Here is a 60948-nt window from a genome sequence, read left to right as displayed (position 1 = left end):
GATGACATAATCATATGTTATTTTTCATCATTCATATTAGTATCATATTGATATAAAATGATAAATAATATTTTGACTGATAAAAATTAATTCATCATTAGTTCTAAGGAAACAACCACCACCTTGCTCCTCTCTCTTGTACCAAAACTCACTAATAGCATATTCATAACCGTTCTTGATAACATTCTTTTCTTTTTCTTCGTCTGCAATCAATTCCTTTCTCTCTCTGCAATTTCATTTGAGTATTTGGTCCATAATCCTTTATTTAAAAAATAAAATTAAAATCCCTTTCCCTCAATTTAAAGAAAAGGAAAAAAAAAACAACCCCTTTCTCTTACTTGTCCATCCCCGAGCAAACATGAATTGACATGACAGCTACGCAATCCGATCAGAGGGGTACGATTATAAATTACCACAATTTAAGGGCCACATCTCCAAACTTTCAGAAAATCCAATCCCGTGAAACAAACCTACTCCATCTATATCTCGTCATGGACACGTGCATCCCATCTTGGCCGTTAATATTAAATCCGTAATATCTAGCTGTCCAGACACCCTGCTTCTCGCCATATAAAAGCAGCCCTTGCCCTCCCTGTTGGGTCAGAAAATCTCCAGATCTTGGAAATACGAAGCGAAAAATAGGAAGAAGAATTGATTTCGAAGCAAATTTAATCTAATTTTTCGGTTTTAGATTGAGAACAAAAGGAAGCAAAAGAAATTAACGGATCAATAATTCTTTTGAATCTGACGACAAATTTCCAATTCTAAAACTGAAAAATTAGGGTTTGTTTTTTCTTTTTAGAGTTCCTGGATTCTTTTCTTGGGTGAAAGAAAAGAAACAAAAAACGATGAATGATCAGTCTCAGATGATGAATCAGCCACCTCAAATGATGATGAATTCCGTCCAGGTACAAGTTCCGGTTCAGCCGCAGATGATGAACCAGTCTCATCAGTTGATGGCGGCAGCGGCGGCGGCTCATTCTCAGGCGATGAACCAGTTGGCTGCGGCTCAGGCTCAGTCGCAGCCGATGAGCTCCGGTCCGCAGATGATGAATCAGCCACCTCGTCCGATGATGTTGAATCGAAGCTACAAGCCTTGGCAATCTCAGGACCCAAACCCTAACCCTAACCTTAGCAAGAAATTCCCTTCTTTCAATCGTAATAACAATTGGAAGGGCAAGAAAGTCACCGCCGGTAAAGATTCTAGAAAGTTCGATAATAAGCCTTTGCCCATGGCCTCTGTTTCTGCAATTTCCTCTGTTTCCGCTGCTTCCGGTAGTAGTACTCAAGGGTACAAACCTCCAACTCTTAATGAGCTCCAATCACAGAATCGGTTAAAAGCCAGGAAATTCTACGGCAACAAGAAGAAATTCAATAACAACAACAATCGGTTTGCCCCCTACGCGCCGAGGAACACGACCTCGTTTATAATCCGAGCGAAAAAATCAGGTGGGATAGCGTCCTTGGTGTCTCCGTGTCCGGTGACGCCTGCGGTGCTTCCAACGCCGATATTTTCACCGTCGCGGGAGGTTTTGGGTGATATGGCCAAGGAAGAATGGGGTGTGGATGGTTATGGGTCGATGAAAGGGTTGATTCGGCTTCGATCACCGGAAGTTGGTCATGATTATGAGGAAGATGAGGATGGGGGAAATGGTGGGGGATCGAGTGAGAGCGATGTGGAAGAGCACGTGGAGGTGGAGAGGAGATTGGACCATGATTTGAGTAGGTTTGAGATGATATATCCAAGTTATGGAGGTGATTATAACAATGTTTTGGAGAATAGAGTTGATGATCAAGATACCCATATAGCTCAACTGGAAGAAGAGAATTTGACATTGAAGGAAAGGTTGTTTTTGATGGAGAGGGAATTGGCAGATTTGAGGAGGAGGTTACAGTTTTTGGAGAGGCAGAGTCAGGTAGTGGAAGATGTTAATGAGGAGGTTGTGGAGAATGGGTCTGATAATGAGAGTGAGGGCGGTGGTTCTGATGTTAGGTTGGTTACTGGTGCTGCTGATCATAATAATGCGCACATGGTTGAGTTGACGGCTGGAAAAAGTAGAAATGTTGATGTTATGGAGGAGGATAATAGTAGTGAAATGCCTCAGAATGAAGGTCTAAGGGATGCTAGTACGGATGAGATTGGAGCGGAAGATGATGTTGCAAGAGAAGGTGAGCTGAAAAAGGAAGGAAGAAGGGATGATGAATTGAAGGGTCAAGCTCTGAGGGAGGAAATATTTCGAGACAAGGAAAACGAGGTCAAAGGTGATGAACCAGGAGGCAGTGAGTTTGTAGGGGAGAAGATTGTTGAAGAAGAGAAAAATGAGTCCAGGTGTGAAGAAGCAAGGAATGAGTCTGCTGACAACAATGAAACAAGGAACGAGGAAGTGCACTCATGAAGAGCATTGGCGACGGTGACTAGTTAAACTGTCCCTCGTTAATGTAAGTCTTTTCTCTAAACGTTGGTGCTTGGGACTGTTTTGATTATGGTTATTGAAACATGCAACTTCTGGATATATGCGGTCTAAGTAGATTTGTAGTTTAGTTCTTAATGTTCTTTTGCATTTTGTTAGTTTGGCAGGGAAAAGAGAGGATGAATTGGTTTTGTTCTCCTTTCCTTTCTCTGCCCTAAATATGATTTAGAAAGTAGGCATCCTTTCCAGCCTTCTTTTTCTTTTTGTCCTTTCTTTTTTGTTCGGAAAGGGGGTAGTGGGTGTATTTTGTTTAGCTGGTAGAGGTTTATCCATGAAGGTTCTTTCCATTACAGGCATATATCTGTATCAATTTCACCTTCCTTAAGTTTGAAAAAGAACCTTCTAGTATGTAAGGTAAATTTGTGACTGATGTACTTGCATTTCTTTTGCTTAATGTCATAAAACCTCTTTAACTTATTTATCTATCATTCTACTCATTTTAATTTTAATTTGAGGAATTTCTTTTACACTGTGTATAAGCCTATTTAGTAACACAAGTAGTTTCTTTTCCTATGTCTAAATTACAAACTTATTTTTAAATTAATTTGCCTTCTTATGGGATTCATATGTGGTATTCTGGTTATGTTTTTGAATTAACAAAGTTGACATCTGATTAACTTGTCTTCTGTTATCTATTATGAGAATGTCTTTTTTTTTTTTTTACTATATTATAATGATCTTTCCCCTTGTTAGCATGCAGAACTTCTCTCTTCACCATATGGGTAAGAACATTTAAACTTGTTATTTCTGCTTGATTCTGAATTGTTACTGCAGAAATTAGGTAATCAGATTTATGATTGTGAGTCTGTCCACTACTCTGTTAATTGATTAATTTATTTTACCGTAGAGATAACTATCGTACAACTCTTTTTTTGATTATCTTTGCACACATCATCTCATAGATAGTTGATAGTGTAGCAGTGAAATTGTTGTAATCCAGTCTGCCAGCCAAGAATTGCTCAATGGAAGACAGTCTTTTCTGTCTAATTTTCCATCTAAAGTTAGTGCTAAGTGTTAGAGACTTGAAAGGATGCTTTGTATTATTGGTGCCTTTAATTGGGTTTTGGGAATGGATGAAGAAGCTTGTGCAGATTGCGGGTGTAAGTATTCAAATGGTAAGACCTGAATCTTGGTCTTTGTAGTGGCTTCATCTATTTCATCAGCCACAAATCCTCTTACTGTTCAGTTGCAGACTTTGGAGGTTTAGTAGTTTCTTTTGTTATTACATATTATTGAAGTTGTACCCAGTTATAAAACCGACAGAGCCTCCTTGTAATAGTATTCTTGTTTGGACATGGAGAATTCTTTTTTTTTTTTTTTTTTGGTAAAAAAATAATGAATTTCTAGGAGACCCTGAGGTAAAATCCCAGCATTGTGGATGGGGGTGTCAATGTTTTGAGGAAGGAGAGTGTTTACGTCGTCTTATAGAGGTATATCTTTGTGCAAATGAGTAAAGGGATTGTCAGTATGTATTCATAGGTTTGAGCATGGGAGAAATGTATATCAAGTAAGGGTTAGGGTTAAATGAAAGTGATTAAGTTGAAGACACATTGTGGAAGAATACATACTCCTTTGTGTTTTACATCTGAAGGGTAAATTACAAAAATTCACCCTGAGCTTTAAAGAGTGGCAGTTAGCTGGCTCTCTTGATAAGTTTCTCCATTAAATTGGAAGCCAACACAGTTCATCTTCTTCCTCGAGTTTTTTCGCGTTATTTTGTGCAAAAATGAAGAAAGGGACGTGCAAATGTTATTTTCAGTGTCAAGATTAAAGAAAATTTGCCTGACATGTAATCAACAAGAGTGAGTGTTGTAAATTTTACTTGTGTTCTTTTTGAAAGGGAACAGGGATGTCATGATTAAAGAAAATGTAAGATGTTCAATTAGCTGTTGAGCTGGTTTAGGCAAGCAGTTTAATTCGACTTCACAAGCTTGTGTTCAGCTTCGGTTTATTGACCTTTTAATTGATTGAAGAGCCAATTTGATTGAAAAACGATCCGCACAACATGTCATATATTTAATAAATCATAATAATATAATATTCTCAAGTTGAATCAGGTTGGGCTGGTGCTTAAAATATGTGCCTAAGCTCCCATCTAGGTCCCCATGCACCATGGTCAACATCCTTTGGCCGAGGCTCCAACTCGCACTTCATTTTATTAATTTTTTTTATTTTTCATAATAAATTCCCCATACAATGTTATCGGTAAATTAATGCTTTCATTTTTCACGAGAAATTTGGATGCACTGTTATTCTTCTAATAGATAATGCCTAATACCAAGTCATCAAGCTTAAGAGAAAAACTTGCAATCCGCTTTGAAAGGAAGAATCTTGGAGAGCTCAAGCACTTCCTTGGACTTGAGGTTTCCGAAATCAAGGAAGGCTTATTTCTTTCTCAAAGTTACATCAAGAAACTTGTTGAGAAGTTCGATATGGCAGATTGCAAAGCAATGGAGCAAAATCTCAACTTGAGATCAAATGAAGGATGCTTCTTTGTTATATTTGACCATTTCTAGGCCTGACATTTCTTTCTCAGTTGGGAGTGGCTAGTCAATTTATGGAAACGCCTAGAAAACCTCATCCTGAGTCAGGGAGATCCTTCTTCTAGGCGATTCACTTCTGGGTTGGCGGCTATATCATGGTGCAGCACAGTTGCACCATCAAGCAAGCAAAGAAGCTGAATATAATGCTGACTCCCTAGCAGCATACGACTGCACTTGGCTTAAGAGGTTGGTTGCAGAGATTTTTCACTCATATTCCACAAATCAGTCCAGATTTGTTGTGACAATTTAAGCACTTTTAAGTTTGGCCTCTAATCCTGTGTTTCATGCTGGAACAAAGCATGTAGAGGTCCATGATCACTTAATCAGAGAAAAAAAAAGGTGCTGATGTTGATTAAGTGCATACCCTGCACTTTTGGCGGTCTGCCAAAGATCATGAGTGATTCTACTGAATTCAAATTGCATCTCCCCTGTATCCAACCAACGAGGACAAAAGTCTGCTAACACATTCCCAGGGATTAGGTGGTTTTAATGATGTTAATGGATTCTGGAAATATGGCCAATGTGATCAGCTCTCCTACTCACTAGCATTGACATTTTAAGCCCAGTGATGGATCGGGAGGGAGCCTTCCACCATACAGTTTCAATCAGATACTGCCGTTGTTGCTGCTGTGGTGCAATTCTGCACTTACGGTGCTGGAGAAGAAGTAAACTGCTTTCTTATCCTCGTTCAGTCTTGACTCTTGAATATCTTACTAATTTTACAGGGTTGCTTCTAATTTTTTTTAATAAAAGGCAAGTTACAGCTAATTTTCAATCGTATAATCCTAGGATTAATTTCAAAGCTATATATCATGTCTATGATCACCACGTCCAAAGAATGGTAAAACAGAATTACTAGCCGATTTTCAGATATATAAATTGCTCCTTCAGATTTTCTCAAATAATATGCTTATGTGGCCTACATATTTCCCTGAAATAGGGTGTGGTCACCTTAACATTATATGCTCAATAACTTTAAAAAGAAAAACAAAATTGAAATGAAACACTCCATTATATACATTGTTGTATAAAGTATTCAAGTTAAATCTCCTCATCCTGTGGTTTTCATCTATTTTGACCCATCTTTTCGTAGGTGAACAAATAAAATATTATTGTAGCCCCTGGAAATCCTGATCTTGTCATCACTGTATCTGCAAATGCATATTTAGTAAATGTAAGCTCGAAACTAGACTTTGAACCAATCAGCATCCTATAAATTATAGTAGTAGATGTTCATTGACACATCTTACAGGAGCTCCAGATTGATCTTGGTTTCCATTTCTAAAGGGTATCCAAATGGACCACCAATAAGGGCTGCGTCATCCATGGTAACATTGTAAGTCTTTGTGCCAGATTTGCTGCACAAGCAATGTGAGATCAAGTTTCAGGCTAATTAATGAAAAAATAGTTCATCCAATGAAGGGGGAAAATTGTAAACTAAAAACTTCCCCCTGCAGAAACAAAACACTGATAACACATTTTGCATCTTTCTGAATCTGCAGAAGCTTTGCATTGTTGTTATCTTTTGTTTCTTTGGTTTTTTTTTTTGTTTTTTTGAGTGAGATAGGGTTGAATAAGTACCGTTTTGGCATGTGTGGATGCTAAAATATGGTTAACATTGATAACGCTTACCATCCTCTTCAAACAGACCTGATGTCTGTATATGTATGGATTCCCAAACTCTTTTGTAAAATTTTGGAAATGTTGCTCCAGAGTCCAGACAGGTTACAGTCACAAGCTCATGGCTGCACTTTTTCTTAACTTAATTATTTCTGCATTTGGGTTTACAGAGCTTCTGAAGCTGGTTCTTGTATTAAATTAATAGGCTTAATAAGCTAAAATGACTTTTGCGTGTAGCATAACAAGTTGTAAGCATTGTCAGATCCATATCATATCAGAAGTTCATATTCATGAACTTTACCAGGCAGCTTTCACTAGTATCATGCTATAAAGTTTTAATTAGACCCTATGAACATTGCTATTTCAACACCAAAGCATTTTTTATTGTTTATAACTGGCTAATCTAGTGATGTTGAATAAACTAAAACTAACATGAAATTTTGCATTGAAGTTTAGCTTTTAGCCATTCAACATCAACGCAAAGTGATAGACTTACACAAACTTGCCAATCATGGAGAACCTGACCCCAGGTAAGATGTTCACTAAAAACTTCATCTGTCCATTCTTGACAATCTAAAGCAGTTGCAATAAAAGAATGAGGAACTGAATTAGACTAATGAGATAATTCTAAGGACGAGAGAACTACCAGCAATCAAGGCATTATTGCAAAGCCAAAGTTATTGACAACATTTAGCTGTCACTTACCTGACTGCCCATAAGACCATTGCCAGCATTTTCTAGCCAACTGTCTGTCTCCAACTGCAACAAGATAGTAGGGAATGAAGTGACCTAAGTAAGAACTGAGAAGCAATGATCTAAAGAAAGAACATGACTATTTAGTTCAAGTTTAGATGAAGCAGGTGTGCTATGCTAGGACTGAACATATGGAGGCAAGGCTCCATGATGTCTAGCTGGTCATCCTCGGTTTATCCTTAACTGGTGCCACCTCTATTTTTCCTTTTCAAGAAGGATATTGTATTCTAGCTTTGATTCAGTTAATGCTCCAAAAGGAAAAGAAAGAAAAAGAAAAGGACTATTTATTTTAGTCTCTTCTAAGAATATATGAACTTAGATGCCACTAGCATTTTAAATGCACCTGTGAGCTCCATATCATCTGCCATTCTCCTTCTAAGAGTACTGGTTCATCTTTAGATACACTCTTGCTTAAGGAGATAAACTCATCAATAGCCTGCAAAGGTTTGGAATGCAACAATTAGTGGAGGGAGGCTACACCAGCTACGCAATAACACATGCTCTGTCCAACATAATGTGCAAATTTTTAAGTTTGTTAATTTTACCTCTCTAACTTCCGTTCCTGTGGAAATGGCTGCTAGCAACTTTTGCCTAGGATCAGTCTTCTTTTGAAGCACAAATGTAGTGCCCTGTACTACAGAGACATTGCTGGACTTCCTTAGCAAGAAATTTATTTATAACATACTCACTTAAATAGAATAAATGAAGGCAATAAATGTCTTCACCTTATTTCCTCTTGAGATGCGTAGATTTCCAGAACGAGACAGATATGTAGTGTCTAACCAGCCCTTTGCTTCATCTCCAAGAAGTCTAAATGGGACTGGATATGGTACCTTAAATGGTAAAAATTTAAATGAAAAGGCTGCTCTGTCAAACTGGAAGATGATTCGTTTTCCATCTTTGATTGATGCTGCTGCCTGTGAAAGGAACAAAAAAAAAAAAAAAAGAAGGAAAGATAGATATCTATGGAGAAACTGACTTACACAGAATGAACTAACTTAACATCTGCAATATGGCAGACAAGAACACAAGAAATATAGATGGTAAGTTATGGCCTCTTTCAATTAGAAATTACCCTCAAAAAGTTTAAAAGGAGAAGTAATTAAAATTGTTTTTCTTTTGACAAATAATGATTCAGAATCCATAATCTCCTTGAAGAGGCATGTAGTTACCATTAGATGATTCCTGTATATGTTATATTATACATTTTTTGAACCAGTTTGATTTATTTCATTATCATTTTACCTGTTTTGAAGTATGCAGGATTTCTTTAGAAGAGTCACGGAAACAAAAAAGGAGTCTCATTCACATTACAGTATAACAAATTTGACTTAGAGTAGCACATGGCTGTAGTTATAAGCATTTAAGTTTGTATGCACTGAGCCCTATTTAATTGTCCGCATTACACACCTAATCTAAGCATGACAATTCTAATAGCATATTCCCGGTTGTTTAAGGATGCTATCCCAGAAGGAATACGCGAATTACTAGTATTCAACTGATAACTCAAAAACTACATCTAAATTATCTGCCCTTTGTCAGGCCAAAAGTTGGTTTCATGAGAAAAATCTCACTCAGCAGGAAATAAATAAACACAAACAGATAGCAATATGTGCAATATCACAACTTGAACAAGCCAGGGTACTAACAGCTACGTTCACTCATGGGAACATGTTTCCGACACATAAATAATTCATCAAAAAGAGTTATTGTGATCATTAGAGATAATGAAGTCATACCTCTACTTTTAGCTCACCTATTGAGTCAGAAAATTTTACGATATTGGAAACACGTGGATCATTTGTCCGAAGATAGACCTCTTGAAATACGCTAAAAAATTCGACCCCGACAAATGTTCTCTACAACCATATTAAAAGCACAAAGCAAAATGTCATTGTAAAGCAAAGATGAAAAATTAATGGAAGACAGACTCACCTAAATTTCCTTATATCATCCTCACTTACAGAATATCGATTACCTTGCAGTCATTGTTCAAAAATTCTTCATTCTTCAAATTGTCATCGCATTTCAGATCAATACTGATTTCAAGACAATGTGTTCTTATGTGATTACCTTCTTCAAATTAAGGACAAAGTAACATGGCCATGTCTACAATTCTGGGCAGCATAACGAGATTAATGTTTAATGGCCATTTGTGACATTTGGAAGAAGAAAAGAATGCTATTTAAAGAGGGTAAAAATGCTCTATTCAAGCATTTTCCCACTAAAGATGTTGTAATTTCATAAGAATCTATGGTTACAGTAATCTCACACAGAAACAACTTATTCCATATGCAGAAGGGCAGACAAGACTAGTAAAAGCCAAAACAGAGAGGTGAATCGTAACCTGAATTGGAGATGCTGTGCCAGGTCTAGTCGTAAACATCAATTGCCACCGACCTTCAATTAGATCAGAGCTTGTCTACAGGTATATTCACAAGATAATGTTACCATTTTTGAGTAATAACCTATGATATGGGAGAAGTGCAAAAATAGAAAGAATTCCCACTTTTCTTTATTTCTTTTGACCCTGCACAAATGAGTAACAAAGCCAAATCTAAAACATTGTGTCAGCAAATCCTACATTGACAGGCGTCCATTTCAATTCCCACTTAAAACCCAGAAACCTAAATCCTAAGGGGGTTTGATGAATATTCAGAAGAAGAAGTTAGAGAAAAACTAACGGGGTCTGGCATGCCTTCTTGGCCTTCTAGAACTTGAACTGCACGCTCCACATCCTTTGAAGAATCAAAACCAAAGTCAAATATTGCTACTCTTGAAATTCAAACTAACACAGAAACGAGCTCAAAAGTGTTGGATATAGTTTGTCGTCGTACATTGAGCTGGTTAGAAGAAGCCGATCGTCCTCGGCCTTGGATTCCAATGAGGGCGTCGATGAGCCGCTTTTCTTGCTTTGTGAAGGAAGCTTGTTGCTCATTCACCAGAGAACACCGACAAATGTGGAGGGTTAAGCGGTTGGGATTGGGATTTGCGGAGGGTTTGAAAAGGCTCGGAGGAGGGTTCAAAGCCAGGTTTCGCCATACGTTCAGATATGTTGCCGCTCCCACTTGCGCAGCCACAGCCATAACAAATGTTTCAAGTGACTGAGTGAGAGCAGTGAGTTCGTCTTCCTAGAGGTTGAGGTTTACTTGTGTAGACCGGCTTGGAAGATGCTGTTTACACGTGGCTTGCCATGCGTCTGCCACGTGGAAGTAAGCTATCTGTTACCGTTGCTTTTATTGGCGCCAGCTTCTTTCTGAGGTCGGAATTGGGTAACCGAATCCCGAGTGCTAAAAAAATCTCCAAAATGAATATATAATCATATACATGAAAAATAAAAAATTAAATATTTAATATTTTAATGAAAATTTTCCACTATATTTTATTTGATTTCACTTGAATTGTCGAATAATGTTTAAGACCCTGTTTTATTGATTATTTAATTTTTACTCTTTGTTTATTCCTTTTTTCTCTTACAAAAAGTTAATAAAAAATAAAAAGTGAAGAATTAAAAAGAAATAAATAATTTAAAATAAAAAGTATCGACAAAGAAAAACCTAAGTTATTAATCTATTAGGCCTATAATAAATATTAAATAGGCCTTAAAGACTCAACCGCTAATATGTTATTTACTGATGATCTTTTCTTTTTGGTTTTCATTCAATTAATTCCATGCGCATACCATGTTGTTTACTGTTGGTCAAACCAACTTAATCTTTGGCATATTATAAGAAAATGTTGAATTTAATCCTTATACTATTATTTATACAAATAGAGATTTTGTATTTTTTAAAATTATTAAAATTATTAGTCGTTAAATATATTGATGCGGTATTAATCATGTCGACTAATGCTCATATGGTGTTGATCTTGTTGATGAGTGCTAATATTGCATTGACTAGAAAATTTTTAAATTAAGAAATTGAAAAATTATAAAAAAAAAGTTAAAAAAATATTTTTTAATTTTTATAATTTCTAAAAAGTTAAAAAAATATTTTTTAATTTTTAAAATTTCTAAAAATTTAAAAAAACCAAAAGGTTTTTATTTTTGAAAAAACTCTATAAAATAAAAAGAATATAGAAAATCTTAAAATCTAAAACACCAAAATATATATATATTTTTTAAAATCTGAAAGTTTAGAAATAGAAATAATTTTTATTTTATATAAAATTCTAAGAAATAAAAAAAATAAAAATAATATTTATTTCATTAAAACTTCAAACAATTAGAAATAATTTCTAGATTTTAAAAAATTCAAAAATTATTAATAGAATTAGAAATACTTTTTATTTTTTTAAAGAAATTCTATAAAATTTAAAAAAACTAAAAATGCTTTTTTTATAATTAATTACATTAAACAGTTCATATATATATTTGATGAAAATTTTACTTAATTGTGGATATATAAACAAGAGTAATAGTGAGGGCAACAAAATATATAACAAGAGAATAGCCACTACAACAAAATTGAGTTTTAATTACATTTCTTTAAATGATATATTTTTTTGTGCAGTAAAATCTTAAAAAGTGCAGCTATTTTAGTTTCACTTTTTTCGCATTTAGTAGCAATGTAAAAAAGTACAATTTTTACTAGTGTATATAATTTATATGGTTACATTTTATTTATAATCCATTTAAAAATTTATGTAGTGAAGTCAGATTTATAAAAATGTTCTAAAAAGCATAAAAAAGTGTTATTAAAAGTATTTTTAGTAGCACATTTAAAAATGTGCCGTCTTCAGTCACATTTTTTGTAGTGAGTGATGTTAATGGTTAAGGTGTCTTTTATTTTTTATTTACCTTATCATGAACCTTATTATTTAATAAGGCATTCAAATCTTATAAGTACCCCATTAAATTTTGAAATTTTTATCCGTATTCAAATATTCTAGATACTACTTTAAATATCTAATTAAAGTAAATTTAAAATAAATTTTTATGTATATTATTAATGAAAATTAAATTAAAAAAATTAAAGTCAGTTCATAACAAATAAATGAAAGTTTAAAATTATATTTAAAATAATTAATGAATTTTGATAAGTATGAACATTAGTTATAAATGTTAGTGTACAAGTCTCAAAAAGTAATATACCAAGAGCGGATGAATTGGTATTTTAAAATTCTTTTAAAAGCTAAGTATAAAAATCAAGACTTTTCGTAACTAAAAACTTCTACTTGTGTCAAAAATAAAATATGTGATTTTGCTAAGCAGTTTTTAATAAAGAATAAATCAAGGCAAAATATTTTCTTAAGTCAAATGCAAGCAAAGCATAAATAATAAATCAAGGTAAAATATTTTTTTAAACTAAATGCAAGCAAAGCATAAACAACAAATTAAAGTAAAATATTTTGAAAGTCAAAGGCAGGTAATAAAACACAATGCAGAAAAATTAGAAGTAAGACATAAGATTTTTATAGTGGTTCAGCTTTTTCTAATGCCTATATCTATTCTCTTGGAATACTAATGAATTTCAAATCCACTAATAGCAAGTTTAATTGGCGGAATAGATAAGAATGGAATAAAATAGCTATGTTGTGAAAATATAATACAGTAATAATAAAATATAATAGTTATTATGTAGTTTTGTACAACGAATGAAATAAGACAGAAATAATTATGATGATTTATTGCTGTATTTTGTTGGTAAAAATAATTTTAGAATAAGAAAGAAATAGAGGATAAAAAGACAAAAATATCCTTTAATACAGTATATGATTATTTATTTTTATTTTATTCTTTACATATTAATAATTAATAATTTATTTAAAATATTAATAATTGATAATTTAAATATTAATATTTTATGTATAATTTAATCATTAATATTTTAAAATATTAATATTTTTTTTTAATTTAAAATATTATTATAATTAATTATTTTATTTTATTTTATTTTTTAAAAATTAATTGATACTTTATTTAAAATATTAATAATCTATAATTTAATTATTTTTTAAAAAAGTACGTAATTTCATTGCAATGCGCTAAAGTTAAAATAAACTCTGGACTTAAAGATACAAGGAAGTGAAAAAAATATAATTAACCCTATAAAGATAGGCCTAAAATTGGGGATTTCCAAGCCTAAAATAAGGCCTTTAAATGAAATAGACTTCATTAAAATCCCTTATCTTTTATCAAAGTCTCAAAACCACCCACCACAAAATATTTTATTTATAATTTAAATATTATTATGATTATTTATTTTTAATTTAATTTAATTTATATTTTAAATATGAATAATTTACAATTTTTTTAAAATATTACTAATTGATAATTTAATTATTAATATTTTATTTATAATTTAAATATTATTATGATTATATATGTTTAATTTATTTTTTAAATATTAATAATTGATAATTTAAATATTAACATTTTATTTATATTTTTTTTCTTTTCAAATAGGGGCCGAGCGAACGTAGGCCCCCACTGCCACAAATAATGATGTAGGCTCTCCCACTTAGGGAGACCTTAGAGTAGCACCCCTCCCATGTGCGATGGAGGTCACTACCCTCGGTCATGGCTTTTCTTGGTCACCCATCGACCTTGTCTAGGTAAGTATAACATTTTATTTATAATTTTTTTCTTTTTTTTATTATTAATATTTTAAAAATATTAATATTTTATTTATAATTTAATATTAATATTTTATTAGAAGTTGGAATCAAGGGAGAGAAAGAGGAGAGAGAAAAAAATAATATTTTTATACAAATAAGGTTGTAATTTTTCAAACTTGTAAGAGGTATTTTGGTCTTTATTATTTTTTAAGTTTATTCTTTAACCATGAAATAGTTAATACCATGGGAAAGGGTGGTAGTAGTTATTCCTTAGTTATAGAGGATTTTGGAGAATAGCTATTCTAGAGGAATGGCTATTTCTTGAGCTATTTCACAACCAAATAAATGAACAAAAGTTCTTTCGGAATAACAAGGGAATGGCTAAGCCATTCCCTCAACCAAACATGTAAAAAGGGAAATAAGCTTTTTATGAGATCAAGCGAAACCCTCACAATAGCTTTTTACGGTATCAAACGAAACCCTTACAATGCTTTTTCACATGATCAAGTGAAACCCTTTAGCAATGCTTTTTCATGGGCTCAATCACAAACAAATAGCTTTTCAAGGTTAAGCTAGAATATTTACACTGAAGTACAAAGTTTAGCAAGAAAATGCCTTTAAAAAGACTAGGTGCTAGCAATTTAAGCTTGAGTGTAGTGTGAGAAGAAATTTAAGCTTGAATGAAGCAAGTATAGCACTTTTCAAAGCTTGGTGGAAGACTAAAATGAAGCTAGAAAGTGAGGATAAGCTTTTGGAGGTCTCTTTAGGATTTGAAACTTTATCTCAGGTATTCTTGCTTCTAAACGACTCAAAGATGTCTGTTTATAGCTAGTGTGAAGTTTGGAGTCGTTAGATACAAGTTTGAATCAAATTTGACGATTGCTTAAGCTTAAGGGTCGACTACAACGCTCATAAGGTCAACTATGTTATTCAAATTTCTTAAATTAGTGTTTCATAGTTGAGTATAACTTTCCTCTACTCGATCCAATTCTCGAAAGCGTGATTTGTGCAAATCTAGGCTGATATAGTTGACTATGCCTTTGCTAGGGTCGATTATGTCTCTTGATTTCTTCCTTTTTCATGCATCAGAGTAGCCAAGGTCAACTACTACTATTTTAGGGTCGACTATGACTGTGTTGTTCTCCAAATTATCGAGCTTTCTAATTTAGGGTCGACTATAGCCACTTTAGGGTCAACTATGGTTTTGTATACTTCATGTATTTCACTCTTCTTGCCTTTGAATCGACTTGAGCTTTTGTAGAGTCAACTCTTGACTTATGTCTTAAGGTTTCCTTAGCCTTTTGGAGCTTCTCTTCAACTATTCCCTTCTTATCTTGTTACTATAATTAAATAATAATTCAAGGCATATTTGCTCTTTATTTTCATAGCTGAATATGGTTTTTATAATATTTTCTAATGATGCATGGTTTTTCAAACAATTATATGACCTTAGGGGATTAAAATATATTTGAGACAATTTCAAATGCTTAACATTAAATTCAAGATAACATATAATTTTTATCAAATCAAAACATGATGTAACTTAAGACTCATAATAAAAAATTTATACAAAAAATATATTTATAAAACTAATATTTAAAATAAAAAATTATTATTTATAATTGAGTTCAGATAATAGATATCGTAAGATTATTACCTTAACTATACTTGAATTCATGACGGGTAATAGTTTTACTATCCAAACTTAAATATAAGATATCATAATCTTATTTAATAGGATCAAGTAAGGTAAAGATTTCGATCGTAAGGTATCTATTGTCATCCATAGAAGAGAAGTTGTTTGAGTGAGAATAAATTGAGTCATTGTAAACTTCGGCCCTGTTTAGCATTACCAATTAACGAAAGGCATGTGCCATATGACATGGACTCCTAGTTGCATTCACCAAATTATAAGCTTGTCTAGGGCCGTAATCGTTTTTATCACGTTTCGAAGTCCAGCATGCCTTTTCTTTGAATAGTTTACTACTCCATCATGGATAAATAATTAGCCACAAGGATGAAGGTGGAAGCCAAACCAATATCAGGATTTCAAAGACAAAATAGACAAAGCTGAGTTTCTATTATAACCCATGATTTACTACCAGTTGGGCTTCTTGTCCCAGTCCTGGCTAGCTCGCTCATCACCCTTGGCAGCTTAAAGGATTTCTTCTTAATTCAAACTTCAATATTACCAAGCCCAAAAAGAGCTGTAAATTTTTATGTAAGAAAGAGAAACTAGGTGTTTTGTGGTTCAAGTTAATTATGTACCAAAAGAATTAAATGCTTCAAGATGCTGCTTCTTGTAGAATTGGTCCCTTGAGTTTCAAAGAATTTAACAAGATTGCATAATGCCTTACACATCATTCAGAAAGTCAACCACTGTCAGCGTCAAGGTACAACTCTAATTGGATGCTCAAGAATATGCCAAGCAAACTCACTTACTGCTCCATTAAACAACTAAGAATATAATAAATATGTTGAGTCGAAGCATCAATATCAACGGGCAGAAATGAATCCGTGGCCAATTGTCTAAACTTATCTGACTGCTAATGCCTGTGAAAGATAAAGTTTGAAGCTATTTAATGCATGCATGATTTAATCATGCGCCCAAGTGGTGGCAAAAAGGCTTTGGCTTTCCTCTCAGCACTATGCTGCTTTTCATTAATGCATGAACTTGTTGCATGCAAATAACTTATAATAATATATGCAATCCGATAACTATTAACGCACCATTCTTGTTTGCTATATTAAATCTGGTAAGCTGTAAGTTTATGCAAATATCTAACTCAGTGCAGTTTTGTGAACACTAGCTGTACTGTAGACAGAGACAACTCAATAATATCAAAAACATCAAATTAATTATTTAAATGCTACTTCTTTATTGAAATTAAGAAAATGAGGTCTTTTTTTTATTGAAGCTAAGGAAGAAAGAATCAATGAGGAAGAAAATTCATGAGTGGATATTATAAATTAAAAAAAATTATTAGTTTTATAAATAGAAAAACAATAGCGATTGGAGATCATTAAATATATATTATTCTTAGTTGATTGGGAATAAGAGAAATAGTTGAGAATAAATAACAGTGGGAATTGGAAGGTGGTAAAAAATTGAGATTTATTGACACATAATTAGGAAAGTGAAAGAATATGTTATTTTATTAATTATTTTGACTTTTATGTATTTTTAATAGGAAATGAGATAAATAGTTGAGAATTATACTAAAGCCTCTATAAATTAATACTTGATAAATTAATAACCTTGATTAAATAATATTTTTATAATTCGTTCAATTTAGCAAATAATACATTTAAAAAAAACACATATGTCCCACTTGATATATAAATAAATAATCTCCTTATACATCAAAATTATATATATATATATACACACACACACACCTCAATTACGAGATTTTTGTAAAATATTAACTCCAATGTTACTTATTTTTCTTGAAATTGATGTTTCTTTAGATCTCATCTATAACTTTCTTGGTATTGAACAAACCACTCATAGAGAACCTTCTCTAGCTTCAGGAATTTCGTAGTTTTCTAATTTGGCAGCACCTTTTTCAATATTGGTTGATAAATACTTTGATGACCTCTTAATTGTATTTGATATTGTTGCTTGACTCATTGGCAAGTTAAACTTTTCTGACGCCCACTATTGTAAGATGCAATTTGGATTTTTATGTTGAACTAACACAATGCTTTACGCATTTCATTCATCATTGTTCAGTTCTTTACACTTTTGAAGTGAGAAGTCATTATGTTTAGTTTTACTGTTTGTGATATTATATGTTTTTTATATAGATATTTTTGCTCGACTTAATGTTCATAAAGTGTATTAATTAAGTATACAGCAAATGTAATTTTAGGTCGTTGTAAAAAATGGATAGATTTATGACTTCTATCTAATAAGACTAATTACATCAATTAGACTTGTTTTGGTTAAATAAATATATAAAATAATGATATATTGTAATTCGGTAATAAAGTAATACTTGTATAATCACAATACACAATACATATATAAAGTTCAATGTTTTGAAAAAAAATTCCTTGATAAATTAATTTTTTTATTAATTAATATATGAATTAATAAATTATTAATTTATTGATTAAAAAATATCTTGATAATTAATAAATTTTCATGATCGTAAGGGTATTAATTTATAGAAATTTTATATGTAAGTGGGAGAAAATAAATATTTATTAGAAATGAGAGAATATATAAATATTTTATTAATTATCTTAATTTTTGTATACTTTTAATATAATTAATTATATTATTATTATAAAATTATAAAATGAATGAAAATTTGAACCTAAAGTCCTTACTTAGGTGGCCTTACCTAAAGCCGACCCAGACTGCAGAAACCGTCATACGTCACCACCACTTTGCTATAAAGTTGATCATTTATTACTTAATAATGGCATTTAAAATTGCAAATTCATTCATGATACCGATTATAAATAGAGCTTGAAAGATTTCTCATGCACATCAGCCTTGGCCCTTAAGCTTGTTAATTACTAGCTAGCATTACGATTTCCCCAACTGTCACACACTTTTGTTGTACGGAAATTGATATAGCAGGCATGAAGAGGTCAAACAGCTTTAAGGGTTATTCTCTGCTTATAATTTGCTTTATGCATTGTGTAGCTGTGAGGTCCCAACTTACCACTGATTTCTATTCTAAAACATGTCCAAGTCTTCTTTCAACAGTCCGGAGGCAAGTTCAGAGTGCTGTCAAGACTGAAATGCGAATGGCAGCTTCTCTCCTTCGGCTTCATTTCCATGATTGCTTTGTGAATGTGAGTTTGAAATAACAATTTTGATTACTATTTCATTATAGCTTAATGATTAATTAATCTAGTCTTAAGTACTGGGATATACCATGGGAAAGCCTTAGACGTCTTACTTAAATTTGGGTGTAATCTGTGCTTTTGATCGAAAGCGGCAGCTTTGTTATTTGGTTACTCTTTAATACTTTATTTTGCTTTAGTTATCAAATTTGAAAAGGCAACAATTAATAATCCATCATAATCATCATAGGTTTTTTCTATGTTTTCCCTCCTTCACAGGGTTGTGATGCATCAGTTTTGTTGGATGGAGACAATACTACTGAGAAGTTTGCTCTCCCTAATCTCAACTCTGCAAGAGGATTTGAAGTTGTGGATGCAATAAAAAGCGCTGTAGAGAACGCATGCAGCGGTGTTGTATCATGTGCTGATATACTAGCCATTGCTGCTCGAGATTCTGTTGTCTTAGTAAGTTATAAATTTTTTTTGGGTAATTGGAATCACTGACGAAAGAGTTTTGGGTCAATTTATTTTCAAAATTAACACACACACAACCACACATACCAAACCAAATTGCTTCTATTTAAGGATGCAAATTAATTAATTGGAAATCTTTGGCAGAGTGGAGGACCAACCTGGAGAGTTTTATTAGGAAGAAGAGATGGGCTGATTTCAAATGCAACACTAGCAAATGCTGCACTTCCTTCTCCATTTGAGGCACTAGATGCAATTATTCAAAAGTTCGTCAATGTTGGCCTAAACATCACTGATGTAGTGTCTTTGTCAGGTAACCTATTCTACACAGCTCCAGGCTTTGGACATGAAAATAGTTTCTCTTACCAATGTAGCATTATTAATTGTAACTATTAGTTCTTGCATGCAATAGTATACTAATCTGATGAAATGACTCACATTTGTTTGGGAGTTAATATTAACATGCATATTTCTATAGGCGGCCACACAATTGGATTAGCCAAGTGTGCTACCTTCAGCAACAGATTACTCAACTTCTCAGGAACTGGTGCTCCAGATACTACAATGGAGGCAAGCATGTTGTCTGATCTGCAAAGCTTTTGTCCAGTTAATGGTGATGGGAACAAGACCACCGTTCTTGATAGGAACTCAACTGATCTATTTGACAACCATTATTTCCAGAACTTGCTAAATGGGAAGGGTTTATTAGGTTCTGATCAAATTCTACATTCTAGTGAGTTGGCCACTTCCACAACTAAAAGCCTTGTTGAAAGCTACAGCAGCAATTCACAGCTTTTCTTCCAGGACTTTGCCAATTCCATGATCAAGATGGGGAATATAAGTCCACTTACAGGATCTAATGGACAGATTAGGACGAATTGCAGGGCTGTAAATTCATAAGTAGCATTTAACTGAATCGGGATTTGACAAAATATAAATGCTGTTCAAGTGATGGAGATGTAGGGAAGCCAATGTGATACGTAGATTGCTGTATAATCTATATAAGCTTATTTAATGTTTTTCTAATGTGTGCTTTTCTCCCATTGGCCCAAAGTTGTATTAATTTGTTTTACGAGTTCACCTCTTTAGCAACTGTAGATATTTAGACTAACTGTAGATATTTAGATAGAGTAAATATATAGTCAATCAGACTATTTACTTAAGAAACTTGACTCCGCATACCTAATCTCTGATTTTCAAATTAAAAAAAAAAGAAGAAAAACACTCACCCCTTGAGTGGGGGAGCCCATCGAGACGGGCCATATAAAGCCGAAGGGGGATTTAATTGCAAATCCTTAATATGATAAAAACAAAAAAACTTTACTAGTGAAGCCAGCACAGACTTCTTATGGCTCAAAATTAATGGGGTATTTAAGAATAGTTGGCGATGGCAGTCGGACCTCTGATACCTTACCTATCAAACCAATAAGCTTTCACCTTTACCCACCACTTTCTGGCAGTGCACCCCTATTGTCTTTTGAAAGTATCTACTATAAATTTAAATAAAGCAGTGAGGAATCCACTTTCCACCAAGCACATAAAATATTTGGGAATTGTTCCTAAAATAAAAATGTTTCGTCAAGTGTTAAATTTCAAATTAAAAATATTAACAAAAAATTATGAAAAATAACTCTCTTCATAAGATAATTTTAAAAATAGTCACTCATATAAAATTATCTGTTTTTACTCAAAAATAAGCATGAGTATACCAAAATACTCTTAAAAACATCTTCACAAATTGATCTCTTGACTCCTTCCCCGTCAAAAAGAAAATAAAAATAAATGCTTAGCTATTTCAGCTTGCTCCATTCTCTGAACTGTATTAGCTTTGTCAACTCTGTTGAGCACCATCATTATCAGCTCTCTCATCATCGTGTTGTGGTTTATTTCTCGGTATCTGACCATATCGTCGTCGATAAACAGACCTTAGAGCAGAGATGATATTAAGGTATGTTATTGGGTTTATTGCCATAGCAAATTAATTTTTGAAACTTTTTGTGTAAATTAGAACATGTATTAGAAACATTGCCTAAAGTTGTTACACGCCATGCATCTCTAATGGACATGGCGTGTAAAAAATATATTGAAATAACATGTGCTAGCACATGGTGTGTGACATATTGTGAACATGACGTGTAATAATTTTTGAACTTGTGTGTAACATTTTTGAACATGGCGTGTAACATTTTTTAAACATGACGTGTAACTTTTGTTGAACATGACGTATAGCAACATGATTGACAAATTTTAGAATACGACATGTAATGTGTAATATGATTGGCAAATTTTTTGTTTTCAAAATTTCAATGGGGTTCCAATTGTATGACTTATAATAAGACACGGTGATCAGTGGGTGGATGACATTTATAAAGGTGATGAGTTACAAATGCGGAGGGTTAGGAGTGATTTGTCGTTTGTAGGCTTGATGAAGCTGGTTGAAAATGTTGTTGGGGTAAACTCAGAAATTCACGAGATTGAGTTACATGCATTGATCAATACACTCGTAGACTCGTTGCATGCATCTCACTAGACTCAGATTTTGGGCAACAATAACGAATAACATTCTTTCCATAAAACTACATCGTTTTGGAGCCTTTTTCTCTTTCTTATTTTTTTTTTCTCTCCATAAAACTACGTCGTTTTGAGAAGAAGGTGTCAAAGGATTTTTATGGTTATGATTTTTAAGACTATAAGAAAGTTTCTAAACGATGTAGTTTTATGAAAAGAAAAACAAAAATAGGAAAGAAACAAAAGAAGAAAAGAAATTCAGGTAAAGTATTATTAAATGTGATGGTAAAGACACTAGTTCATTTGACATTCACAAAATAATTGTAAGCCTGGTCCCCCAAGCCCAATTGGGTTGCAGCTCATTTGTCTGACACTTGCTCCCTCCAACTGAAAAGAGGTTCTATTCAACCTAGCCTGATTCTAGCCCAACAGAAGGTAACCCTTTCATCCCAAAAAGGCTCGGCATAGTTATGCTTAAGCTTTGCCCCCCAAACACGACCCATAAGAAGCCACATAAACCACCTTTCACCTAGTTGCTCCCTTATCTTCAAATTGAGCTCAACCATTTCCAAACTCCACTCCTTCATGTTCAAACCAATTGACCTTTGATTTGTAGCTTCTAAAAAACCAAACCATCAGCGAAATTGATGCTGAAGTTGAGTTAGTACCTGATTTGTCTCTTATTTCCAACAATGAAATAAGGCTAATTGATTTTTTTAAGAAAAGGGTAAGATCTAAGGCTTTAACAGGATTTAAGAAATTAAGGAGGAAAGGAATTAAAAACTTGAGCAAGAGGGTTCTCTTTCCAAACTCTAAAAGTCCTATTGCAAATGCCTCCTTCATAAATAGTGATATTCTTCACTAGAATTAGGTAATCAATAGGGACGCTCATGACATTTGGAACATGGGTACTGAGTTAGGTTTCACCCGTAATCCCTAATTGCCCAACGTAGCAGATTTTAAGTAGAAATACTATTAATGTAAGTGTCAAACTTACCTATAATATTAACAGAGCAGTTAAGCATCTTTGTAACTAGGAGTGGGTTTATAGTGTTGCAGAAGGTTGATTCGTAGGCCTCCTCATTGTTTAGGATAAGGGTTTTTTTCTTTTTCATAAGAATATTGTTATCATTCGTAACAGGAGATTTGAATGTTGTCAGACACCTTGAGCAAAGAATGGGTTGCACTATGCATCGATAGAGTGTGCAAGTTTTCCGCTTGCTGTTTATCGTTGCCTTTTTTTCCAAGTGTACGCTATGTATTTAGCATTATGTTTATTGTTGAACTTCTCTTGGCTCTACCTTTGTGAATGTGGGATGCATTCGTTGATGTTCCTTTTCTTGCTTATTGGCAATCAACGTCTTTGCCTTGCACTTGAACTTATATGGACAGCTCCTATGCTTTTTACGGTATCCTTTCAGTGATTTATAATATTCCCACTTTTTGGGTGAGCAAAAAAAAAAAAAAAAAAACCAAGTTATTCTAGCTGTAGCTCAAGACTCAAAACGCCTTTTTACCATAAATATCAAGTAGGTGATTGACTTTTATGGAAAATGCATGGTCGTAAAGCATCTTTGATCATAGAAAAAAGGAAGTTAAGAAAACACCTTTACTATAATGGATTTATGATCTATAATTAAATTTGACTTTTCTAATGTAGAGAATTAAAAAAAGTGGCAATTATAAGTATAATGACTCATGTGATTAATTACTTTGTGAGAGTGCAAAAGCAATTGGGTTGAACTAATAAATTAAAAGAGAACAGCTAAAAAGATTTTTGAAACTCATACTAGATGCAAGATAATAATTTTTAAAAGGGTGAGATTAATTGCCCCGACTTTTTAATGAAGTAATGCTTAGACAGAGGAAAAGAAGGCTTAATGTCCTATTAATAAAAGTCATGCAAATCAATGTACATGCATAACGAAAATTAAATTTTTTTCCCTTTAGTAAGATCCATAATGGTTGATTAATATAGATAAATCCTAACTAGTTGGTAGAAGATTTAGTACCTTCAAGCCTAGATGTTGAAATTAGAAGGCTTGCTCAGCAAGGATGTTAATATTTTCTGCCCATATATTGAGCTTAGATTTTGTGAACTTTAAGTAGTCTAAGTATCCAACCTCTAATGGTGATCTGCACCCGAGTATTTAGCTCATTGGTTGGTGCATGATTCTCTGTTTATAAAGCAAGGTTCGAATCTCCACTCTCTTAATTATAAAAAAAAAAAATCTCTAATGGTGATCCACACAAACTTCAAGTAGAAGAACACCAATGATCATTTGGGGTTTGCTTTTATTGCAAGCCTAATGCTAGCTAAGAAGAGGCACTAAATGTTTCTTACATCCTAAGGAAAACCAAAAATTAAAGAGGAGGAGAAAGAACAAAAGAAGCCGCTGATTCGCAAGGATAAGAATTCCCAAAATTGATTCCCAAGAAAAGACCTCGTCACTGACTCTTACGGTTAAGGAGGACTTGTGGCTCTCAAAAATTTTCCTCATGATTCTCAAATATTCCCTCTCAAGGTTTTTCTACCAATTTTATAGGTCAAAATGCAACATAAGCATCTTATTTGTAGGCAAATATGCTAATGCTAATCCTAATAGGATTTGCCTTGACAAAATTGAACTTATTCTATCAAGTCCTTAAGGTCTATACTTCTTTTCACTTAGGTCCAACTTAATCTCCAATTTTAGATTCTTACATTGAAATCTTTAATGTGTGTGACTTAGTAAGTTCTTAATATGTAGGCAATAAATATGAAACTATAATTCTAATCCAATAAGGATTAGATGAATCAAACAATTTACGATCATCATCAATTCTCTAATTGATTAGGTCATATTTTTAAGTTATGATTGATATCTAATAATGTGTCACGACTACCCAAACATCAAGAAGAGTCAATCAAGTTTGACTTAATCTTTCAGTGCTTAATTTATTAGGGTAATTCAATCTTTCATCATCCAATATCCTAATAAGTCATAAAGTATGGTATAATGTCTACTTTTTGTTTGTGTTTGTCATTTTAGATCTTCTAATCTTCTTAACTCATTAATGATATTCGCATTCATTCAACTTTGGTCAAAAATTTGGTTGATCTCAATCATGCCAAAAATCAATGGATATCTCCCTCAAATCACTTAGGATGACGAATCCTTTATCCCCTATTCATTTATCTTCATGTGGTTTATGTTATACCCAATGTATAACCTATTGTTGAGCTTTCCATTGTTGTCCAACTTTTTATGGCCCCATAATTCTTTGTTGCTCAAAACGTTCTAACTTTCTCAGCTTTGCCATTTAGGTTGTGTCTTTCATGGAATTCACTTCTTTGCAGACTCTTATCTAATTTTATTTGGGTATTTTAATGTTGATTGGGCAGGTATCTTATAGATCTTTGCTCAACTACCAGTTATTGTTTCTTTTTAAGCGATTCTCTCATTTCTTGATGAAGCAAGAAACAAACTGTAACAACCCATTCTAGCACAAAATTTGCATATTGAGCTCTTGCATATACTACTTCAGAGCCCAAATATTTGCCATAGTTCTTCACTGCGACAATCATAGTGCTCTTTCGATTGTTCATAATAATGAGTTTCATGCGAGCACTAAGAATATCAAGATTGACTATCATTTTGTGTGTCATCATGTAACTCAGGGGATTATTCATCTTACTTTTGTGACATCTTTAAATTAGTTTGCTTATATCTTTACCAAGACTCATTTTCCAAGTCGATTTTAAGAATTAGTTTCTAAACTCAAGTTTGCATGTATCAGACCACCGTAAGTTTGAGGAGGTTTTAAAATAATTGTGTAAATTATCTAATTAGAATTATAGTATAATACTATTACCTAGTTAGACTACAATATATAGGTAGACTATAATCTCTAATTAAAGTTCGATTATAACTAAGATTAACCTTCTATACAAACACACATATAAATACACACACATATCTCATTTAATTTTATAATATAACAATTTTTCATAGTATAAAATTTATTGTAACAATTTAGGTACGGTTAATGGGAGAGAAATGAACTACAATTGTCTCTCTTGCATCGTTATTGATTAAATGTTGGCTTTAAGATAAATCGCGATTGACTTCTAGTGAATAATGTGCCTTGTACTTCACAATTGTTTCTATTGAGCTTTCTTGATAATGGGTTTTAACGAATCACTTATTTCTTGAACCATTTTTCTTTTTTTTTTGAATAATTTGAATTCTTGCTTAATCAATTTAAAGATCATAATGAATAATTTTAAAATTCTTGCTTATGGGGGCTTTTTCAATTGCAGAGATTTGAGTCAGTTTTAAAGAGACAAAACGTTGAGACTTGAGTTATGAAAAAAAAAGAAAAAAGAAAACCATACGGCATCAATAACGTTAATTGCTTAGGAGTAGTGATGCCAATTCTTGAATTATCCTAATTTGAACTTTACTATTTGATAAGGTATCTGAACTCTATAAATATCCAATTATTTTTTTGAACTATTAATTGAACCTGTATCTAAATATCCTAGACACTACCTATTAAATACTCATACTCATTAAAATAAATTTAAAATTAATTTTTATATTAATAAATTAAAGTTAATTCATAAAAAATTAAAATTTAAAATCATATTTAAAACAATTAATGAATTTTAGTAAGTATTGCATTAATTATAAAGAACTTAGAAACAAAAGAAATAATATATATAAAACTAAAATTTAATATTAAAAATAATATTTATAATTGAGTTTGAGTAATGGATAGGGGATTTTTTTTTAGCCTTTAAAAATAAAGTGTTTTTGTAAATAACCATCGGGATAATTTTAATTGTTTTTAGCCACTAGAATAGATTTTGGGATAAAAATGCCCTTAATGAGCCGTCTTCGTTAGCGAGCACTCTCAAACAGGCTAAAAATGGGAGAAAAAAAATAAATATACAAAGATTGGTTGTGCAAAATACCCATTTTTTTTTGCGAAGGTTGTGCAAAACAAAATAATATTGCATGAGATGGGTTTTCAGAGATTTGGGACATGGCATTCGGATAATAGGAGAAGAGAGATATTAAATCGAACGAGGAACTGGTCGTCATGAATGGAAAGCTTGGCTACTGATGTGAAACCAGAAATCCTTGATACAGTGGTGAATTGAAAGGAGAAAAATGTGAATCCAAAGTAGGAAATGGTCCTGCTATAGTGGGCCATATGTTAGACGGCTGTTGCAGAGCAGAGTTTAGAGTTTGTGAAACGTCATGTTGGGAATGTGTGACACGACTGTGATACGACACCACTCAGAGTTGGTGAGACGGCATGGAGGGAATCTGTGAGACGCGAGAGTTAAGAGTTGGTGACACACCATGGTGGGAATCTGTGACACGTCAGCGTTCAGAGTTAGTGAAACACCATGGAGGGAATCTGTGACACGCCAGAGTTAAGAGTTGGTGACACGACATGGAGGGAATCTTGACACCCCAGCTTTCATAGTTGGTGAGATGCCATGGAGGGAATTTGTGACACGTCAGAGTTAAGAGTTGGTGACACGCCATGGAGGGAATCTGTGACATGATAGCTTTTAGAGTTCGTGAGATGCCATGGAGGGAATCTGTGACACGCCAAAGTTCAGAGTTGGTGACATGCCATGGAGGAAAGCTGTGACACCCCAAAGTTCAGAGTTGGTGACATGCCATGGTCATGGTTTAGAGTGTGTGACATGGCAGTGCTTGAGCAGCTGACACGTCATGGTTTGAAATAGAGAGTGAAAAAAATGGGCAGTTAACGTGGTAATCGTTTGGACTTCCACTTAATTAATTCCCCTTTTTCAGAATAAATAAGAATATTAAAAGGCTATTTTTCATTTTAAACAGTTATTATTCAGAATTCGTAACGTTTGTGTGATTTATTTCTCATTCCCACCGGTATCAGAGTGTTCGAGAAGGCTCTTTGCAAGCGTAACGACACTACAACACCAGCAACAATGTTTGCCATGAATGAAGAGGTCAGTGAGTCTTAAATTAAAACATTCTTGTGTTCATTAATTTTTTGATTTTTTCCTGGGTTTGTTTGATATGTTCGGGTTTTTTGTTTTGTTTTGTTTTACAAATGTTTAGATTGTGTTTTCTTGCTGGTTTGATGGTTGTTGGGGTTAAGTCGTAGTGGTTTTAGGGGTTTTGGATGTTTATAGTGTGACGCCATTGTTATTATTGTTAGTTATTAGTGTGTGATAGCATTTTACTTGATATGCATGGCGTGTGATAGCATTTTACTTGATATGCATGGCGTGTCACAGCATTTTACTTGTTATGCATGGTGTGTGACAGTATTTTACTTGATATGCATGGCGTGTCATAACATTTTACTTGTTATGCATGGCGTGTCACAACGTTTAACTTGTTATGCATAGTGTGTAACAACATTTAACTTTTTATGCATGGCGTGTCACAACATTTTGCTTGCTATGCATGGCGTGTCGCAACATTTATTCCTTATTTATGTCTTCAGTGTACCTTGTTGCACATGACGGCTTAACTCACTGGTGCATGTGTGCCATGTTTTGCAGATCCAACGCAGACAGTATGAGGATCTTGACAGTTTACTGATCGTGCTGAGGGAGAAGTGGGCGTTCAATGTCACAATTAACACCCACTGTAAGTGGTTGCAGCTGCATTACATCATAAAGACTCTCCAACAGAAGGGGGAAGTACGATATAGTTAAGCGTACTTGCTTCGGAATACTCCTAGACGTCTATCCACAAGGGTACTTTTATGCTGATCTCTTGAACAACATCATGATTCGCTGGATCATCGAGAACCAGTCAATAGACCATGAGCTATGGTTTGCCATTGGCAAGAGCAAGGCGCTACTATCAAAGTAGGAGTTCTGCCTCATCATCGGGCTGAAGTTTGGTCCAATGCCTGATGTGTTCAGACGACCGTACGAGATTACTGCGGAGGGAATTCATGACAGATACTGGAACGGGTAGGAGAGCATTAAGCTGCAGGCTATGCTTGATACGTTCCGAGGGGGCAACTTCCAGCGATCAGGAGACGTGACCAAGATGGCACTCGTCTTGATCGCGAATAACATTTTATTTGGTCAAGACTACCGTAGACGGGTGACTCCTTGGTTGCTGTCATTGGTGGAGGACATCGACACTTGGAATGTCTTCCCATAGGGGCATTATGTTTGGAAGTTGACCTTGGACTACCTTTTGAAGGGGTTCGAAGTGCTTGACTCAAGCGTGACAAAGGAAACTCGGTTACGCTACAACATTTACGGATTCACATGGGTGATACAGGTACTATCACGTAACATTTTTCAGTTTCCTTTTGAAAAAAAAATTTATGGGTGCACTCGTTTATGATTTACGGTATGATAATGGTTATATTTGACATGCAGTTTTAGGCAATGGAGGCAATTTCGACCCTCCAAAAAATAGTTGCCCCCTCTGGTCCGAAGGACAACTTTTACCCACTAATGTGCAGATGGGATTGCAATAAGAAGCCAAAAGACTTCTACAAGGCAATTTAGAAGTTAGAGTCATTTGACCATGTGAGTGAACAGTTGCTAATTTTTGCGTTATATTTGTATAATAATTTTTCGTGTTCGATAATCACAACATTTTATTTGTTTATTTGCAGTTATGGGCACTGGAGACGTTGGAACCCACCGCGGATGAGGCCTTCCGGGAGTATTTTGTGGACCTTAATGTCCTGTTATCGGAGGGCCATGAGTATGTGCCAATAGGGCACATGGAGGATTGATCGGATTGGGGCTTAAGTGTGGGGCAAAAAGAAGAAGCTTGAAGGAGAAAAGAGCCTCTAGTGGCACGAAGCGGATACGTACCGCCACTGCTTTAGTTGATGAGCTGTCGGGCCTTGAGTTGATAGACAAAAGGGATAACCATGGTCAAGGCAGTGAATAGCCAATAAGGACAATTGTAACGGTTTTGTGTTCTCCAATTCCATATGTGATTATCGAATAACATTTCTGCGTTTGCAGTTGGACCATGCGTCGACAGCTCCAGAACCACCCACCGGTCCTCCTCCGATGCAGAGTGGAAATGACCAGTTGGTAAGATCGGTTATAACAGTTTGTGTTTTACATTCCCACATATGTTTATAGAGTAACACAATAATTTTTATAATTGCAGTTTACGGAAGTGATGATAGGTCCTCAAGCACCGATCAGTCTGGCTCGATCGTAGACAACTAACGGGCCGACGGTAAGGATATTAAAGTTGTAACGATTAATGTTCAACAATTCCATATATGATTATTGAATAACACAGTTATATATGTAATTGCAGTTTGCGAAAGCGACGATAGGTTCTTAAGCACTAATCAGTCTGGCTCAACCGCAGATAGCTAACGAGCTGGCGGTAAGGATATTAAAGTTGTAATGGTTAATGTTTAATAATTCCATACATGATTATTGAATAACATAGTTATATATGTAATTGCAGTTTGCGAAAGCGACGACAGGTCCTCAAGCACCGATCAATCTGGCTTCATCACAGACAACTAACGAGCCAGTGGTAAGGATAAAGTTGTAACGATTAATGTTCAACAATTTCATACATGATTATTGAATAACAAAGTTATATATGTAATTGCAATTTGCAGAAGCGACAATAGGTCCTCAAGCACCGATCGATCCGGCTCCACCGCAGACTACTAACGAGTCGCCGGTTAGGATATTAAAGTTGTAACAGTTAATGTTCAACAATTCCATATATGATTATTGAATAATACAGTTATATATGTTATTGCAGTTGACCTAGTCGAGAACAGTCAATGACAGAGCAGTCATTACCCGCGAACTCCGACAGATCATGCGCAAGCATGAAAAAGAGATGTTGGAGTTGAAGGCTTCAATTTAGTCATTGAGTCTAGCAATGCAGACGCTTGAGGACCGTATCGTTGGTTAGATTCTTGACGGCCTTAAATCACAAGCATGTTATTCTATCTTAACTTATATTTTGATGCTTTATATTTAGTAACTATTTAGACTGTGTTTTCTTGCTGGTTTGATGGTTTTGGGGGTTAAGTGGTAGTGGTTTAACTGGTTTTTGGTCATAAGCAGGTCAGGACATTTGTATTATAGTTAGTTATTGCCATGTCAGCCTTAGCGTGTGACAACATTTGACTTGATTTGCAGGGCGTGTCACAACATTTTACTTGTTATTCATGGCGTGTCACAACGTTTGATTTGATATGCATGGTGTGTCAGAACATTTTGCTTGTTATCCTTGGTGTGTCATAACAATTTTCTTGTTATGGATGGTGTGTCACAATGTTTAACTTGTTATGCATGGCGTGTCACAACGTTTAACTTGTTATGCATGGCATGTCACAACATTTTACTTGTTATGCATGGTGTGTCACAACATTTTACTTGTTTTGCATGGCGTGTGACAACATTTTACTTGATATGCACGGTGTGTCACAACATTTTACTGTTTATGGTTTGTGGTATTTTATGAGTTAACTAACGATTTTTCCCATTTTGTAGGACGGTCCATCTCACGGTGCTGGTCTGGAGCACAATGATACTGATGATGGACAGCATCATGAACCTGGTGTTGACATTGACTTTGACGTTCTTGGTGCTGACGGAGAGCACGTAACTCATGTCGATGACATCGTTGATGAAGCTGTGGCAGTGGATGTCACCCTTCAATCAGATGATGCTGAAGGAGAACATGTTCCTCTGCCTGAGTCCATTATCGATGCATCTGTTGGAGGGGACGGGGAACCTGACTTAGTTATGGCTGAAGGAGAGCATCTTTCTCCGGTTGATGCATTCATCGACGTAGCAGTAAGAGCTATCGTTCTTTATCGTGGGAGCACTCTTGATGCAGTTGAGATATGATTATCGTCATTAGAGTCATCTGCTGTCCATCATGGTGCAGCAGAAATTTCAGACCCAACTGAGCGGGCACGGTTGAAAATGGCGAGCAAATACATGGCAAGCCCACTCGTCGACCCCGTAGTGACCCATCGAGATGTGAGGGATAAAATTGTAGAAGACTACGAAGGTTCAAGAAAGATGAGTCAGCAAGGGAAGCTCGTAAATAACATTGCAAATATTATTTTTTAATGAAACATTAATCCACCAAGACTTATGAAATTCATTATGTTACATATGTAGGCGTAACGTCAACATCTTAGGGGATCAAGGGGCTAACTTTTTCATAACCTTATAGGATCCCAATGAGGAAATGACAAGTGAACATATCGACTTATGCCTCAGCCTACTCTGCAAGTGAATGACAGGGCCGAAGTCAAAGTTGTACACTACCCGTGCATGCGTGGTTGACACAATATTCTTCGTAAGTTTATTTGAAAATTGTTCAATTCTATAAATACTAAGTTTTTGATTGCATGAAGTGTAAGCTAATGTTTACATGTTTCACAGGACACTATCCGTATGCTACACACCGAATTTCCAATAGAAGATGCCCGGGCCACAATGCAAATTCCAAATGAGTTATGGGGGTATGTGGAGGGTGAAAGGCCAACATACGCCAAAAAATGGGAAGTTGTGGATTTCATCCTCGCGCCTTGTAACATTGGTGGGCATTGGGTGGTTACGAAGATCGACTTGGTGAGGTGGACGATCAAGGTACTGGACTCTGCAAGAACTTCGAATGCTAAGGATAACGGAGTTCGTACGGGTCAGATGACACCCTTGACGATAATGATGCCATTCATCTGCCACCAAGCTGGTTATTTCAACAACATATGTTGGAAGAGACGGGATTTGATGCCGATGCCATTAGATATTCATTTGCCAAAAGCTAAAGTGCATCGGCAGAATGATAGTGTCAGCTGCGATATGTTCATAATAGGGTACATGGACCATATTTTGCAATCAGAAAAGATCGGAGTTAAGCAGAATATGATTGCAAAAATGCGTCGGCAATACGCTTTAAAATTATTTTGCAACAGTTGTGAGAGCGAACCCTGAACATATCGGCCCTTGTCTGTACAATTTTTTGGTATATAGAAGTTTTTTATACAATTAATTTTATTCATAAATTTTTGTATACATAATTTATTTTATACAATTCATTGTATACAGAATTAATTCTTTTTGTATACACAATATACTTTATACAATTATTTTATACACAATTAATTTTTTTGCTTATACACAATTAATTTGATACCAAGAATTTTTTTTCTTTTCTATACACAATATATTTAATTTGATACACAGCCACAAGAAGTCAGTGTGTGACGCCATAAATATGCTACCACTCAGCGTGTCCCAACATACATCTGCTTGCACTCAAGGTGTCACCCCACAAATCTGCAAGAAGTCAGCATGTCATGTCGTAAATCCACTAACACTCAGCGTGTTAGTCGATAAATCTGCTTCCACTCAGTGTGTCAGCCCATAAATCTACTTCCACTCAACCCAAGTTGGCATTAATTAATTTCCAGGTTCGTCGTCTTTCTCTTCGAGGCACGCCGGCTGCACCAGCCTAACATTACATTGATTAATATTGAATATATAGATTTTTCCATCCATCTAATTGCTTCTAGCATGAAATTGTTATGTATCCATCCTCCCTTATTTTTCCAATTATTTTCAGGCCAAAATTTTATCCTGCCATTATAAAATAGTACATCTAAAATTATAGACCAGAACTACTAATTTTGTGCTTCTTTTTATATATAGGTAGTTATTGGCATGTCAGTGTTAGCATGTGATAACATTTTACTTGTTATGCATGGCGGGTCAGAACAATTTAATTGTTATGCATGGCGTGTCACAACGTTTAACTTGTTATGCATGATTTGTCAGAACAATTTACTTGTTATGCATGGCGTGTTAGAACAATTTAATTATTATGCATGGCATGTCACAACGTTTAACTTGTTATGCATGGCCTGTCACAACGTTTAACTTCTTATGCATGGCGTGTCACATCATTTTTCTTGTTTTGCATGGCGTGTCTCACATTTATTCCTTAATTATTTCTTTTGTATACCTTATTGCACTTATGGAGTGAAGAGTTGCCAATTCTAGGCTGGATCGAGACCTCGAATCATGGACCTAGAATTGGTAACTCTTCACTATATGTTTGTTGATTTTGCAAAGACAGGAGCACCAACTAAGATGGCTCGATCCCTAAAACCAAGGGAGTTTCTAGACTTCATGAATAGAGTTGACAAACCCATGTATGCTTCCTTTGGGGTACTAGAAGAACTGTACCGGGCTACAATCAACTCAACCGTGCAAGCAAGGTCAAGGTTTGATAGACAAAGTTTGTGGATAGACATCTAAGAGCATCTTGAAGCACGTAGGCTTCACTGCATTGTGCTCCCCCATCTCTTCGAGAGTCTTTGTGATGTAATGCAGCTGCCACTGCTTACAGTGGGTTTTAATATTGAGTATTGATAAGCATATGAGAGTCGAAAACCCCCAAATTAAAATATCAAGTTAGTTTGCATGAGATGCCAAGTCTGCATGCACTCAACGTGTCACCACAAGACTTGCAGGTAGAATGCTCTTAGTCGACTAACCGATATTGGTGAAATTTAATTACTCATGAAATAGAAAGGAATTAAATCAAATCATTAATTATATGATCCAAGTGGTAATAAAATGTGACATATGGGGTAACAGTATAAGGACTTTATTTCTTAATATTGGTAGCCATTCCATGCTTGTTGTTCCTTCATAAGATTTGTGTAGCCACTTGTACTTAATGTTGTCATTGTAGTTAAACTGGTTTTGCTTTACGGATTTTGTCTGCTCGGTCATTCTATGAGCCATTTTTAGTTGCGAAATTTGTTGCCAAACATTTCAGGCAAATAAGCTTGTCAAGGCTCTTGTTTAATGGAGATTGTAATCGAAAACATTCTTACAAACAATGTAAGAATGTACTTTAACACAATCTTGATCAGACAGAGGCCTTGACAGGCTTATCTGCCTGAAATGTTTGGCAACAAAGTTTGTAACTAAAAATGGCTCGTAGAATGATCGAGTAGACAAATTCGTAAAGCAAAGTGAAATCAACTACAATTTTCAAACACATTTAGTTAGGCGGACAAGCTGTCTTCATCCATAACACACCCTACATTTTCAGACATTGTCCTTTATATTGGACAGTTGTTGCGTGTGTGACCAATTTTTCTGCAACTTGAACATGTTTTGGATCGGCGCACTCATGGAGGCGCTGATTGACTTGGAGATGGTGCCGGATTTATGGATGGAACTGTAAATGGAGATGGGCAGTTCTATCTATTATGCTCGTACCTCTTGCATTACGAACATTTCCATGCTCGACTGCCTTCACCAGCTGATGGAATCCTTCTCCTCCTAGGTCTTCCCGCTTGGCCTCGCCAAGGTGGGGGCAAAACGATAATTTGTTTCACATGAAGGGGGATGTCCCACTCATTAGGATGCCTTATCGGCCTAATGGATCCTGAATAACCCTCCACCAAAACGGTTGTCTTATAGTAATCAGCGCAGAATTCAATGGCTTCACGATTGCATTTACTAAAAAACACAATAAACTCAATCTTCAAGCACAATGTAAATGCTATGTCAATTATGGTTCAAATAAAAAATAAAGATATTCTGACCTTATTGCTACAATGGCATGAATGCATGACAGTAAATCTGTTTGGAACTCACAACATGAACACGTCTTCTTGGACAAGTTTACAAGTTCATCCATCTTCCCATCTTTAACTTCTAACTCCACTCGATTGACAGGCTTAACTAGAAAGCGATGTGCATCATTGAACCTTTTGCTCAATTGCCTAGTAACCCAAGGGCTGAGGGGTGTGGTCACCTTGACGGCCTCCTCGTACCGGTCATGGAACCAATGTTGGAACATGTTTCTGATGAACTTGATCAAAACAATGATTAGCATTTGTCTTGCATGCTTCAAGAATGAGTTAACACATTCTGCAATGTTGGATGTCATCATTTGGTATCGCCTTGCCAGTGAACATGCACATGCCTATTTCTCAGGCCCTATTCTCATAAGGTCTGCGTGGGCTCCCAGGTGAATTTGCTGTATTTGGTTCATATGTCTGTTGAAATCGGCCACCTTATAGCAATCTCGAGCAAGGATGAAAAGCATACAAACATCGTCGCACTTGAACTTGTTTTTAAAGTTTTTTTTCAAGTGGTAACCGCATAAACCATGGTGCGTTTCTGGGTATGCATTTTGGATTGCTTTCTTAATGCCGAGATGCTGATCAGAAATGAACATAGTGTTTTCACGACAACCAACCGTTTCACGCAGCTTTCTAAGAAACCACGTCCACGAGTCTTCATCCTCAACATGGCTGATGCCAAACGCAACTAGATATACTCACTCATTCACATCTTTGCATACAGCGACAAACAGAACACCCTTGAACCTGCCTTTCAGATGTGTCGCATCAATTACAATCGTAGCACGCATTACATCCCTAAACCCCTGAATACAAGCCCTATATGACCAAAAACAATATTTGCATCTTTCTTCATCATCAGTAGCCACTGCAGTCACTGTGCTAGGATTTTCTTGTTCCAACATATAAAAATACGATGGTAGTAGTTGAAATGACTCCTCCTGTGGACCGAAAACAAGCCTCTTTGCATACTCCTTTGCTTTCCAAGCCTTACCATACAAGCATTCCAATCCCCACTGAACTTTCATCTCATAAATTATGTCCTTAGGTTTTAATGCTACTCCATTAGCCCGAAGCTTGTGTGACATAAATTCACCAATCATTTTCGCACTCGTAGTTGGAAACCGCCCTTGCAAACCATCAATGGTACAGGTGTGTACTTTGTGGAATGTCCAAACTTGCCAATATTCTCCTCTATCAGGTAACTTCGTTGCACGAACACTGAACTTACATGTCTTGTCCTTGCAACCAACCTCATAACGAGCTTTACATGACCTTTTTACTCTTATCGCAAACTTCTCTTTTATAACCAACATGTTCAAAGCTTGTTTCAACTCGGCCTTCGATGAAAATATTCTTCCTTTGTATAAGCGATCTTCGGCACATGTCGACTCCTCAGTGGTAATTGTTTGGAAGGAGAACCTTTCTGCACCTGTAATTACCCACGTACGAGATATCCCTGCATTTTTCATTTTCTGATCATTGTCATCGAGCAATGTATCAAGGGAACGAATCTCGTTCTCACCAGCAATGGGGTTATTGTATATGGGGTCATCACACTAAACATCTTCTACATCAACACCTCCAACAGGTTTCGTTTTGCCTTCAACATTATTGCAAATTGGAATGTCACTGTCATAAAGGCAGTCATTGTCTGAATTGTCATCTTGCCATTGTTCAAGCCCATCATTTGAAGTGTCATCAAATCTATCTTCACCAGCAGTGAACAAATCCTCATTTTCCTCATCAAATGCAATATTATCCTCTAGCGTTGCAATGTCACCCTCTAACCTCACATTGTTGTCTTTAACTGTCATATTCTCATTTGACAATGGCATTACACACTCTATAATTTTACCCGATCGTTGCATTTATTCGAGAGAAGCAAGAAATTGGTTTGATCCACATCCTGATCGAAATTGTGCAGCCAACTGTTCTGTGAATGTCGTCTGTCTACCAGGCTGCACAAACTCTTGTGCATACCTTAATTGCCATTGTTGTGGGTTACGGACCGAATGCTGTGGTATATGTGAAGCATTGTAAATCTCATTTTGATTGAGCTGATTACCATGTTGTCCAACTTTTTCATGTGACATAACATTTGTTTGGTATCCCTTAATGCTGATATACATAGCTGGAACATTCCTCTGTTCTAGTAGAATTAATGCAACATCCTCATCGTCCTTGATAATTGGCCGTGATAGCTCTCCGGGTGTACTGATCAATGCATGTAACTTAATCTCGTCAATTTCTGAGTTTACTCCAACAACATCTTCAACCAGCTTCATCAAGCCCACAAACGACAAATCACTCCTAACCCCCCGCATACCACCCTTGTAAATGCCATCCACCCACTGACCACCGTGTCTTATCACAAGTCGCACAATTGGAACCCCACTGAAATTTTGAAAAAAAAAATATTGTCAATTATTTTGCACAATACATACCGTGATAAAAAATTTGTTAGTCGTGTTGTTACACGCCATGCATATAACGTAAAATGTTGTAACACGCCATGCATATCAAGTCAAATGTCATGACACGTCATGCATCACTGTCGTGACACGCCAATCACTGTAATTATTGACTTCGTTACACCAACAGCCGTGACACGCTAAAAATCCAAAAAACCAGTTAACCCACAACACGCCAGGAACAACCGTGACACGCCAAAAACTCATAAATTCAGTTAACCCACGACATTCCAGAAACAGCCGTAACACGCTAAGAACCCAAAAAACTAGTTAACCCACAACACGCCAGGAACAACTGTGACACTAAAATAACACTAACACATGTTATAGATGCATGGCGTGTAACAACTCTGGGCAATGTTTCTAATCCATCTTCTAATTTACACCAAATGTTTCAGAAATTTAAGTGTGTTGTAGAAATAAACCCAATAATAGGTACCTTGATGTCATATATGCTATAGGGTCAGTTAATCTACGACAATGTGGCCAGATGTTGGGAGATAGACCACAGTCCGATGACGATGGTGCTCAACAGAGAGTTGACAGAGCTCATACAGTTTAGAGATCTGAGAGAGTTGACAACGATGGTGCTCAACAGAGACTTGCTAGAGTTGAGACAGTTGAGACAGAAAGATGACCGAGCCCAAACATTTGCGCGCATTCATTTTTATTTTTTTCTATTTTCTCTCTGGCGGGAGGTAGAGAGCTCAAACAGCTGAGCATTTATTTGAAACAATGTTTTTAAGGGCATTTTGGTCTTCTCATGCTTATTTTTGGCTAAAAACAGATAACTTTATATAGATGGTTATTTCTGAAATCATCTTATCACGAGGTCCTTTTCTCACAATTTTCTCTAATGGATATCCTAAGACCACTACCCAATCTCGAATCCATGATAGATAGTAACTTTATTATCTGAACTCAAATCCGATTATAAGATATCATAATCTTACATAATCAAGTTGAATAATGCAGAGTAGTCGATTGCAAATTACCCATTGACATCACAACTTAGAAGTTCAAAATGAAATTGCATTAAATTCTTTCGGATGAAGTGTTGCAGCCACATCAGCACGGCATCTAGCATCACTATTTTTTTTCTTTTATGTATCATTTATAAAACTGAATTCAATTTTCAAACCGAGGAAGTGTTACCTAAACAAAATAGCTTACCTGGTCAACCTTCTCGTTAAAAAAAAAACAAAAAAACAAGCTTAGCTCAAAGTTTTCTGGTGCTATTTGTTTTCTCTGCGTTTCAAGCTCTCGATTGTCAACTGTACACTGTCATTACATAAATGCAGTTTGAGCCATCCACGTTGCCCACAAGAGAAAAAACAAACATTCAGCCCCCTAAATTGACTTCCACTACAAGTTGAACCAACCAGAACTCCACATGCATCGCCTAACGTAGCTGTAAATCACATCCCGATTTTTTTGCATGAGACAGACTCCATTTACATCATTAGGAAAAATTTTGAAAAAGATTGGGACATTTATTGCCTATTTATTCGAAAAAATATCATACTTAGGGAAATGTTGAGTATTGGGTTAACCATTATATACTCTGGTTTTACTTCCTAGAGAGGAGTAGGTCATAGTCAATTGATAAAATAAAGTGAATGATTTAAGCTATGTATACATGATGTAAGTTTTCACTGCTTGGCTGCAAAAGTAAGACACTTAGTATCCTGCTCTTTGCTGTTTATGTGTAAAAATCATTGAGATGATCATTTGCCGAAGTTACTGAGTAGCAAAGTGGAAAATGAACAAGTGGTCTTTGAATTTGCTATCAAGAAACTTCTGTCAAGAGCTCCAATAGTTGACCAAATTAAGTTTGGGTTGAACTTTCTTCCTTAATCTTATAATAAAAGGTAGGGAAAAGGCGGCTACTGTTTTATAATTTCCTGTTACTCTTACTCTCTAATATTCTGCTACGACTTCTCAATAATTATTTTAATTAATTCAAAAGTTACTCAAAAGTTTTAAAATTTTTAGCTCATGTGAGAAAACTTTTAAACAAAATTATAAATCAAATTTCTCTCCCAAAAGTGCTAATATGAAGATATAAATATTTAATGGTATTTTCTTATATTCTCACTTAGCTATTCAATAATACATAATATTATCAATGATAATTATTTTTTTTCACTTCTTCTTTTTTATTTGGTCTAATTTTCTCTCTTCATTTCAATAATTTTTTTTAAGTTTTAATTAACAATAAAATTTATTTATTTGTTTTTTCACTTTAAAATTTATGATTTGGCTTAAAAAGATGCTAATTATAAAAAATTTTGCACTCAAATTTTGAACTAGATCAGGTTGAAATTTATTAATTGAAAAAAAGAGATCATCTTAAAACTGTACTTAAGGTCGAATTAGAATTTATTAGTTGATGGAGAATTATCTCCAACTATATATGTATGTATGTATCTCATATTTTCATTTATTCAAAAAAAAAAAAAACAAATAGAATGGTTAAGTTAATTGAGAATTATCTTCAACTATATATGTATGTATGCATTTATGCATGATGGAGAATTGTCCTTACTTGAGAATTCTTCAGCTTCAGCGCTAATTGAGGAGTGTCAGCTGAAAAGTAAACATAGAAAATTCCTCCACGCAGCACATCAGCCTCCAGGGATGATATGGTCAGCAATGGGCTGGCATCCAAGAACAGTGACTGTCTCCCTATAAATGGACGTGCAACGTAACATGAAATCTCAGAGTTGCTCACAGATATAACTAATAAAGCTTTTTGAGAAGTTCAGAAAGCAAAATCATGCCTTCATTTCAAATGACAGCCATTGTTCTTCTCCTTTCTGTGATGCTGGGAGGGTCCAATGCTCAGCTTAGCCCCACGTTTTACTCCAACACATGCTCTGACGTGGTACGCATTGTACGTGGGGTACTGGAGCAGGCTGTCCAAAACGACATCCGAGTTGGTGCCAAAATCATTCGTGCTCATTTCCACGATTGCATGGTCAATGTAAATAATCATCCATTCTCTTAACTTTATTTTTTCCTTGCTTAACGTCGTACTCAAAACGGAAGCTCTGCATGGTTTTTAGGCTCGCTTGTTTTATCGATAACCAACAATTTGTCTGTGGTTTGTGCAGGGTTGTGATGGATCACTTTTGCTAGATGATGATGCTGCAAATGGCATAGTTAGTGAAAAGGACACGCCCCCCAACGAAACAATCGAGGCATTTCAAATTGTTGATGACATTAAAACCGCACTAGAGAATTCCTGTCCAGGAGTTGTATCATGTGCTGATATTTTGGCCCTTGGATCTCAAATTGGAGTTTCATTGGTACTTAATTTACCATTTTCTAATTTTATACAAGCCTTCCGATGTCCATATTTCTATGTTAAAATTAAAATATTTCTTTGCCCTAATGCAAAGCATTTATATCATGGTTTTTCTCTACCCTGGAAGGCTGGAGGTCCAACATGGCAAGTACCGCTAGGAAGAAGAGACAGTAGGACTGCAAACCAAGCTGGAACTTCTGGAATCCCATCTCCTTTTGACGACTTCGACGAGCTGCAGCGAAAATTTAGAGACGTTGGACTTGATGATTCTACAGATCTGGTTGCTTTGTCAGGTAATTACTATTTCCTCTTTCCCATATACAATATTAATGTGATTTTAACTTTGTTCTTATATATATGAAAATTGCGTCATGTGCGGGATATATACATTTTACATCATAAAATTCATGATTCTTCTATACATGGCCGGTTGCTTATCAGGTGCGCATACATTTGGTCGTGCTCGATGCTCAACTTTCAGTCACCGCATTGGCACAGACACAACCTTGGACCCAACATTTTCTCAAGTACTTGGACAAATATGTCCTGAAGGCGGGAACGGTGATGTCTTAACAAATCTTGATTCATCAACTGCTGATGATTTTGACAACAACTACTACACAAACCTCCAGAACAACCGCGGCCTTCTCCAAACTGATCAGTCTTTGTTTTCAACCGCTGGAGCTAACACAGTGTCCATTGTCAATAGGTTCGCTAATAGCCAAACCGACTTCTTTGATACCTTCGTTCAATCCATGATCAATTTGGGCAACCTAAGCCCTTTGACAGGGAACAATGGAGAGATCAGGGCAAATTGCAGAAGGATCAATTAGATTGCTTGGGCAGAATCATGTTGTATTGAGGGGAACTAAAAAGTTTCCAATATTTCATCAATTGTATAATAAGGGCACTGGAACGTGTTGCCCATTTTTATGTCATCAAAGTTGAAGCAAAGTAAAAGTTAAATTTTTTATTTTAATTTCTTATGAGTCATTGACTCCTGTTTTTCCTAGCCGTATATTTGAACCTGGTTTGGAGATAAAGAAATTGGAAATTATACAAATAAATTGGCCTCACAGGTTTAACTTTATTCTAGTAATTAAGTTGAGATTAGAGTGTGTATCTAAATCCTCAAGTACATCGTAGATCTGATATTTTACATGTAGGGAGCTTTACCTCAATTGCCGAGTTAAATAAAGCAAATATAGCTATACAAGGAAATTTCAGGTATAAATCTACAATGGATGATACTTCAAAGATGAAGCACTAAAAGGTTTTTCTACTCTACTTCTATAAATATATACACAATCAAATGTTCAAATCTTTATATGTAGTCAGCTTACCTTGATCACTCCTTCAATGAAAAAGATTTTGCAAATTTAATGTCAATTAATATTTTAGTATTACAAATAAGGATTTGATGAGTAATTCTATACTCGATCGAGTTTTAGAAAAAAAAATATTTTAATCTGGTCGAGGAGGAAATTCACTCAAGCCCCAAAAAATACAAGCTATGGTTTAGCAGCCTTCATATGATCAAGCGACTTTTGTTTCAGCCAAACGAAAATTGGAAATTAAAAGAAAAGTGTGTTGGACCACAATAAACCCTGTCATTTTCAATTGAAAATCCAGCTTGAAAAAAATTTGAACTCTACTTTTCCTTATATCATTTTCGAAACAAACAATTTATTTGCCTTGTTACTTGGGGCATGAATAGGGTAGAAGGACCAATTAAAATGCTACCGGATGAATTAATTGTGCAGTCTAAACTCCAAGTACTATTAAATTCAAAGTTTTACCTAACAAAATAGATTAATAAAAACCCTGAACCCTAAAATGATTCACTCATTTTAATTAGATATAATTCTTTACAGACTTCAGGAAGATTTTTAAAAAGGTTTAGCCTAACAAGTTAGGAGAATTTTGGGTTTAATTAATAGCGTACTAGTAAAAGAGGTTATAGTCAACTTTTCGAATGGTAGTTTACTGCATGGCTATCAGGAAACATACTTTGTATTCTCCTGTCATTCTCTGCTTAGCAAAAGCATGCGCATGGAACTAATTGTTTGATTATTTCACTACTTTTTGCATATTTGATGTATAGTGAGTCATCAAAAGCACGAGGAAAATTACGTAAACAACATTTAGTCGGCCAACAAGAGAAAATTTTGGGAAGAACTCATATAGCATATTAGGAGTCTTGCTGAAGTACAAGGGAGAGGGAATATATATTCAAAATCTTGAATATTAAGCCTTTTATCTTTCAAGGAGGGTAAAAACCATTTGGTCAAATATTTTTTTTTTCAAACAATATATACTTTCATTAAATAAGAGCTTAAAACAGCTCACACATTCCAAATATCTGGAATGGTACAAAACAACCAATAGCAATAGAGACTCCACCCATTTCACAACGAATCACAATGTCCAAAATAAACTGTAGACTCCTGTAATTGACAACTACACAACAGAACGAGTACTTTTTTTAAATGGGCCTCATGCATAAAGCGTTTTTGAGAAAGGTTCTCCCTATAATTTTAACTGTTTTTAGCCAAGAAAAAAAAATTAGATAAAATTATCCTTAATGAAACCGACCCATTCGCTAGGCTCCACGCCTAAACCCGAAACCTATTAACGGGTCAAGTATGTCCTTTATATGGACTACAACTCTTCGATTTTCATCGAGAGATCGTACATATCCTCAGAAGCAATTCTATCAAAAGCATTCCTTGATAGTTCAACATCCGAGCATTTTTGCAGTGGTAGGAGCCTTTTGGAGTGGTTATTATTCTCATAAAGGTAGTTCACATATTGAGCAATGTGAGGAAGTTGACATTACGCTGAGAAAGGTATAATATTTTTTTATGAATTTTTTATTTTATTTTGAACCATGTGGAGAAATGGTTATTGTTCATGTTAAGGGTTAAGGTTTTTGAGCATAAACCTATACATATTGCTTGTTCATATTGATATTCTTGTTGTTTGAAATTTTTGAATATAAACATGAAGGTGGTATTGTTGGTGTTGTTGGGGTGGAAAGGTGACCGTCCATGCGTGACTGGTTGATATGTATGTGTTATGATTCTTGGTTAGGAATTCGGTTGAGGGTTTAGATATTGCGTGAGTGAGGGCTTGCTTAGGTGGTTGGCACCTTTTGCGTGAGTGGATTTTGGCATGGGGTCACGTAGGGTTTGAGTGATTGCAAAAGGGTTTAACTTTGCGTCACTGATTGATATGTCTTTGCGTGACTGGTTTCTAGGTTATTGCGTGAATATTGTTCAAGCATGACGTCGGTTAGTGTGTGCGTGATTCGATTAATTGTTCTTAGAATTGCATGACTTGTTTATAAATCATTGCGTGATTAAATGTTACTAATTGCATGACTAATTGATTAGGCATTGCGTGACTCTTGTTGAAGGAAATTGCACGAGTGTCATAACCGCATGAAATTTATCTGCATGTCATTGCATGATCGACATTGGGTTCATTTTGTATTATTTTGGGTCAACTGTAATGTTTTAATGTGTATATGTTGATTTACTTAATAATCCATTCTCCAGACTTGGATTAATTATTTTGTTTGAGGGTTGTCTAAAAATAGTTAAAAATATTGTGAGAGTTATTTTTTGAGTGAGCTTTTGAGGAGGGTTATTTCTAAGAAATTCCTCTAGTTTTTTTGTATTCCTCTAGTTTTTTTGTTAATCTACAATGATGTATTGACATGACTAAAATGGGAATATTATCTATTTTATGTTGCAGATGGCCAGCATAGGAATAGAGCAGGATAAAGTGGAGTCTTTGCTTTGTGTGCTGAGGCACCGGTGGGGGTTCAATGTGAGCATTAACATCCACTGTAAATGGTCGCATCTGCACGTGATACGTGAGATGCTGTATCAAGTAAACGAGTTGAAAAACTTTAAGAGAATATGCTTTGGGCACATGATGGATGTCGAATCAGACAAGAGTTTATTCTGCGTCAGTCTCTTGCACAACCTAATGCTACGCAAAATTAACGAACCTGATGCCATCGAGGCAGAGCTATGGTTTGCAATAGGGAAAACGAAGGCCCGCTTTTCTAAGAGGGAGTTCTGTCTGGTGATAGGACTAAAGTTTGGTCCCCTACCTACCTTCATTGTCAATCTGTATGAGGCCTTCCTTGGAGGAATTCACCTACGATATTGGGGATCGGGGAAGGAGGTGAAGATCCAATAGGTTTTAGATACATTCAAGGGAGGGCAGTTTCAACAGGAGGGAGACGCGACTAAGATGACCCTCGTCTTGATCTCGACCAATGTTTTATTCGGTCAAGACTACAGATGATTAGTGGTTCCATGGTTGTTGTCGCTGGTCGAGAACATCGATGAGTGGAATGCATTTCCATGGGGCACATATGTCTAGAGTCTGATTGAGGATTACTTGCTGAGGGGTTTCGAACCTCTTGCTGCAGAAGTAGTAGAGAAGAAGCGCTACCACCTCTACGGATTCATATGGGCGTTTTAGGTAGTCTGCCATATCCTAATGTTTATCATTATCATTATTTTATTCTTTTCACATAAGAATTTATGAGGTGAGTAAAAATATTACACAATTGACGTGCAGTTTTGGGCGTTGGAAGTAATACCTGAAATCATAAGCTTGTTCGGAAGGTAGCGACAGTCCGGACAGGTTTGGCCAAGAATGCTTAAATGGCAATGTGATGAGAGGCCTATAGGCCTCAACGCCAATATTGTAAGTTTGGAGAGAGAGGGCAAGGTGAGTAAAGAAACCATATTTTATTTTATTTTATTAAAGTTTATTTTTATTGTCATAGGGTAGCGAGGTTTATACCTAATGGCAATGTATGTTTTGGTGCAGTTGTAAGCAGTGAGGATGTTAAGCCAACGACAGAAAAGATGTTGACCCCATATTGGGTAGACATTGAGGTCAATATCTCCGAAGGGCAGCAATACGTTCCATTATGGAAGTTGGAGGGTCGTCCAAATTTCGGACCCCAACAAAGGAGGAAAATAATGGACCGTAAAGGGAAAAGTCTGGTACAAGGAGCTGTTAAGTGGAGAGCACCACAGACGAGGAGGTCTATTCCGAGTTCGGTGTTGCTAAGACACCTGATGCTCCTCTTGTAGCTCTTCATGGTGCCTCTCATACTGCTCATCATCTTGCTACTCCTGCTGCTCATCATGCTGCTACTCCTGTTACTGCTACTCTTCCTGCTTTGCTGCTGTCCTTCCTCTTGCTTCTATTGCTGCCCCTCTTTTTGCTTCAGGTGCTGCCCCTCATGCTGAGCCGCGCAACCTGTCGTTGCGTCCGTAAATGACTACAAGCATTAAGTGAGAGCTGCAAAAGATGTCGACACAGTGGAAGAAAGACCTCCAGTCATTGCAGACGAATATGCAGATGTAGATGCATGCAATGTAGTTAAAGATGCAAAAGTCAATGCAATTGGAGATCTAGCGGGCGATGCAGATGCAGACGTAATCACTACATGAGCATATCCAGCACTCACTGCAAGGGCTGAAGGATCCGATTGTCTGTTGGCTAATCGACCTTTTTGAGGTATGAGGTTTTATGTTATTCATCGCGTGAGTTATAACATGTATGATGTATACACTGTTCTAATGTGTTTGATTTTTTTGATCATTTAGGGTCAAAGCTCATCTCTCGGTAGCCCGATCGATCATCATCCTGCTCCTATCCCATCTTCAGCAGAGGCAGCCCAGCATTCATAGCCCACACCTTCTCCTGAGGCTCCACCTCCTCCATCTGAGGTCAAAGAAGGACCTCATCCTACGAGTAGTCGAACTACAACTTTCGCGCATCCTACTCTTGCCCCAACTCCAACAGAGGCCTCCTTGCATGGTGAGATCACACCTTTTTTTAAGGCTCCACCTAGACCTAAGAATGAAGATGCACGTGTGAACTTGGCCAGCAAATACCTTCGAAGCCCGTACGTTAACCCGCTATTAGTCTAGCGCAAAGCGAAAGATGATTTGAAGGACATATATGAGTCCTTCGTGAAAAACGACCAAGCCAAGTAAAATGAAAACAGTAGACGATATTAGGGTTAACGGTTCTAGGGTATTTATTACATAGACCTTTTGACGTGGGTATTATTATAAAGAGGAAATTGTGAGAAATGACCTTCGTAGTAAGGTCACTTCACTATAATTTTAATTTAACTCTATTATAAATATGCAAGGTTAACATTCTGGGTATCGAAGGGTAAGAGGGCCCTGATTTTTTTCGACGATTGGAGATGTTGATAAAGTTGATGGACAACCAATAGATTGATGCATGCATCAGTGTGTTGTGTAAGCGAATGCGCAAGCACCATCCACAATACTACAAGTAGAGAATATGCATCGTTGACACCACCTTCTACGTAAGTATATTATATTTTACTGAGTTGTAATTATTCAAATGTATGGGGTGTGTATTAGTTAATTGCATCTAACTATTTTGCATAACGTAATTGACAGCTTATGTTGTTGGATCTGAGCAAAGAAATGCAGCTTTCTCCCACCGAGAAGACATTCAACTCAAGTGAGGCAGTAATGCCAAACGATGTGCTTGAGTATACAAGGGGTGGGAGACCTCCGTTGGGTTCGCCATGGCATGAGGTTGACTCAATTATCGTACCGTGCTATTTCGAAGGCCACTAGGTGGTAGTGCACGTTAACTTGCTGAAATGGACTATGATGTTCGTGGACTCATCGTACAGTCAGACAGAAACACTGAAGTCCAGCTTGCGTGATAAGTAGATGAGTCCACTAACATTATTGTTTCCCATTATATGCCACAAGGCAGGGTACTCTGTTAGCTCGAGTCATCAAAAGCAAGCTTTGATGCGGATGAGGTATAGGTTAAATGAAAAGACCTCGATACAGCAAGATTCGTACAGTTGCGAGGATTGGGTTATAGCCTCGTTGCAGTGGTTGATCTGGTCAAAGGATCAAACACTGAAGGCAAACGCGATAGAGGGCATTCGGAAAAAGTTTGCCCTTGAGATTTTTGCAAATAGCATAAGTTGTAAGATTTTTTTAATTTGTTATTCTTTTTCAATCTGTAAATAACATTATTTTGTATCATTTCCATATTATTCTTTGTTGTATCATTTACATATTATTCTTTGTATTCATTCATGTGATAAGCATACAGGTCCAATAAGAACAACATTATTTTTTTCTTATTCATATCGTAAAGTCTGTTAGTATTCTACATAATTTACATGACAGCGTTCATGCGTTTGCATATGCCAACCCCTCTTTACTTTTTTACTTTATAGCCTACATTACATCTTGAATTGCATTGAGTGACATAGGGTTGTAAGCAGTTGTTATTGAATTGGGTGAATGGTGGAGATGGAATCGCGTCACCAGTTGATATTGATTCGCGAGAGTATTTGTTGTGGACTCACGCTAGTACTAAATTTTGAATCACGTCAGTACTTAATATGCAATCGCGTGAGTAATACTGACTCGCGTGAGTAGAACATATGGAGTGGCGTTATTAGTTATTATGGAAAAACGTGACTAGTTTTTGTGGAAGCGCATGACTAATTGATATTGACTCGCGTGAGTAATATATATGGAGTGGCATTACTAGTTATTATGGAATGGCGTGAGTATTTATTTTAAACTCGCGTTAGTATTTATTCTAAAATCGCGTGAGTAGAAAAATGGAGTCGCGTGACTAGTTATTATGGAATTGCATCACTAGTTGATATGGAGTTGCGTGAGTAGTATATATGGAGTGGCGTTACCAATTCTTATGGAATCGCGTGACTAGATGATGTTTGGGATCGCGTGACTAGATGATATGGGATCGCGTCACTCACTTATTGTGTGTCATGTTCTTCGAATAAGGGTAAGCTAATTATCATGGACAATATCAAACCATAACTCAACCTCAAGCACCATCATAACAAAATATCCAGTTGAACACCCTAAACCCTCGACCAGAAGTTACCCTAAACACATGAAAGTTAAAGCACATGTTGAGTGAATTTAATGAAAACAAAATACCACAAGTCAATTATGAGAAATACGATACAAAATCAAATATGAATGTTCACCTACTATGGTTGACTTAGCCAGAACCAATGACAACTGACTTCCTTTTTCTCTGAGGTTCATGTCGGAGAAACTCATCTCAGGATTGTTTCTTTCTACTGCGCTTCTGTTGCCCAAATAGCTGTATCTATTCTTTGCATTAGAAGATTCTCAACATTCTGTATCCTCAATTCCAATGCCTTCATTGTAGCAGTTTGATTACTGAGTTTCTCATCAATCCTCAGAAGCATATTATACATCACATCATTGGAAACAAGATCTGGAATAACTTTAGACGGTTGACTGGATGGAGTATCATGGGTAGGATGAATTGGGCTGCTTTTCGACAGAGTTCAATGGCTCATCAAGACTCAAGTCATATCCCCTTTTCTGAGATTACGAGGTCTACGACTGGTCCAATCAACTAGATACCTTTTGCTCCATATCCTTTTCTTCTTAACTAGAGCCAATATGATGTTCCCGTATGGAATGGTCGTCTCTTCCCGCATGGCAACTACTCTCATTCTCATGATCATATATTTTGCAATATTCATGCCAAACTGGCTTTTAATTGTTTTCATCATCCACATATCCTCGGCACTAACATGTCTTAAATGATTGAGCCTTCCCTATAATGTGGATGCCAAAAAATTATGTACCAGCCTATCTGGTGCAGAACTCAAATGACGAGCAGAACATGAATTTATGGTGTATGGTTCTTTTTTGCTTGTCACTTAGGCCCATATGCAGGATGGGTCATATAATGGGGGAGGTGTATATTGTCTGTGTCTGTGCTCTGTTTTCAGGAGCTTCCCAATATCAAAAGGAGTCACTGTAAACTTTATTCCTCCCAAAAACACGTTCAAAACAAATGGGTCAAAATCTCTAGGATTTTCAAATTCATTTTCACTTTGTCGAATGTTAGAGTAAAATTCCCAAACAAGAGTTGGGCTATAATCAAAATATGGAAAGATACTTAGACCCTTAAGTTTACCCATGTCAAAAAACGAAAATAAGTCACCCTTAAGGTATATGTTTTCCTTTAAGCTTTCCCAATCTACCACTTTCCCGCACGATATGATGGAATTCTCTATTACCCTATACCTAGCAGCATGTGAGATGTCCCTAAACCATGAAGGAGAGCACAGATCATTACCTGGTTCAATTGAAAAACCAATTGATGCGGCAGGCAGTTGAAGATCTAGTTTCCATTTCTTTCTTGATCGTGGGCTTGAGTATTCATCACCACCCATACTTTGGTCGACATTGTCACTAACATTAGGTCTGCTAGAAGATGCGGCCATTGCTTAAGACAGTGCAGGATGGTTCAGCTTTAGTGGATCAACTTTTCTTCACCCTTAAACTAAGTTTGGAATGGTTAGAAGATGAAACAGCAGCTATCGATATATTTAGAAGTAGAAATTGTAGGAAAAGACCTTTGTAGTAAGGTGACTTCCTTCAAAAATGCCTTATAATGTATCGATAGTTATTTGGATTGTTTGGAAGATGAAACGACAACTATCGATATATTTATAAGCTATCAATAGATATTGCAAATACTTGGAATCATACTTGAAAAATGAAAGAAATGGTATCTATCGATATATTTATTTTCTATCGATAGAAATTTGGAATGGTTCGAAGATCAAACAACAGCTATTGATATGTTTATAATGTATCGATAGCTATTTTGATTGCTTGGAGAATGAAACGGAAGCTATCGATATAAATTGGAATACTTGGAAGATGAAAGAAACAGTATTTTTCGATATATTTATCTTCTATCGATAGAAATTTTGAATGGTTCGAAGATCAACAGTAGCTATCAATATGTTTATAAAGTATCGATAACTATTTCGATTGCTTGGAGGATGAAACAAAAGCTATCGATATAAATTGGAATACTTGGAAGATGAAAGAAACAGTATCTATCGATATATTTAACTTCTATCGATAAAAATTTGGAATGGTTCAAAGATCAAACGACAACTATCGATATGTTTATAATGTATCGATAGCTGTTTTGATTGCTTGGAGGATGAAACGGAAGCTATCGATATATTTATAAGTTATCGATATAAATTGGAATACTTGGAAGATGAAAGAAACGGTATCTATCGATATATTTATCTTCTATCGATAGAAATTTCGCTCATAGACCACCCATGCTATAGCCTTGTTCCCAGCACCGATGCCTCCAAAACCCTCTCACCCTCAAAACCTCTGATGTTACTTGTCAATTTGTCAGACCCTAAACTGTTGAAAGGGTTTCCTTGTCAAGTTTCACACACGAACTCACAAATTAATTGAACTCATTTTTTGATTCTGTCAATTAAATCAGTTACGTCATACTCTTTGACATCTATACCGAATTGTTTTGCCTCAAAACACCGAAAGCCTCTAAATTTCTCATTTCCTAATTTGGGAAAATGAGTCGCAGAACTAAGCGCACAAAGGTGACTCAGAACAGTGGTTCAGGTGGCTCTGGTGGTGCGAAAACATCTTCAGCCTCGGTTGTGAGTTCTTTTTTGCAAAATTTCACTGATCCATTGCACGCTGAGAGATTCAACGTCAATTTTGCCAAACGCAAGGTAATGCCCAGACGTATAATTGACTTTGATTATTTAAAGTCTATATATTTCCCATACCTTGCAAACTTTGAAAATTTAGGGTGGACACATTATTTACAATTGAATAGGAAATATTATGAGAATTTGGTCCTGATTTTTTACTGCAATGCAACACAAACATATGCGGAGTCAGAAACAGGTCAGCTACTCAACCATGACGATACGTTTGTCACCCACGTCATGGGACAACGGATCCTTGTTACTTGTGAGCTGATAGGACGAGTCCTTCACCTTACTTCCCTCTAAGAAGATCTCCGGTGTGTCTTTGATAATGGGAACCTTTGATCGGCGTTTATCTACCTTTCACCAAATGAGAGAGGCAGTGCTAGTTGCACAAGGCTATGTTTCTTTGATAGAGTCTTGCTCATCATCATCACTCACACTATCTGTCCTCACGGCTCGAACTCCTCAACTGTCACCACAGAGGACCTTTGGTTCTTATTTAACATCAAATTAAACCGTCGTATCGACCTTGCTAAATTCATCATGGATGATATGATCCGGATCATTCAAGGTGGCATAAAAAGCCTGCTTTATGGCATGGTGATCAGTGAGATCATAGATTACTTCAAAGTTGACACCTGTTGTGATCCGCCAAAAAACCATGCTTTGTTCAATCCTATTAATAAGCATAGTATTAAGAAGCTAGGTTTTGAGTTTAGAAACAACAATTGGGTTAGGATGGGGGTAGCCGATAACCCAAAATTTGATGAGGAGGGGAATAAAGGAGAGCCGAGTGCGTATCCTATGGGCACGTCTACTACTCAATCTAGTGCACCTATTTCCACCATATTCGATGTTGAGCAAGCTTTCACTAGACTCCTTTCATTTATGGAAATAATGGACTCTAGGTTGACTACCCGTATGGAATTGTTAGAGGTGCAGAATCGTGAGATGTTGTAGCGCCAAAAAGAATTTGAGGATCAATTCCGCTTTCAATTCCTCCACCACCATGAATTATCTCCGCATATGTCTGTTCTACTGACTTTTTGGACTGTTCGATTCCATGGCTACCTATGCATCCGATTTTGTTGTATTTACAAATATTTGTATCTTTGATGTATCGGGTACACTCAACTATTGCTGCTTGCCATGCTTTTATGTGAGATTGTTTCGCTTGATTGATTGTCTTTCGTTTATCTTATGCCTTTTATGTTGTTTTGATTACAACGGTCGACATTAAAAACAAGTACCATAAAAGCAAGAACCATAAAACCCTAAACTCTTATACTCTAGCTATCCAAACAATGCTATTATTATACATAATTTTCTGAGCAAAAATATGAAGCATGATGCCAAAACCAATCAGGCAAATATTATTAAATATTTTATGCTTTAATTTATTTGTTTACAAAGAAAAACAAATTATGAAGGAGTACAATGAATTTGATGATCCCACAAATGGGCTAAGTAATTGGAAGTGTCTACTTTGAAACATTCATATCTAACAAACTTGAGGAAATCTTACAGCTTAAAAGAATCATGAAAATTCTACAAGAACCGGTACCAAATATTGGACGTGCAAATTTTTCAGGTCTTCAAACCAGAATAGAGTATCTAATTAACAAGAATTTCCTAACTCAAGCAGATCCAGATAAACTGGACATGGGAAAAGTAGCAAATGTAAGAGAATTTTACCCAGACTGGTGCATTATTTTTTTGATTGACTGCATCACTGGCTCAACATGTGAGAGAATATCTTGTTACTCAGAAGTAAACATGTCTAATCTTTGTCTTGTAGCAGTGTACATTGCAGCCATACTAGAATCATTATTCATCACTCGAGCTGACTTCACAGGATAATTCTTTTTACTAGCATCTGAAGCCCAACGACGTGAGCCCCTAGACTGTCGCGTGACTGATGCTGTTTTTCACTTTGAGTGTTACCCAAACCATTTGGTGTATCCCAGCCATTTGAACTTGCTGGTTGATTTGACATGAGAGCCTTAACCTTCCTAACATTCTGGTGAATTTTGTTGTTCCCAACTATTAGATTTGGAAGAATCGTCCATGGTTTTCGTAGTAATGAAATCTTGTGTTCACAATTGCTACAACATCTTATGTTTTAGATTTGCTTATCCCCCAATCACACCACTCAGTTTTCTTCATTGTATTGGTCAGAGAATTGTCTCCAGAATTTGTTAAACTTAAGTTAAAATAGTATTATTCAATGCAAATATCAATGAAAAGTTTGAAACAATCCCTAACAACTGACGCCACTGTCTTTAGGTACGACACCTATAACGTTATCAGAGTTTGTAGTCCGCATTGGACAGCAGTTTCGTGTATGCCTGGGTTATTTGTAAATTGTACATGCCTTAGGTCGTCGTCATCGTCGAGCCGTCGACTGAGCAGATGATGTTTCCCCATTTGTCGGTGGAGCTGCAAATGGAGTCCGGTAATTTTGTCTATTATGACCATAGCTCTTGCATTGTGAATAATCTATGTCGTCTGCTGCCTTCCCCAACTGATGGAAACCTTATCCTCCTAGGTGTTCCCGGTTGACCTCGCCAACTTGGTGGAAAAACGACAATTTGTTGAACGTCATGGGGGATGTCCCACTCACTAGGATGCCCAACAGGGTGAATGGGAACCACATATGCCTCCACCCAAGACCGAGTCTTGTAATAGTTGAAGCAGAATTCAATGGCTGCTCGTTTGCACTTATTGCCAAGGCAATAAAATCACAGTTGGCGAACAATGTAAAAATTTAATTCATCATGCACAAAATAACAAAACATGATTGTTCATACCTTATTGCCGCTATGGCATGCGTGCAGGGGAGCAGATCGGTTTGGAACTCACTGCATGAACACGTCTTGGTGGAGAGGTTGACCACTTTGTCTTTAGTCCCGCCTATAACTTGAAACTCTACCAGATCGATTGCTTGTATGGAAAAGTGACATGCTTCATTGAACCATCTGTTCAACAGATCGGTAGCCCAAGGGTTGAGGGACGTGGTCAAATTCAATGCCTCATTGTGTTGGTCATGGCACCAACATTGAAACATGCTTCTAATGCACTCGATCAACACCGTTATTGGCATTTTTCTTGCATGCCTCAAGCAGGAGTTAATACACTCCGCAATGTTGGATGTTATTAGCTTGTATCACTTTACTGGTGATCGTGCACATGCCCATCTCTCAGGGCCTAATCTCATAAGGCTGTCATAAGCAGGTTTGCAAAGCTGTTTTAGCTGATTCATATGTTTGTTAAAATCGACGAGCCTAAAGCAGTTGGCTGCCATGGTGAAAATCACAGCAACATCTTTGCTCTTAAACCTATTTTTAATGTTTTTCCCTAAGTGGTAATTGCGTAGACCGTGATGAGCGCCCTTGTACACTTTTTTGAATTGCATTCTTAATGCCAAGATGCTGATCCGAAATGAACATTGCATTTTTAGGATAACCAATTGCACGACGCAATTGGTTAAGAAACGACGACCAAGACTCTTCGTCTTCGACGTGGCCAATGCCAAATGCAAGTGGATATATCTATTCATTCGAATCTTTGCATACCGCCGCAAACAAAATACCCTTGAATCTGTTTTTCAGATGTGTGGCATCCATAGCGACTACAGGCCATATTACAGCACTAAATCCCTGAATACATGACTCGAACGCCCAGAAACAATATTTGAATCGTTGTTCCCCATCAGTAGTGGCACACATGACAGTACCAGGATTTTCACATGCCAACATATGGAAATACGAGGGGAGGAGTTGGAATGATTTTTCGACGAACCGAACACAAGATTCTCATCATACTCCTTCGCTTGCCAGGCCTTACCATATAGGCATTGCAATCCCCACTTGCGATTCATCTCTTCCATTATTTCCTTTGGTCTCAATGGGGTTACACAATTTCTTTGCACCCTGCTGGAGATAAGCTTACCAATTACCCTCGTGCTCGCAGTTCGGTACCCACATTGTAAACCATCAACAATACACATGTGTACCTTTTAGAACGTCCGAAGTTGCCAATATTCTCCCTCAGGCAACTTCGTTGCACGCAAAGCAAACTTACATGCCTTATCCTTGCAACCAACCTCAAAACGAGCGTGACGTAACTTTTTAACTCTAACCTTAAAATGCTCTTTTAGTGCCAACATGCTCAAAAGGTCGTTTCAATTCAGCCTTCGATGGAAACACTTTTTCGCGATACAAGTGGTCGTCCATTGATCTGGATTCCTCACTCTTAACTGTTTGGAAGGATATCATATTTAGCCCGAGAATAATCCATTGATGAGATACCCTTGTATTTACCCTCTCTTAATCACTATCATCAAGCGAACGTATGTCGTTCTCAAGTGCGATGGCGTTCTCATAAATAGGGTCTGCACCCTCAACATCTTCTAATTCAATGGTCTGCCATGGTCGTCCAACTCAATCTTTTCTAACACAACAGTTGTGGTATGACCTGTACCGCCATCTACATGATTGCAATCAGGAATATCGGTCTACTCAACCCTGTCGTCCTTTAAACGATCTTCATGTTCGCCAACGTAATCATCTTCACAGTCATCATTCAACTCATTGTTCCGATCCGCCATGTCGTCCTCTTCGACATCGTCTTCAATTTGATTAGATGAATCGTCATCACTCACAACCATCCATCACAGTGTCGTTTGCTAATGACAATGGACCCAATGAATTTTTGAGTGACATTGTGTTTGTTGCAAAGTACCAAGTATTTCGTTCGATGCACATTTTGATCGAAATTGTGCAGACATCATTTGCAAACACTTCATGTGTGTGCCAAGCTACTGAAACTCATTAGGATACGTCAAACGTGATTGCCATGGTTGTTTGTTAGGAAATGCATGATGTGGTATGTCAAAATAATTAACATTATGTTGTAGGTGATTACTATGTTGGATACCGTGTTCATGTGGAATATCGTTTGCATTTCTTGCCTTAATTGTCACGAACACAACAACTGTCCTCTCATCTCGCAGAATACTTGCTACATCTTCATCAACTCTGATAACTGCGTGTAAAACCCCTACGGCATGGCTAAGCGATGCATATAGTTCAATTTCATTATTATGTGAGTTGACCCCAACAACCTTTTCAACCAGCTTCACTAGGCCTGAAAATGACAAATCACTCCCAACACCCCTCACTCGTGTCTCACCACCCTTGTAAGTGTCATCGACACAATGACCACCATATGTAATCATAAGGTTCACATTTGGCAGGCCGCTGAAATTTAACAGAAAATAAGTGTCACAATCAGTCAATGTATCAAAAATTGCCCCTCAATGCATAGAAACCACTTACGCAATGCCTAAGTCACATTTGGACGGTAGCAGAAATTTAACAGAAATTAAGTGTCGCAATGTCTAATACACATTCATGCAATGCCTAATAACTAGTGCACAAACGCCCCAAAACAAGATGCGAATTACACAAGTCACGCGCCACTACTCTCGCAATACATAACAACAAGTCACGCAATATATAAAAACCAGTCACGCAATGCCTTAAAAACTACTAAACAAAAGTCTCAAAACAACACATGAATTGCACAAGTCATGTGCCACCACTATCGCAATACATAATAACAGGTAACGCAATATATAAAAAACCAGTCACGCAATGCCTAAAAAATTATTAAACAAAAGCCTCAAAACAACAAATGAATTGCATAAGTTAGTCACGCACCACTAGGCTCGCAACACCTAAGAATAAGTCACTCAATGAATAATAAGCCTCAAAACAAGAGGTGAATTGCACAACACCACCAGTCTCTCAATACCTAATAATAAGTCAATCGATGCCTAATATCCACTCACGTTATGCCAACTTAAGCAGTCACGTATTGGCCCAACGTCACGCAATACATAACAACACGTCACCATATACATGCAAACCACTCACGCAATGTCTCAACAGAAGATATGCATTGCACAATTCACGTATCGCTTATAACCCACTTTCCCAATACCCAATAATAGGTCACGCAATGCCTAACATCCACTCACGAAGTTATTCAGCATCATATAACTTAAACGAAGAAAATAACTCAAGAAAATATGTGCTCAATGAAAATAAAAATTTCTATAAATTTTATTAAAATTTAAAACAAAGACCCTCTTGAAATACAAGGAGATGATACAAAAAAAAAAAATGAACCATAGTTCATTTTTTCTGAAGTTCATTTACTTTGAACTCTATCCCAACGAGAATCTTTTCATTACTTAGGATGGCAGCCTCCAAGTCAAAGGTCCTTTGCATCAGGTTGTCTATGAGTGTGTGCACCTCCTGTTGGAATATCTGCGGCTGCTCCCTTAAAAGCACCTTATCCTATTTGGAGGCTGCCTCTTCCCCATTCTCGACTCTTAGATCTCTAGAAGTCATTTTTCAATTATCTGAGATTGATTAAGATAATTGAATTTGATTCAAATGGTTAATGGTTCCCTTTATTTATAGGCATGAATGTTGACTCATCATTTTCTACACCCATATAAGTGTAATAAAAGGGGGCTAAATTGGTTATTAAGTACCTGTTCGGCCTGGTGTTTCATCTTATCTACCTCTTAAAAGCAAAAGCCAGGCCAAACATCATTTTTTAAGAAATTCTTAATAAAAGGCAGCTTAAAGGTTTTTTCTCTTTTTCACTAATCAAAAGGATTTTCATGTTACCTCTTTTCTCTTTTCCAAGAAATTCATTATCGTTTCCCTTTTTCTTTTTCTTTTTTTAAATTTAAGCATCACGGTCCAATTGCTTGGTAGACCAACCAAAATCTAATACTATTGCTACTATACAAGTTTGAAATTATATATAAACTTCAAGAATTGCATTATAGCTTATTAAGTTATTGAAGATGACACTTAATATCCTTTATGGTAATTTTAACCAAAATTACAGCTTATATAATTTATTTTGTTAAACAGTTTACCAAACAACTTTAGCCTATTTCTCTTCTAATTTTACACAATTTGTTATTAAGGGGGTTGAATCAGTAGATAATCACCTTCAGCATTAGGTAGATAAAGTCATGCAATGCCTACAAACAGGTCATGCAATGCTTAACAAATATTCAGTCATGTAATATTCTGTCACACAATGCTTATAAACAAGTCACGCAACGCTCAACAAATATTCAGTCACGCAATGCCTATAAACAAGTCACGCAATACTCAACAAATATTCAGGCACCTAATGCCAAATAAACAGATTACGATTCCTAATATCTAGTCACACACCCTACTATCCAATGACTTAATGCCTATCAAATATTCACGCATCGCCTATAAACTGATTGATTTCGCTACCCCCAGCCAGATTTAAGTTTCCAAACTTATATAATTTACCCATCAACTTTTTCGTTCTATGAATAACCCTAAATAAACCCAATAACACATAACAAATACCTTGATGACATTCTGCACTTTGGGATTGTTAGAAAGTTGACAGTCAATATAGACCTTAATGGCGTTAGAGAGCTGGACGGAGGGATAGCTAAATCTAAATGTAGATTTAATTTTGAAATTTTAAGCTGAATGGGAGAAAGCAGAAAGAAAGAAACCGAGACACGCTTTCATTTGGATTAATTAGTTTAAAGGGTATTTTTGTCAAGTCGTGCTAAAAATTGGCTAAAAACAGTTAAAATTATAGAGACGGTCATTTTTGAAGTCATCTTACTACGAAGGTTATTTCCCATAATTTCCACTAACAAAAAGCCAAATAATACAAATTACAGTAGGACTGTTCCCCGAATACCCTGATTTCCATCATAATACCCTGATTTTCATACACATAACATAACCAACAAAAATATAACACACAGATAGCTACATGGATTCCTTACTTGGACTTCTCACCTTTGCCTTTTCCAACTGCTAGTTGTCTACACAACCAGAACATATAGGCTGATACTATATTTCAAATGAGATCTAAACTGCAATTTCCTCCCTACCATACACTGTGAACATGTCCTCTCTTTCCACCCTCAATCTTTCTAGAGTATCAGCAAAATTGTTGGTTTCTTTAAAAACATTTTTGAAACAATCTCGGCCAATCAATTCCTCAAATCTATCAATTTTTACAAATGTTCTCCACTGTGCCTACAATCTTGATTTTTGCATATATTAGTTGTTAATGGTAACATTTGATAATTATCACTATAGGTTATCATGAGAACTATTTTCATGAAGAGACAAATATATCTTAGTTCTTTTTAGTATTCAAGTATATGATTTAATGGTTGATTTTTTTTATAAAAATTAAAGGGTTGAGTATGAAGTTTAAATTTGATGTTATTATTTTGTTTTTCATGATTCTTTAAGGTTTTTTATTTTGGAAATTGAAATGATTAAGAACTGGTCCTGATTTTAAGTGTAATCTCTCTCTCTCTCTCTCTCTCTCTCTCTCTCTCTTTTTCTCACACACACACACACACACACACTTAATAAGTTTCTTGTCATTGCCAACAATAGAGTTGGATGAGAGAAAGTAAGGAGAAGAGCAGTTGAATGACATGAACAAGGGTTGAGAGGTAGTAGAATTGGCAATGAGGAACAAGACTTGGTTAGATGGAGGAGGAATCTATTCATTGCTTTTGTTGGAAACCTCATCTCGAAGGTTTCGTGGTGGGATGTTAAGAGATTAGTCAACCGTTTTGGTATCATGGTGGATGTTTTTATTTCGAAAGTTAAGGCTAGAAGACTCTTAGGGTACTTTTTGTTAGGTATAGGAAAGTTGATGAACTCAAAAGAGTTATTCAACATGATCATGGGAATGTGCTAAATGATTGAAGGCTTATAGTGAAGGTGGCGGATTAACCCAAGAACTATGTGATCTTGAGAAACCACAACGTGCCTTCAATAGCTAAGAAGAGTTATGTAGAAGGAGAACAAAAGTCTTATAAGGAGTCAATAGTGGACAAACATGAGGTAGCAAAGGAAAGTAAAGGGTTACATAGAGTATTAGTTCCTAACATAAGCACAGACTTGAGAAAGAGGGCTAATGAAGGATGCAAGTGACCGTCTTAGAGTTTGAGTGGTTAAAGAGGAGTGCATTCGGGACTTTAAGGGGAGATAATCATTGCCAAGTGGTTTAAAGAGTCCCTATCTTTAGAGAGGGTGATAACCCAAGTAAAGAACGTTGATGG

At 36.0% G+C, this 60948-nt stretch overlaps 4 protein-coding genes and 1 non-coding gene across 5 annotated transcripts; 3 read left to right on the top strand and 2 right to left on the bottom strand.

Moving 5' to 3' along the window:
• Positions 1 to 593: 593 nt before the first annotated feature.
• LOC18589671 (PRLI-interacting factor) lies at positions 594 to 2894 on the top strand. The gene has a single exon (XM_018128249.2). It carries the CDS (start codon positions 849 to 851, stop codon positions 2394 to 2396), a length of 1548 nt encoding a protein of 515 aa, XP_017983738.2. The 5' UTR covers positions 594 to 848; the 3' UTR covers positions 2397 to 2894.
• A 2972-nt stretch (positions 2895 to 5866) lies between these two features.
• On the bottom strand, positions 5867 to 10519 carry LOC18589669 (Plastid-lipid associated protein PAP / fibrillin family protein). The gene is made up of 11 exons (XM_007014735.3): positions 10225 to 10519; positions 10072 to 10125; positions 9735 to 9809; positions 9127 to 9246; positions 8113 to 8304; positions 7933 to 8016; positions 7731 to 7823; positions 7340 to 7393; positions 7131 to 7207; positions 6265 to 6372; positions 5867 to 6165 (listed from the first exon to the last, which is right to left on the bottom strand). The coding sequence occupies exons 1-11, from the start codon at positions 10471 to 10473 to the stop codon at positions 6084 to 6086; spliced, it is 1188 nt and encodes a 395-aa protein (XP_007014797.3). The 5' UTR covers positions 10474 to 10519; the 3' UTR covers positions 5867 to 6083.
• Positions 10520 to 13792: 3273 nt separating this feature from the next.
• Positions 13793 to 13953, bottom strand: LOC148760931 (U1 spliceosomal RNA). Its single transcript, XR_016028674.1, has one exon. It is a non-coding gene; the product is annotated as a U1 spliceosomal RNA (small nuclear RNA).
• Positions 13954 to 18459: 4506 nt separating this feature from the next.
• On the top strand, positions 18460 to 20263 carry LOC18589668 (Peroxidase superfamily protein). The gene is made up of 4 exons (XM_007014734.3): positions 18460 to 18760; positions 19031 to 19216; positions 19370 to 19535; positions 19701 to 20263. The coding sequence occupies exons 1-4, from the start codon at positions 18545 to 18547 to the stop codon at positions 20120 to 20122; spliced, it is 990 nt and encodes a 329-aa protein (XP_007014796.3). The 5' UTR covers positions 18460 to 18544; the 3' UTR covers positions 20123 to 20263.
• Positions 20264 to 40564: 20301 nt separating this feature from the next.
• Positions 40565 to 42131, top strand: LOC18589667 (peroxidase 15-like). Its single transcript, XM_007014733.3, has 4 exons — positions 40565 to 40828; positions 40959 to 41153; positions 41280 to 41445; positions 41594 to 42131. Exons 1-4 carry the CDS (start codon positions 40622 to 40624, stop codon positions 41983 to 41985), a joined length of 960 nt encoding a protein of 319 aa, XP_007014795.2. The 5' UTR covers positions 40565 to 40621; the 3' UTR covers positions 41986 to 42131.
• Positions 42132 to 60948: the final 18817 nt, after the last annotated feature.

The sequence above is a fragment of the Theobroma cacao genome, chromosome 9, assembly GCF_053813885.1.
Source record: "Theobroma cacao isolate CCN51 chromosome 9, ASM5381388v1, whole genome shotgun sequence".
NCBI lineage: Eukaryota > Viridiplantae > Streptophyta > Magnoliopsida > Malvales > Malvaceae > Theobroma > Theobroma cacao.
Note: the sequence above shows the minus strand (reverse complement) of the source record. Positions and strands in the feature narration are given on the sequence as shown.

Bases quoted from the DNA above. Each gene is read 5' to 3' on its own strand.
- LOC18589668 (XM_007014734.3), top strand. From the start codon at position 18,545: ATGAAGAGGTCAAACAGCTTTAAGGGTTATTCTCTGCTTATAATTTGC. The intron at 18,761-19,030 runs GTGAGTTTGAAA...CCTCCTTCACAG, and splicing joins TCCATGATTGCTTTGTGAAT to GGTTGTGATGCATCAGTTTT. The intron at 19,536-19,700 runs GTAACCTATTCT...ATATTTCTATAG, and splicing joins TGATGTAGTGTCTTTGTCAG to GCGGCCACACAATTGGATTA.
- LOC18589671 (XM_018128249.2), top strand. From the start codon at position 849: ATGAATGATCAGTCTCAGATGATGAATCAGCCACCTCAAATGATGATG.
- LOC18589669 (XM_007014735.3), bottom strand. From the start codon at position 10,473: ATGGCTGTGGCTGCGCAAGTGGGAGCGGCAACATATCTGAACGTATGG. The intron at 8,017-8,112 runs GTGAAGACATTT...TCTGTAGTACAG, and splicing joins GCATCTCAAGAGGAAATAAG to GGCACTACATTTGTGCTTCA. The intron at 7,208-7,339 runs GTAAGTGACAGC...CAACTGCTTTAG, and splicing joins ATGGTCTTATGGGCAGTCAG to ATTGTCAAGAATGGACAGAT.
- LOC18589667 (XM_007014733.3), top strand. From the start codon at position 40,622: ATGCCTTCATTTCAAATGACAGCCATTGTTCTTCTCCTTTCTGTGATG. The intron at 40,829-40,958 runs GTAAATAATCAT...TGGTTTGTGCAG, and splicing joins TCCACGATTGCATGGTCAAT to GGTTGTGATGGATCACTTTT. The intron at 41,154-41,279 runs GTACTTAATTTA...CTACCCTGGAAG, and splicing joins CTCAAATTGGAGTTTCATTG to GCTGGAGGTCCAACATGGCA.